Source organism: Solanum dulcamara, chromosome 11, assembly GCF_947179165.1.
Source record: "Solanum dulcamara chromosome 11, daSolDulc1.2, whole genome shotgun sequence".
In the NCBI taxonomy this organism is placed as follows: domain Eukaryota; kingdom Viridiplantae; phylum Streptophyta; class Magnoliopsida; order Solanales; family Solanaceae; genus Solanum; species Solanum dulcamara.
The window spans coordinates 2,957,032-3,029,120 of NC_077247.1; the positions used below are offsets into that span (position 1 = coordinate 2,957,032).

Consider the following 72,089-nt stretch of genomic DNA (forward strand, 5'->3'; position numbering starts at 1 on the left):
TACCCATTCCTAAATGTCTCATAGCCTCATGATTATAAGTGTGGTGTATAACACACCTATAAGCAAAAGACATAGCTTGTGGACTCCCCAGGATACAACCTTCTCTAATACCAAGATTGTCACACCCTAAAATAGAGGAGGTGCGACTGACACTCGATACCATATTCGATTGAGTAAGCCACAGAACATACTAGATAACTAAAATAGGGCCCAAAATATCGGATCGCACAATATCTGAAATACTAAGCATGGACCATTTGAAACTTAATTAAATGACTATTATGATTAATTACATGTAATAAACTTGCTAATTGATTGTGCAAGTATGTGAACTATTCGTTGTGGATTGTGATGTGATTTTCATATACTGGATCAGGTGTCACGTTTTGAGACACACAAATACATATATATAATAGGATCGGGTGTCACATTCTGATATATATACTTATTGGATCGAGTATCATGATCTAACACATATATATATATTGGATCAGGTGTCACGTTCCAACATACACACACACATACACACACACACATATATATATATATATTAAATCGGGTGTCATGTTCTGACACAAACTAACAGTTTAGGTATGGATTCCATGAGAAAACCATTGTGTGGCGATCATTTTTGAATTAATCTTGACTATATATGTGATGATAAAGAAACTGATCTAATTATTATTGAGCATGCCCATCCTATGTAATAATTTATATGAAAGTATCAAAGGTCTAAGTGTTACCATGTGGACTGTTGTATTTGATATTGACTCTGTGAAACTATATATTTCTCTTGAAAAGATAATATGTTTTTGTATATACATATTCTGATTATGTTATAGTTGCAGTTGTGGGTAAGCAAGTGAAAAGCAGTTAATATGTTGTTAAGTAAGATTAGTGACTTAAAGGTGGTTATTTATGGCATCTCGTTGGTACATATGTTAAAGGGGGGATTTGGAAAGGATTCGGAGATTCAGCCTCCAAAAAAGTTGCCCTAGAAGGAGGAATTCTGCTATGGAAAGGCTACCATAGCTGGTTAGGTATCGCTACGATGGGCCAGTATGGTTACAAGAAGAGCCTTAGTCACCTTAATGTTGCCCTCTTACAACTGAGATGCTAATTATTCTAGGGTCAGGTGTTGGTGTGAAAGCTAAAGGTAGTAGCCTGGTTAGATAGAGATAGTGGTGGCCCGTAGTTCAAAAACTCTTCTATATGATAGAAGGATTAGGCCTAGATCTATATTAGAGTTGGCAGCGAACCAACTAGAAGAGATAAGTATTAGGCTTGACGAAAATTGGGAGGTTAATGGGAAAGGTAAGAGTGTGCATACAGGTTTGGCAGTGTATTTTCTTAAGAACATATTTTTTCTAGTTGATTTCTTTATATTTTATGGTGGGTATCGAGTTGATTGATGATGCCTACCAGTACGTGTTGTTTGTACTGATACAACTCTTGTTATGCCATTTGGCATAATCTAGTTGTAGGGCCAATGATGTTTCATAGGTAAAGACGAAGATGATTCTCCAACAGTTTCTACTCATCCTTCCTTATGGTAGGAGTTGTGTCATTATTCTATCTATATATTGTATCTTAGAAGCTCTTGTACATGTTTAGACTAGAATCTATGGAGGGTGTTAGAGATTATCTTATAATCAATCATGGAGTTTTAATTTAATATATAGTGATTCTATAATCCTTTTAGCCTATTATTTATATTTTGTTAAACTTCTGCATGATATTTTTGGTTAGGGGATTAAGGGTTCTCCTACTAAGGCTTTAAAGTAGGTTCTCACATGGCCTGGTGGGTTGGGTCGTGATAGAATCCAATGCAAGAACCTAGGGTTAGGACGAAACCATAAAGAGGAATTGAAATTACTTTGGGACTCCATGAATGGAAAGCAATCCATAGATGAAATTCTCACATAACTCAATGAATTCTAGCCTTGAACTTTTTGAAGAGGAAACTTGAATCTTGAACCCTAGTTTAAAGGACAAGATGACCTTGAGAGAGAATTTTCTTATGAGTCTCTAGGGTTTTAAGTGATTGAGAGGGAATGGGTAGATTTTAAAAGGTAAGGATAGTTATAGGTCTTATGAACTAGAACAAAACGGCATAGCTTAGGTATTATATAAATTGGCAGTGACTAAAATAGCCCAAAAATTAAACTATCGGAGGTGACCCTATGGACTTACCTACAAACCAAGTCCTTATACAGATAGTTTGGATCATCTGTAGATCGACTTCAGAAAAACAATGGCCCAATTCTAAAACCCATGATGTCACGACCTGAATTCGGTCCATGATGGCGCCTACTATAACCCTCGAGTAGGAAAGCCAAATCCAAATTAAGTGAAAGTCAAACATCAACTTAATTAAATAATTAATAATATAAAAAAGTGAAAGCAAGAAGAATATAAAAAAAGAACAATTGGTCCAGGGTATAAATATGTAAATACGTTACAAATTATACAAAAGGCCCGATAGTGACCAAAAATGATGAACTGACACTAGACCGATCCCATACCTGGTGTCACCTATTCAAGAGCTACTAAGAACAAAAGCTGATAGTGTATAAATATACAATATAGAACTAACTATCCAAAAGTACAAGTGGAGTCAGAACAAAAGAGGGAAAGTTGCAAGTCTCTGAACACCGAAAACTCACCACAATCCAAATCCGTCTCCGCTATGGATGATCAGGCACGCACTGGAGGTGGCTCGAACTGGGAGTAGCATCAAAAAGATGCAGAAGTGTAGTATGAGTACCGAAACATGGGGTACTCAGTAGGAATTATAGGTCGACCGAGCTTAGAAAGAATAAATATATAATAAGCAACATGATGATACTAATAATAGCAGGGGAGAAGCATAAAACTACAGTTATGGGGAAAGAAGGTACAGGAAGAATTATACAGCAATCAAGTAAGTTCAACCAATCATGTAATCACATCAATAGTACCAAATCATAAAATACCAGAAGAATACACCAATGTAAAATCATAGTTAAGGCCTAATATCCTCCAAAAGTATCATGAAGCACCCGGAATAACCCTCGAGCTCATCAACATCAAAATAATAATCCAAAATATGTATTAACAGGCCACCCAAAATTAACACCTCTAGCTTATCAAATGAAGTAAAGTGTAGCCCAAAGTCAATAAAAAGACCGCCCGGAATCATACCTCAAACTCATCAATCATGAATTTCCTTAAATCCCTCATATTTATTCATCAACCAAAGGTCTTATTCTCATCTTTTACTTTTTCTTTTAAAAAGGGTTTATAACATTGGTGAGGTAAATAAGACAAATAGCATGTCAAAAATCATATATCACTCGTTTGAGACTCCGGTGTACTGAAAGCACGGTCTCAAGTCCAATATTTCAATATCATAAGCAACCAAGGCATAATCATGAATCAAAACTCACAACGAGTGACCAACCAAATCCAAACAAGTCAAACAAACATCACCCTAAGTTCAAATCACCTAGGAGCAAGTTCTAAGGATTCTAAGCGATGTAAACAAGTTAAGCTAGCACATAGACTAAGGCTCCAATGGATAACATCCCAATCTAGAGACTAACGATGATCACCGACTCCAAAATCCTAATTAATATATCAACACCTAAATCACCAAACTAATCACTCATTACCACTCGAAATATACCAATTCCAACAAAGTCATGTCTAACAAACGGAATCCATAACCTACCTCAAAGACGAAACCACACCTGAATCGCTAAACTTAAGCCTTTCCTTTCTGGGCCGCCTCCAAACGATATCACTCTATCGAATTATTGAAGAATACATCAAAAAATGGCCAATGATACCCATATTGCTATAATTAAAAATGGAACCAAAATTGGGTCAAAATTTTGACATTGGAACCTGCGCACAAAATTGAAAAACTAACTTCGTCACAAGGTCCCAAAGATCTCTAGGAACATGTGCCCCAAAATGGGCACATTCTAAGCAACGGAAGAGCTCAAAACAACTCCACCAATTTTAAGCCCTAGATTAGCCAAAAATGTAAAGAAACGACAAATTTACAAAAAAACTTACAAGGTTTTAAGGACGGGAAAGGGCCTCGAAATGTCCCCGTAAAATTTCCAATACATCAGAGCAAGAATGATAGAAAATAGCCAAGAGAAACTCTCAAAATTCCAAAATTACTAAGTCACGAAATGGGACTTGTCTGCTGGAAATGGGCCTTTTAATTCACTGAAGACGGTGAATTTGTTCATCGAGATCGAGAGGTCTGATCCAGTTAACCCATCGCGATCGCGATGGTCAATCATGCGATCGCAATGCCTAGGGTCTCAAACCTTCGAGATCACGGACCCCTGGTTCATGAATGCGAAGAGTAAAAGCTCTTGCACCAGCCGTTCAACAGGTGCTAAACTTTGGAGAATTGACTTTTTCTTCGATGGGGTCCAAAATTCATTTAGAACCCTGTGAATGCAAATGGACTATGTTACACATCCAGAAACAGCATTCCAAACTCAATGAAATTGATGGAGTTTCCAACGGACGTCATTTCGTTGGAATGTTGACTAAAGTCTACACTTTCCAAAGAAAGTATATCAAATTGCACAAACAGCCTAAAATGCATTTTGAGCATCTTGGGAATTGAACCAAAGGTTGTTCTAGACCAAACTCGACATTTTGGAGCTAACCGCGCTGATGAAATTTTTATCCGAGCGTGTTTACTCAAAATGGTTAACAAAGTCAAACTTGGCCAAAACTTTAAAGTTAAAACAACAAATCGCACAAACTCAAAACGAAGACTCCAAAATCCAAACCAATCTTCCTTCTAGACCAAAATAGACCTTTTGGAGCTGATGGAACCATCAAAATTCTCATACGATGCCCAAACCTTCGAATTTTGACTAAAGTCAACTCTTTAAAACCTTAAGCCGAAAAAATTGTCAAACTACCTCAAAACTCAACCAAATACCTCGGGGAGTGTGCCACCCATCCCAACACCATATAAGACCTATAAATAAGCTATGGAAAGGGGTAAAATGATAAAAATATGCAAAAGTACGAAAATGACCCTGGAGGTCATTACAGCATCCACTACTAAAAGGACTTTCATCCTTTAAAGTCTAGGAAGAAAGGTACCTGGTGGCTCAAAAAGATGAGGATATCGGGTCTGCATGTCCTACTCTGTCTCCCAAGTAGCCTCCTCGACCGGATGATGCCTCCATTGGACTTTCACTAATGGAATCTCCTTAGACCTCAACTTTCTGACCTGTCTTTCCAAAATAGCTACAGGCTCCTCCTTAAAGGCCAAGGACTCATCAAACTTAACCGAATCCCACTAAAGCACGTGATACTTATCTAGGACGTATCACCGCAGAATTGAAACATGGAACACAGGATGAACACCTGAAAGTGGTGTGACAAGGCCAACTCATAAGCTACCCATATCAAGATCTCAAAAAGGCCAATAAACCTGGGGCTAAGCTTACCCCTCCTCTCAAATCTCATCACACCGTTCACGGGCGACACTCGCAACAATACCCAGTCTCCCACCATAAACTCCAAAGGCCGCACCCTCCGATCATCATAACTCTTCTGCCTACTCTGGGCAGTACAGAGCCTTTCTTGAATCATATGAACTCTGTCTATCGACTCACGCAGAAAATTGATGCCCCTCGGCCTACCCTCAAAGGCATTAAACCATCCCACTGGGAAATGACATATCCTACCATACAATACCTCAAAAGGTGCCATCTCGATTCTCGAACGATAGTTATTATTATATGCGAACTCTGCCAAAGCCAAGAATTGATTCCACTAACCCCCAAAATCAATAACACAAGCTCGTAGCATGTCCTCCAAGACCTGAATGGTCCTCTCTGACTGACCATCGGTCTTGGGGTGGAAATTTGTGCTGAGCTCAACTAGAGTACCCAACTCTCTCTGTATAAACCCCTAGAAATGCGAAGTAAACTGAGTACCATGGTCTGAAATGATAAATACTGGCACCCTATGCAATTAGACCACCTATCAAAAGTAAATCTTAGCCAACTTCTATAAAGAGTAGGTAGTCTGGACTGGTAAGAAGTGATCAGACTTGGTCAACAGATCTTCGATGACCCAAGTAGAATCAAAACCTCGAGAGGTACATGGTAAACCCACTAAAAAGTCCATAGCTATTCTCTTCCACTTCCGCTCTGGAATGGGTAGTCGCTGGATCAAACTACCTGGCCTCTGATGCTCGAGCTTAACCTACTGACAGTTCAACCACCTAGCCATAAAAGATGCAATGTCCCATTTTATCTCACACCACCAGTAATGCTGCCTGGTCGAGATACATCTTTGCCGTATTGGGATGAATGGAATATATGGAACAATGGGCCTCCTCAAGGATGAGCCTAACTAGATCTCCAACTCTAGGAATATAGATACGACCCTCAATCCTCAAGATGCCCTCCGGATCTAAGGTCGCCTTCCTAGCCTCCCTACTGAATACCTTATCATGAATTACTCTCAGCTGTGGGTCCTCAAACTGCTGTGCCTGAATCTACTCCATCAAGGAAGACCTAGCCTCTACACAAGCAAGTACCCTGCCCAGCTCAGAGATATCAAGACGAACTATCTGGTTAGCTAAGGATTGAATGTCCGAAGATACAGGCCAATCCTCAACGAATAAGAATGCCAAACTCCCCATACTCACTGCCTTCCAGCTCAAAGTATCTACTACTACATTTTCCTTGCCCGGGTGATAAGAATAGTGACTTCATAGTCCTTTAGCAACTCCAACCACCTGAATTGTCTCAAATTTAGGTCTTTCTGGATGAATATGTACTGAAGACTACGGTGCTTAGTGTAGATCCCACAATGGCCTCCATACAAGTAATGCCTCCAAATCTTCAATGAGAAGACTACCGCCGCCAACTTTAAATCATGTGTGGAGTAGTTCCGCTCATGCACCTTCAGCTGCCTAAAAGCATATGCAATAACTCTACTCTGCTGCATCAGAATGCAACCCAAGCCAACACCTGAAGCATCACAATACACTGTAAATCCCTGGTCCTCGACAGGAAAAGTAAGAATCGAAGCTGAAGTCAACAAGGCTTTGAGATTTAGAAAGCTCTCCTCATACTCGTCAGACCACTAGAAAGGAACATTTTTCTAAGTCAATCTGGTCAAAGGTGCTGCAATAGAAGAGAACCCCTCAATAAATTATTTGTAATACCCTATCAACCCGACGAAACTGTGAACCTCAATAGGAGAAGTAGGCCTAGCCCAATCATGACCTACCGATATCTTCACCAAATTTATCATAATTCTATCCTTGGACACTACGTGCCCTAGGAATGCCACAGACTCAAGCCAAAATTCATACTTAGTGAATTTGGCATACAACTATTAATTCCGCAAGGTCTGAAGCTCTATCCTTAGGTGCTGCTCATACTGCTCTCTACTCCTAGAGTAGACTAGAATGTTATCAATGAATACAATAACAAAGGAGTCCAAGTAGGGCCAGAACATATAGTTCATCAAATCTATAAATGTTTCGAGGGCATTAGTCAATCTGAAAGACATGACTAAGAACTCATAGTGCCCATAACGAGTCCTAAAAGTAGTTTCTGACTCCCTAATGCACAATTGGGTGATACCCTGACCTCAAGTATATCTTAGAGAATACTGCTACCTTAGATCTGGTCAAATAAGTCATCAATCTGCGACATTGGGTACCTATTCTTGATGGACACCTTATTCAATTGCATGTAATCAATACACATATGCAAGGTACCATCCTTCTTCTTCATGAACAAAACAGAAGCAACCCAGGGAGACACACTGGGCCTGATAAACCCCTTATTCAAGAGGTCTTAGAGCTATACCTTAAGCTTTATTAACTCAACTGGATCCATCTGATACGTGGAATAGAGACTAGTTGTGTACCCAGCTCAATGTCAATTCCGAAATCAATATCACGCTCAGGAGAAAGACCAGGTAGATCAGTGGAAAAATACATCAAGGAACTCTCGAACCACCAAAACAGAATCAATAGAAGGAGTGTCAGCACTACTACCACGGACATAAGCAAGACAGGATAGTCACCCATTTCCCACTAACTGCTGAGCCCTGAGGAAGGATATCACACCACATAGTACATGACTAACTGTACCTACCCAAACGACCGGAGGAATACCAAGTATACACAAGGTAATGGTCTGGGAGAAGCAATCCAAAATCGCATGATGAGTAGACAACCAATCCATGCCTAGAATCAAGTCAAAGTGTACCATAACTAGCACAATCAGGTCCGCTCTATATCATACCCCACATAGCCACCATATAGGATCGATACACTCGATCCACTACTAAAGAATCACCTATGAGGGTAGCTACACACATAGGCACAGGTAATGGCTCACATAAAATATCCTATCGAGTAGCATACCAAGCAGACACATACGAGTAAGTGGACTCTGGATCAAATAAAGCATAGGCAGGATGATGAGAGATGGAGATCGTACCTGTGATGATGTCATTTGATGTCTCCGCTTCCGGCCTACCCAAAAAAGCATGTAACTGCGTCCACCTCTACCACCTGCCCTGCCTGGGACCATCCCTAGTACCTAGAGACTCACCTCTACCACCCTGCACACTCTTTCTGGGCGGCTGAACTAGGGCCCTGGGGGCTTGAACCTATTGGCCCTATGGACCCTACTGCATCTGGCGTTTGCGATGGCTAATAGTAGGACACTCCCTAGCAAAGTGGCTTATCATACCATACTCATAACACAACCCTCTGAATGAGCCTCCCTGTGATGTTCCAACTGAACCTGAATGGCCATCACGGCCTAAATACCCAGAAGTCTAACCCTAAGAAGACTGACCCGAAGTTTGGCCGCTTTGACCGCCGACTCAATTTTGGAGATTCAACATCACCACTTTATTAATTCACATGCTGTCACAAGAAATAATATCCCAAAATCTCTACAAAGTATTTACAAAACAAGGCACAAATACACAAACACTCACATTCACAAACACTTTTCATGCTCACAAGTACCAAATCTTATGCTTGCCCTTATTTTCAATCAACAATGACTCAAAAATAATCGGTTGGAGATCACAAAAGACTTTTATCAAGCTTGTAATGTAGGCTTAGGGAAGGTGAAGATAATATTTGGGTACAAGTGACTACACTCTTCTTAAACTCTATATATACTTTTCACTTGCACCATCACCATTTTTTCATCATTTTTCATATCACAACTTCCTATCACTTTTCACTAGATGCCCCACATGCAACAATTTCATATTTTAGAGGAATTCGTTTTCTTTTGCAACTCTTCTTTTTTTTTCATCTCCTAGAATGCACACTATTTAGAACATATTCATTCTTTATTTGACTTATTTTTTCATTTCTCAATTTTCAAGCCATCATGTGGTTAGCATCTCCTCCATAACTTTTTATCACCCCAACTTAGGTTTTTAGCCTCATTTTCTAATTTTTTTAGAATTCAAAGAGGGAAGGGTTCAAAAGAATATTTATTTTCTCAAAAAGGGGTAAGGCTTGTAATGTGATTGCTAAAAGAAACAGTATTATGCCCAAACGGGGTCAACTAGGGATACATTTAGTACAATGGTAGATTTTTTAGATCAAATTGGCTTTCCAAAAATCACACAGAAGGACCAAGGTCATTTCTCTAACTATAAAAGCACCCAAGATCAATATTGAAAGACTAACAGTATCACAAGCAAATATGAGAATTTATTCAACAATCTCACCACCACACATGGCATGCAAATTAATCAAGATGGCTCAATTATCACACTTCCAAATGTTGGAAGTGAAAATTTGTGATTAATTAAGGTGAAAATTTGTGATTAATTAAGGTGATAATAGCTACTGTACGTTGTGTGTCCCAGTGGTACGTATAACGACTTGGTGCGAGCGTAATAGCAAGCGAAGAGTTAAATTGTGAGATTAACGACTTGAGCATTGGTTATTTGATAAATGCTAGGAGAAAACTTATCCATCTTTCATATAACGAATGATGTAGATGGGATTATATATACTTGATATTGTTACTGATGGTTCCAAGTAAAAAATGATAGATGTGATTAGGAGGTCTCAAAAAGAAGCTTCAATCTCATCACCCTCAACCCCTCACAGTCCTCATGCAAAATAAAGACAGTGGTGACATATCATGCAATGTATATGGATGATCCTCTAAGTGTTGTAGAGTTTCGAATAATGGAGATGACGAGAAAAATGAGTTGTGATCTATGTGAAAATTCAAATCTTCCTTTCATTTGTACTCTTTGCGGCAACCTCAGGTAATTCACAAAATTTACATGGAAAAAAATATATATAGAAAGTAAGTTTAGATTAGGGGTGTGTTTGGTATGAAGGAAATTGTTTTCCATGACAAATGTTTTCTTGGAAAACAAATTGGTTTCTAATTTATTTTTTAATGTTTGATTGGTGAATGACAAATATTTTTTGAAAAATATTTTCTATTGTTTAGTTAGTGAATGAAAATATATTTTACAAAATAGCTTTTATTTTTTACTAAAGAGTAGAAAATATTTTTTTTAGAAAAATAGTTTCTGACATAAAAATCAACCCTAGTAATTGACTCGGGATCTGACCCTGACACCTGATGTGGAACCCAACTCAACTTTCAACCCAAGATTCGACTTCCAAAATTTAGACTCGATCCTGACTTTCGAACCGAAATCCGACAACACCCGACTCCAAACCTAACTTTCAAGTAAGTTGACTTTTAAAAAAATAATTTTTTAATTTTTTTTAGGGTCAGGGCTACAGATGGGTGAAAAAATAAAATTTTCAACACATGAAATATTTTTCAAAGACAAATTTTAAATTTTTTTTTGTTGTGTGTGGGGAGGGGGGACTGGTGAGGTGGGGTTGGGGTAGGGAGTGGGGTTAACAAATAAAAAATTTAAAATTTAAAATATTTTCAAAAATAAAATTTTATTTTTTTTGTGTATGTGTGTGGGTGGGGTGGGGTGAGAGGGTGGGGAGGAGGGACTGGTGGAGGGGCTAGGGGAGTCGGAGTAGGAGGTGGATAAAAAATGAAATTTTAAAATTTTAAAATAATTTTCAAAAATAATTTTTAATTTTTTTTATGGGAGCCGAGGGGGGGTCTGGTGAGGGTGGGGGCGGGTAGGGGGTAGGGGTGGTGTGGGTAAAAAATGAAATTTGGAAATTTGGAAATACTTTTCAAAAAAATGAAGTTTTTAAATTTTTGGGGGGTAGGGTGATCGGGATAGAGATGGGGTAAAAAAATAAAAATTTTAAAATGTGAAATATTTTTCACAAATAAGCTTTTAATTTTTCTTAAAAAGTTTTTTTGGGGAGGGGGGTCGTGGTAGGGGTGGGATAAGAAGAAAACATTGTAATTTGAGGTTGGAAGAGAGTTTTGAAAAATATTTTTCTTAATTTTTGGAAGGAAGTCATTTTCCTTAAATTTGAGAAACATATATTAATTTTTCAAAACATTTAAGTCAATCAAATATGAGATCACGATACTATCCTTTGATTTTGTATTTATTGGATCTCCTTTGCTTCTCTCTTTCCTCTACTTGCACCATATTTTTTTGTTGTACAAAATCAGACCTCTATTGTTTACTTTTGAGATCACGATACCTTATATAGATATTCTTATTTATATGCCTAAAACAATTAATTCTTATATGTCGTTCTATTCTGTTGAATTGAAGAGTGCCTCTATTTTCCAATTTCATGTTATGTCCATGTGACTCAATCAGGGTGGTCAAAAGGAGAATGCCAAAGCAAGGCAGGCAGGTTGGTTTCCATCTGAGTGACAAAAGGCAGATTGATTTCCATCTGAGTATGTGGAGAAACGACAAAAAGTACCTACTTCTTATGGAGCAATTGAGGTTTATTGACATGATATTTTTAACTGCTGGTATTTGTGGAACTACTTCCACACTCCAGTTCATCCTTTTTGTGTGTGTGTAACATATTCATTTCAGTTACTTTAGGATTATACAGAAAATGGTTTTAATTTTTTTCCTCCTCCTTCATGTTGGACCATGTGGCATGGTCCATGCACCCCTAGTATATATATATATACATACTCAAAATAGGAAGGCTCTAAGTTCAAAATTTGATTATCATTTTGTTTTTCACTAAATTAAATCTGATTAAATATTTAACTAAATATTAATATTTTAATTACATAATGACAGAATTTGAAGACCAACAGATGCACTTTAATACTTTTAATAATTGATCATAATACAAGTCTATTGGCATAATAAATTCCTTACTCTTAATATTATTTTGTCTCCTAGAGTCTACATCAGTTACAAGATAATCATTATCCATAAAGCTAACATACAATGTCCCATACAATGCCGCGAGTTGGAGCATACTGGGTTATGAATATTCCTCATCAGTCCTTGAATCAGATTTACTACCAGCAGATGGGGCAATTAAGAATGCACCACCATTGCAGCAGCAACAATATCAGCATTAGTTGCCTTCTCCGGAGGATGATTATCAATAATTTGAATATTAACTTTAAAATAATATATTCCAATTTGAGGGTAGATAAAGTGAAATTGGTTTGTTTTCTTAAATAGTTTACAATATCTTTTTATCATTCATTGTCTTTTAGATCCAGTGCTTATATATTGTTTATTGAAATAAACATAGAAATCCTATATCCATTAAAAAAATTATACTAATTAAGATGGATCCCACTTCTATTACTTCTATGATCCTTTCACCCAATTCTTCTATCATCTGCGCAATGAAAACACTATATTACACTCTAATATTTTATTTTTATTATTGTTGTATTTATTTATTATATTATTAATTAAATCACATCACTCTGACTCATTATTATTTTACATTTTATTTATCTTGCTTTTTATTTAAGTAGCTAAAATAAATATTATTATATGTTTAGTATGTTTATTTTTTTGAAACATGTTGTTGTTGTTATTGTTGTTGTACCTAAATTATAATTCTTAAATATTGTTGACCTTATTCAATTTTGTCTTCAAAAAATAATTAAATTGACTTTAGATAATTGAAAAATGAGAGTGTACAAAGGAAACTTACGAATCAAACTGGGGTGTGGCGGGGGAGGAGGGAGAGGGAATGACTGGTATTTTGATTTGACTTGATTTGAGGTTGAAAAAAATTTGATCATAATTTATTTTATTTTATTTTATTTTAATATATTAAAAAATTAAATTAAAATCAAATCAAATCAAATCGATATTATATTTATACAATTTTTATAAAATATTTATTATAATACAATTGGTAAGTATTTCTTCTTTTTTTTTACCTTTTCATATTTCACGTTTCTTAGCATATTGTTCTAATTTTGAACTTACCATTTTTTATGGTACAATAACGTTTTACAGAATTATAACTCATAAAAATCTAGCAACTCAAATAAAGTCCAAATCAAGGGTGTGTTTGGTGCGAAAGGAAAATGTTTTCCTAGAAAATATTTTCTTGAAAAACAAGTTGGTTTCTAACTTATTTTCTCATGTTTGTTGATGAGTGGCAAATATTTTTCGGAAAATATTTTCTATTGTTTGGTTAATGAATGAAAATATTTTTTAGAAAATATCTTTTATTTTTGGCTATAGAGTAGAAAATAGTTTATCACATGAAAAACAATCCTAGTAATTGACTCGGGATTTGATCCCGACCTTTGATTTTGCGATCCAACTCGACTTTCAATCCAAAATTTGATCCCAACTTTCGAACCAAAATCTGACCACACCTGACTCCAGACATAACTTTAAATAATTTGATTTTTTTTAAAAATAATTTTTAAATTTTTTTGGGAGTGGGTGGGAGGGGGGGTTAGCACGGGGTCGGAGTTAGAAGTGGGGTGAAAAAAATAAAATTTTCAAAACTTGAAATTTTTTCAAAAACAAAGTTTTAAAAAAAAAATGTGAGGTGGGGGGGGGGATCGGGGTAGAGGGTTGGATGGGGTAAAACAAATGAAAATTTTAAATTTTAAAATATTTTTAAAAATAAATTTTTAATTTTTTGGTGGGGCGAAAAAAGGGGGTGAGAGTGGGGGTGGGGGCTGCTAGGGGGAGGGATAGGGGTGAGGTAAAAAATGAATTTATTTTTTTAAAAAAAATTGTGTGTGGAGGGGGGGGGGGGGACTGGTGGCGTGGGAGGGCTAGTTGGGGGTCAGGGTAGGGGTGGTAAAAAAAATTCAAAATTTGAAATATTTTTTAAAAATAATTTTTAAATTTTTTTGTTGGGTAGGGGGGGAGAAGGTGGGGCTGGGGGCTGGGGGCTGGGAGGAGGGTAAAAAAATAAAATATTTTTTAAAGAAGTAAAGTTTTAAAAAATATTTGGGGGTAGAGTGGTCGGGGTAGGGATGGGTAAAAAAAATAAAATTTTCAAAATTTGAAATATTTTTTAAAAATAACTTTTTAATTTTTTTGTTGGGTAGGGGGGAAGAGAGGGGGGCTGGGGGCTGGGAGAAGGGTAAAAAAATAAAATATTTTTTAAAGAAGTAAAGTTTTAAAAAATATTTGGGGGTAGAGTGGTCGGGGTAGGGATGGGTTAAAAAAAATAAATTTTCAAAATGTGAAATATTTTTCAAAAATAAATGTTTAATTTTTTCTTTAAAAAAATTGATTTTTTTTTTGGTGGGAGGGGGTCGTGATAGGGGTGGGGTAAGAAGAAAACATTGTAATTTGAGGTTGGAGAAAAGTTTTGGAAAATGTTTTTCTTAGGTTTTGGGAGGAAGTCATTTTTCTCAAATTTGAGAAAAATAAGTTTATTTGAAAAACATTTAAGTCAATCAAACATGAGAAAATTAAAAAATATTTCTTCATACCAAATACACTCCAAATCATGTTCATTTTATCTATCTCTTAGATAGTACTTATTTTTATGTGTTTTCATTATTCTTATGTGTAATGACCTCGGAGACCCTTGTACTTTACTCCGTTTGTCAGTTGAACCCTCTTATTTAGCAGTTTGTCAACTGAATTCTTAAACCCATTAGAAAATAATATTTCAAACCCTTTTCTCATTCAATTATTGTGCGTGTAATACATTGAACTACATGTGGCATTCCACGTCATTTTTTAATGACACATAAGAAATTATGTTTAAAAAAAAATTAAAAATCAAATAGGCCACTTATGCAATTCCTGAAAAAACTCAAATAGCCATCTTCATATTATTCACAAACAGAATACCAAATTCATGCCAAATAGATGAAATTCTTCCCATTAACTTGAAAATTCAACTACAAGTTTACCAACACAAACTCAATGAGCATCAATCACATTTTAAATTAATTTCACAAATTTACAAGACTCATTTATTGTTCTTTAAGTTTTTTCAAATGCATCCATGGAGTTGAAATTTTTTTCAATATCTATCATCACCCTTCATGTTAATCCATACACACACCTCATCTTTGAAACTAACTAACACAACCAATGGTACCAATATTTTTAAAATCTAGAAAACTAAAAATTAGAGAGATAAGGGGGTGGCCAACAAAGGGGCTATGAGACGGGATGTTGATTTGTAGCAAAAGAGCTGAGGAACAAGAAAAAGATGAGGAGCAGAAATGGGTGTGATGGCTGAATTCAAAGAAGAAAAGGCCCGGAGGAGAAGAATTTTGGGGATTGGGGTGTGGAGGAAGTTGGATTGGAAAAGAAGAAAGTTGGGCGTGGAGGTGGGGGTGTGGGTGGTGGAAGAAGATGTTTTTTCTTGTTTTTTTAAAATTAATTATTATTTTTAAAAATAATTTTAATTAAATTATGTATATACTCACTTTTAAAATGCGTGCTTTCACGCGTTTATCCAACTCAGCGCCACATAAGTCGGTCATCGGTCAGAGGGGTTTGAAATATTGTGTTCTAATGGATTTAAGAGTTCAATTGGCAAACTACTAAGTAGGAGAGCTCAACTGACAAACGGAGGCGAGTACAGAAGTCTCCGGGGTAATTTCGCCTTATCTTTATTGTTGGTGGTACTATATTTTTAGTATAATGCCATGACTTATTTTTTAATTTTTTTAGGAGGCATCATATAATTATTGTATCTTATTAGGATAAAAATAAATATTTTGAAACCATTCGGTACATGTTTGTGTTGCGGGAACTTTATTTTAATCCAAAAAGATTGAACCAAACAAAGAAATTGCAAAAACTAAGATCGAAACATCAACTCTTATTGAGTTGATTTGAATTAATTTATAATTTTAAATATCAACATAATTAGTTTGATTTGATAAACAGAAAAAAAAACCGAGCTATGTACACTATGAAAAGTGTTAACTGTATATTATTAGGACAAAAAGAGTAGTTGGTTGTCTGTCGCACACAATTAAGGGATCTAGACACACTCCAAGTCCAAGCTATGCTACAATCAATTGACATTTTCTGAACAAATGTGTTCGGTATTACGGAAAATATTTTTCATCAAACTAAGTTGGTTTTCAATTTATTTTTTCATGTTAAATTGGTAAATGGAAAATATGTTTCGAAAATTATTTTATATTTTTTAATAAAAAAGCAAGCCAAGCCCTTTTATTAATATTTATAAATAATATTTTCTATTGTTTGATTGGTGAATGAAAAATATTTTAAAGAAAATATTTTTTATTTTTGGCTAAAGAGTAGAAAATATTTTTTAGAAAAATAGTTTCTAACATAAAAATCAACCCCAATAACGAATTCAAAATCCGACCCCGACACCCGAATCGAAACTCGACACAGACGATCGATCCGGGATCCAACCCCTATATTCAAGGTCCGACCCCAATCACTAACTTGGGAGTTGACCTCGACTCCCTAGCCGAGCTGACATTTGAACTGGGACCTCACCCCGGCCCTGACACCCGATTCTAGACATGACCACGATTTACGATTTCAAATCTGACATTCAAATAGTGACTTGACCCTAACCCCGACATTTGAATCGGGACAAAATCCTAATCATCGATCTGGAATTCGATCTCGAGACCTGACCTGATCCCGACTCCCGCCCAAATTTTGACATTCAAACTAGGAACCAACCCCGACCTCGACATTCAATCCCGACTCGACACCGAGATTCAAATTGAAACCTTACCTTGAATTTCAATCTGAGATCCAACATTCGAACTGGGACCTAATTCCGATCTTGACAATCAAATCAGGAATGATCTCGATGATTAATTCAAAATCCAACCTCGATATGCAATCCAAAATTTGGCCTTGACACATGAACCTATAAACGATAGATCGGTCCAGGATCTGACACTGACACTCGAATAGGGACATGAATTTTAAATTAGGATCCGACTCACCACTTGACAGCCGATGTGGGACCTACTTTCAAATCAAGATCCAACTCGACTTTCATATCGAAATTCGATCCCGACTTTCGAATTGGGACACAGTCATATCCGATTCAGGACCTATCTTTCAAATTGGATTTTGAAATTTTAATTTTTTGGGGGGGGAGGGGGGGAGGGGGGAGGAGTGGGGTAAAAAAAGTGAAATTTTTAAAATTTGAATTGTTTTTCAAAAAAACAAATTTAATTTCCTTTTTTTGTGTATGTATAGGGAGGGGTAGGGGGTAGGGGGGATTTTTATTTTTTTGGTGGATGGGGGGGGGGGAGGTGATAGGGGCTGGTTTGCGGGTGGGGTAAAAAATATTGAAATTTTTTAAAAAAGAAATTTTAAAAATTTTAATTTTTTGGGGGGGAGATGGGGTAGGTGGAGGATCGGAATATGAAAAAATTGTAATTTGAGATTGAAAGAGATTATTGAAAAATGTTTACTTATTTTTTTGGAGGTAAGTTAGTTTTCTTAAATTTTTAAAAAATAAGTTGATTTAGAAAATATTTTTCCAAAATATTTAGGTGAACCAAATATGAGAAAGTTGAAAAATATTTCCTTCCTACCAAACACACTAGTTGAAAATTCTTGAATAGCTCTGGAGACTTCAAATTTTAGAAGCAATCTACTGAAGTTGGTGGTTTTTTAGATCAGTTTTCTTTGTCGTAGATATTTTCTTTCACCCAATGCCTTTAATATTCATGCATATATTTAATTTGTTCCATTTGATGCTTTAGATAATTAGGAGTGGATATAAAATTTAAGTTTTATAAAATTTCTTTTAAAATTCTTTTGTATTGAACTCATCATATATTTAATATTATGGATTCATATATATATATATATATATTCCTATTAGTCTATATTCTAGTCCGGATATTATATTTATTAGTTTTTCTAGTCTTGATATGTTTTATTATTTTCCTGTATTATTCTCCCAAAAAATATGTTATCATGTATATATTTGTTAAAATAATATGTTAATATGATATTATGAATGCTTGTGTAAAGTGTGTATATATATAATATATATATTGGTTGAATTTTACACACAAATTTTATCCTTCTCGACAAAAATATTAAATTCAAATAAATTTAATATCAAAATATTATATCCGCATCTTGGTACTGCATTGGTAGAATGACTGGTTACTTTAATGAATGTTTATATGGTTCAGCTATAACTTATACTTACAAGTATATTCAATATTTTTGTTATTTAACATTATCTTTCTTCATTGTAAATGACTTATTTGTGAAAATTCAGGACATTACTAATTCTTTACTTGTCTAGTTATCTTATGGGTGACCGGAAGAGCGGGTGGTGGGTGAAAGAGAAATTATAATAAACTGGGACCCATAAAGTGCACTTGTCAACTGTCACACAAATATGACATGGCATGTCTCACCCATCATAAACATTTTCCCCGCCCATATACTTTGTACAATGTTGAAACTTTGTTGAATTCAGAATATGACAAGATATGGAGTTGGATCGCATATATTGACCAGCTTTTGTAGCCTCCGTCAAGTCCTTAAACAAAAATTCCATCAACTGTACTTGTTTTGAAAAAGAGCTGCCCATGCACTTGGTACAATTTTGACAAATTCGTTGATGGACAGATTTCACAATCTGTGGGCAATATAGATTATGAAGAATAGACTGAGAAAGAAGTTGTAAATTTGACAAATTCTCTCAAGCTTTGTGCAGATAGAGCTAAATTTATTTGGTCGAACAACTGGAATTAGCTGTTGAGCTATGTTTAGTAAAGAACAAAGTAATAAAGCCTCTACAAGCTAACAATGAAAATATATATCCTATCTAGCATCCAACAGTGTGATGCTTAACTCATTTCCAGAATGTTCGCCAAGCTTGCTAGATGAACTATTAACTTCACCGAATCGGCTTCTGCTAGTAAAAAAACCTGGTTCTTTAGGTGAGGCCAATGGAACGTCGCTAGACAACATCAGCACAACCGATGACATGCTAGGCCTATCTTCTGGACACTGCTGCACACACAATAGACCTACATGGACTGATCTTTGCACTTCTGATAAGTTGCATAACTCCCTTAGATGTGTATTTATTACTTCCATAACCCTGCCTTCTTTGAAGTGGATCCACACCTGAACATTTGATCATGCAGTCAGATGCTACAATTTTTACTAACATGATTTTTACACAATATAAGATAGGATAAGATGAGTTCCTACATGTCCTAGAAGATTATGGTGATGGTCTGGATGAAAGAACCCTCTATTTCTCATCCCGCTTAAAATTTCCAGAATTAGAACTCCAAAGCTAAAAACATCTGATTTTACTGAGAATTTTCCTTCTTCTGCATACTCCGGAGACATGTAGCCGCTATAGGATAATGTAAAACAAAGAAAATAAGTATCTTTTTCTTTTAATCACGAACAAAGAAAGTATATTTTTAGTAGAGTGCAAGTAGCTCTTTGGTTTAAAGATCTTTACTATGTTCCAACCACTCTTGTTGTCATGGCTCCAGTCTCATTTCCTCCGAAACTTCTTGCCATGCCAAAGTCAGATATCTTCGGGTTCATATCAGTGTCTAGCAAAACATTGCTAGGTTTAAGATCTCTGTGGATTATTCGCAATCTTGAGTCTTGATGAAGATAAAGAAGTCCTCGAGCAATTCCATTAATAATATGGAAGCACTTTGGCCAATCAAGCAGTGACCTCCTATCTGTATGAGCAAAGATCAAGAGTTCAGAGAAGTGAGAACCAAATCCATCTGATTATTGAACTATTACTGCAGATAACCAAATGTGTTAAGTTCAGAGAAGTGAGAACCAACCAAAAAGGAACCAATCCAAGCTATTATTAGGCATGTACTCATAAACCAACATCTTTTCTTCTGCTTGGATACAGCAACCAAGAAGCTTCACAAGATTCCGATGCTGGAGTTTAGCAATGAAGATAACCTCATTCTTGAACTCATCAGTTCCCTGTGCTGAGTATCTTGAAAGTCTCTTTACTGCAATTTCCTGTCCATCTTTCAGCGCACCCTATATATCCTCAGGCTATTAGTTTCTCTAGACTTTTTAATGAAAAAAATACTGAGTAAACTTTTTTTGGTAGCTTGTTTGAAGTGGAATTAACTTTTCATGACATTTCTGGAGAATTGGAGATTGATTTTCTAACCGGAAACTTGTTACCTTTTAAAGGTTCTGAAAGTTTGTGAATGTTACAGCATAGATAATATATTGAAGATAAGCAGTTTGTTTAGAGAAAAAAGGAAGCGCTGCAGTTAACATCATTACCTTGTAAACAGGTCCGAAACCACCCTCTCCAAGCTTGTTGCTCAAAGAAAAGTTATTGGTAGCGTCCAAGATAGTGACAAAATCAAACAATGGTAAATCAAGATCATCCTTTTTGCTCTTATTAATGTAGAACATTTCAGAGCTTCCTGTCAAAATAAGGACTTAATTGGATGTTAAGAGATAAATTCTAAGATTTACCATCAATTCAAACCACTTATTTCAAATTTCAAAGCAGCAAAACATCCGGTTTACCTTTGCTAAAACGTTGTTGATTCTGACTCTCCTCCTCTTCCCTATTCTTCTTCTTCTTCTTCTTCTTTTGCCTTATGTACAAGATCAAACACAGCACTGAGAGAAGACTTAATGCTGCCAATGGCAAGATGATTCTCAATCTCTTTAATTTCTCTTTACTGGAGTTTCCTGATGATTAATATAAATTTATCTTAGTGTGACAAGTAGGAAACCTTTTTTGTTTTCATAAAATGTAGGAGTTTTTTTTCTTTTCAATTTTTTAATAAATGGACTTTGAACCTCAAACTCAAGAATAATGTAAGCAAGCAGAACCGACCTGTACCTATCTCTGTTTCAGAAGAGTCCAACTTTATATAGATATCTTGGCCACTAGAACCAAACTCTCTGATGTCCATCAGTTCATCAAACCAAAGCAAGCAGTCTTCATTTGTCCCTGTTGTGTCTAGTTTTGCATAGGCCACACATGAACAATTTCTCAAGCACAATTCCTGGCATGCATTAAGAGTCACTCCTCGACCGTACCAGGAAAATCGAGTGTCTGGCAACTTGATGCCTGAATACTTGAAGAATTTAACTTCCTTTTGGCAATTCAATATTGTTGTCTTTCTAACACAGCCACCTGACCAATTTCCCCTTGCCCATTCTGTTGGATCTTTGGGTTCAAATTTATCCAAACATCTGCAGATTGGAGAGTTGCCACTGTTGCACAGACCATATGCATGACACTGGGCATAAATGTCACAGTTGTCTGCTGGTGCGCTACCAAAGTTATCCCAATTTTGAGTTTGATTGTTCCATGTTGAAAGTTCTAGAAACCCATTAAGTTGCATCACTACCCTTGCAATGACGGAAGTGTCTGTGAGTTCATAGGTGAAGTATACTTTGTCTTGATCGGATGCAAATATGTATTTATAAGCAGGACTTGGTAGGAGAGATGGTGAATTAGCAAAGCTTTGACCATTCCATGCTCCACCCCTAAAGCGTGGGATGGAACCATTCATGAGAAATGGTTGTGGGAATCCACGTGGATCAAATATGAAACTAAAAGCACCATTAGAAGGGTCATTTCTGCTCTTCCATGACCAGAGGAAACGACGAAAACCAGTCTTAAAATCGATCCCAATCTTAACTCCAGGCAAAGCTGTGTCACCAGGATAGTCAAAACTCTGCCACACATCAGTTGCCTCATCTCTAACAACAAGATTGCCTGAATCAAGAAGCTGTGCTATTGGATTTTGCACGAATCTTGTGGTATTGGATGACCAAACGACACGTCCAGAACCGTTTACAAGTGCAAGATTTCCTTGTCTTGTAAAATTGAGCATACCATTTTTATCATTGAGTGGAGTGTCTCTATTAGCAACCCATACCACTGTCTGTACAGAAACTTTGTTGAACCATATTCCGACGTATCGTTTACTGGATGTCGGAGTTGGGGAGAAAAATCCCAACTCAAAATTTCCACCTGACGAAACAATGGTTTTTCCATCTGTTAAAGGTTCATCTGTAGGTATTGTATCTGCAGCTCTACAAAGAATCAAAACACAAAATATGGAACACAAGAAGAAATGAACATATATGGTTTTCATGTCGGTTCTTTTACTAGGATTCTCAATTTCTTCCTTCAAGAATAGTCGGGAATTATTGATGAAAAAAAAATAATAATAGAAAGCATTAGTTGGTCAACTTCTCTGAATACAATTATTTTTCCGCCGAGACCAGCTTGTTGTCAAACAGTTGAGGCGACGTCTCTGACTGAATAATTGCGTAGAAACGTGGTCACTGACTCACTGTAGCAGCCATCTAGAATTTTCTGTTTTTTTATTAGTAAGCAGTTTGTCAGTAAAAAATAGTAATTTAAAATTCAAAGTCACTATTCTGTTCAAATTTATCTTCTGATTTTAAAAAATTAAACCTAAATATTGTGAGATAGGTGACATTATTGGGTGCTAACTTTCTACCAATAGAAATTAAGGATAAATTTAGCCCATTTTATTAATGGTGAGGATATATTTAACTGCAATTATTAACGGAGGGCTAATCAGTAATCAGCTCCATTTCGCACAGTTGCCCCTTTGCTTGCTTTTCAAAATATGTGCCTTCTTTATAAGGAATAAAAATCAATTTTACCTTTGAATTATGTGAAATCATTCAAAATTTGCTGCAAATAATTTAGAAGCTAAATATTGCATATCTAGGTTTGTTTTTGCATTTGGAGAATGACGTGGAGCTCTAGCATCGCTATTAATTATCTGAGAAGAATTTGCTATGAAGTTTTGTTGATGAAGTTTCCACAGAGGTGGAAATTTAACTTGATGGTGCAATAAATCATTTTATAAGTTCTATTTGGAATGATTTGAATGTTCAAGGAAGTCGATTAATTGAGTTTGGCGGATAAAGACCTTGACTTCAGAGGTTTTGAGTGTTGAAGAGAACGATATTTCTTCAAAGTTTAGGGGGAGAACTCAATCGTCTCACATAGTTCAAGTGAAAGTTTTGATATTTCAAAGGTCCACGTGTTGGAACATTTTCATTGCTAGTTAATAAGGGTATATTTGGACCAATCTCAGCATGAATATATTTGAACTCAATGATGATAGGTTATAACCACAAGGTTTTAGCTATATTTCACCTTTATTTACTAAACTTTATTTGAGTTTGAGCCAATATGATATCAATTTATAGTCATTACATGTGTTTTATTATTTAGGAGGTGATTTTGAGCTATAAAACATTTCTGGAGCTAAAATAGATGTTTTGGGACTTTGAAGTGAGAAATAGTCAAAGAGAATGATTCAGTATCAAGTTCATGATTCAAGGATGCATTGGACGAACAAAAACTAACAAAATTAATTTGTGTCCCTACACGTCGTCGGCCTTCCCATGCCAGGCTTTCATGCCTTCCCCTATCAAGAAATGGTGCTATCCCGCATAACACCAAGTGCATCGTGCCAGGCACACACTCGAGCCCTGTGGAGAATTGGTGCTTTTTTAAAAAAATTAAATTTGAACTTTAGGTCCTTTTATTAATAATCAAATAAACTTAGGCTTACAACAAATATTAAATAAAAACCAACAACCCATAAGCCCAACCAGCCCATTTGATCTTATAAAAAGACACCCTATCAAGTAGGGTTTCCTAATTTGCTCACTCTTTCTCTTCTCTATCTTTCCATTTCCATCTCTTCCTCCTTCCTTGATCCCACCTGAGCGTCAATGTTCTTTGTTGTCCTGAACGATGGATTCCACCTCCTCTGTTTGTGGGTTATCAGCATTCTTTATGTTTTTGCTTCTTCTTATTTTGTAAAAAATAGCTATCAAAGGTAATGACATCTTCCTCATAGCTTGACCTTTCTGTGCTCCATCCTTGAACTGACTCTATTGTCTCTATAGGTGTACTACCCGATTGGATGGATCAGCTCGAGAGGAGCTCATTGGAGAGCATGGACCTTGTATCTTAGCTCTGAAGATCCTTGTAAGTTGAAGCACACTTGCTTCAACTCGATCTCCTAGCTGTGTGCATGTTAGATGTGGACATCTGGTTCCCTGACTCTCGATTTTTGCTGGTGGATGTAACACTTTTTGCTGGCTATCATAGCGTAGACTAGTTAGTTTCCTCACAGCTTTTTTGCTCCAAATGTATCTCCCATCTAATTTGTAATTATGGTAGTTGTATGGCTCTGTGACAGTTTGATGTATGTAGGCATGCTAGTCATTGGTATATTCCTTTATTTTCCTTGCCTTGACTCTAATCGATGGAATCTGCTGCTTGTCAATATTAAGAATTCGCCTACCCATGCTTGGTAGCTGACTGAAATTATGAATCTGTATTATACCTACTTTATTAATGGTTTCATTTGCAATGTAATCTGTCAATTGGTTAGCCTCGCTGAAAATATGCTTAACTTGAATGTTCAGCTATTGTATGATCTCTGTAATCTCTTCCACTTTCTCTGATATTTTTCATGAAATTTTCCACTCTCTAGTAATCATGTATTTTAAGCTTAATAAGTCTGTTTCCAAGTTGGCCTGATGAATTCCCCTCCTTCCACAGTATTGTAAAGCCTTCCATATTGCAACTGCTTCTGCTTCCAAGTTGTTTTCTTGAACTATTCTTTGTACTTCAGCATACATTAAATCACCTTTAGCATCTCTCACACAGAACCCATATGCACTTTCTCCTGGATTTCCTTTAGAAGCTCCATCTATTTTGCATGTAATCCACCCTTCCATAGGCCTTTTCCAGCTCACCACATGGTTATAAAGTGTAGGCTTATATCCTTGTAGCATATCCATCATCTCCGGCCACTTGCTAGGTATCTTCCTGATCCATGAAAATTTTGCTTTAACCAAGTGATGTATTGTTTGTTGACACTGATAATACATCCAACTGAAAGTAACTTCTCTTCCATGTCTCTTAGCATTCCTTCCTTTCCATAATTCCCACATTATGATTGATGGTATTGCCTTTAAGACTTGTTCTAATTTGTTGGATGCCTTGTGTGTCCACCATTTAAATATTATTTGTTGTAGTTGCAATCCATCAGTGAGAATATCTGCGCATGAAGCAAACTGCTTTCATAGCTTTTGAGCTATAGGAGCTATTAGTAGTAAAAGTGACATTGTCTCCATTTTTCTTTTTTCACAAAAATAACATTTAGACACCACTTGTATCTTCATCTTCTTTAAATTATCATTAATGACAGTTCTCCTCCTCCAAACCCTCCACATAAAGAAGTTGATCTTGAAAGGAAGTCCTTTGGTCCACAACTCATTTTCCCAATCAAACTTATCTCTCTTTCTCCTCAGATTGTTGTATACAAACTTTACTGTGAAGCTTCCTTTGTTATTTCCAACCCACCAAGCCTTATCTATGCTTCTTTCAACCATTTTTGGATTAATGTTGTCTCTGATATGATCAACTAAACCTTTTGAAAGATGAACTCACAGTTTTCTTCATCCCACAAACCATTGCTTTTGAAATCCTTGACCTCTAGATCTTCTTCTCGTGATGTCTCCCCTTCTATAAAGTAGAATGCTTCTTGCCTAGTCCAGTTGTCAAATCAGAAACTAGAATTTCCAGCTTTCAATTTCCACCATATATCATGTTCTACCTCATCCCTGACTGCCATCATTTTCCTTCATACATGTGATTCTCCTATACTTCTAGAATTTAACACCCTGTGTTGTCCTAATCTAAACTATGCTCGATGATGATGAGAAAAATAGAGGAAAAAGACTGACCTTGAGGACTACGGGTGTCCTCTACAATTCGTAGAAGTTTATAAAAGTCGTGGGGATGACTCATAGACCTTAACAACACTTAGTAAAATTTTGATTTGGAGAAGACCTCCTATGAGCTACCATTAAGAGTCATAATCATTTCTATGAGTCGTAAAAGAGTCGTAAAAGCACCTAACACTTAGCCAAATAATAGAACTAGAGGGGCAAGTCTACGAATGAAGTTGATGAGCCGTCGAAGTTCCTACGAGTCGTAGAAGTGACTTGTAGAGGAACTTTAGAGACTAATTATTGCAGGTTTCTGAGAAACCTGCAGGACGAGTGGAGCCTACGACTCGTCTAGACTTTGACGTCTCTAGTCAGAAACCTGCAGGACGAGTGGATCCTATGACTCGTCTAGACTTTGACGACTCATAGAAATGAGTCGTATACCACCATGTCTTCTATCCCAGTTCCACGATTGAAGATGACAACCCATAAAAGTATCAATGTGTCATAATGATGACCCGTAGACGACCCGTAGACGACCATTTCCGGTTTTTAACGAGGATAGATTGGTCTTTTCTCACCCCTCTTAAGCTTAAACCCTGATGTTTTGGGACTAAATTAAGTCTTTTATCAGTACCTTATACGCATAACACTCTTATTAACACTTAGATTATTTGAGAGCGAGGATTTAAGAAGAGGAGAAAGTCTAGGGTTCAAGTTTTTCAAGCAAGGTCTTTGAACTCTTGATTGTTATTCGAGTCGAGGTATGTAAGGCTAACCTAAAATATAGACTTTGTTGCTCCATGTGCCCATGATTGTGATAGATTGATTGTGTACGGATTGAATCTCCATGGTTGTATTTCTTGAGAAAGTCTTGTCTTAAAAATATACATGTTTTACTAATTATTGACAAAATATTGATTTTTCTATTAATTGATTACGTGAACACATGATTTGAACTATTTGTTTACTTAAACCCTAATAGCATATTGATTGATATTGAATTGTATACATCTTAAGATTGAGTCTAGAGCCTTGAATTATAAATGTATGGTTGTGATTAAAATGTGAGTGTGATGATAGTATTGATAGTATCGATAAATTGATAATCCTGAATGTTGTCATAATTGACTGTCTAAAACCTCTCTCAACTAAACGACTAAGAATGATTGAGAAATTGATTGGTTGAAAAGATTGATTTGATAGAACGAATGAGTTGAAAAGAGTCCACAAGAGACTTATTGATTTGGATTGATTGTCTTATAAGATTAAGTCTTGGGAGGAGTATCGAGCACCGAATTGGGTAAGAGTAAGTAATAACTCGAACTCAATAACTACGTCGTGAAACGTAGGAGAGGATTGAACCATTAAAGTTAGATGTGTCTCAAATTATTATCCTAACATGATAAGACTTGATTGGTTATAGATCCATGATTTTTGATTCATTCTTACCCTGGTAAGGTAAGGACGGATATGGCAACAACATCGGCTTGTTGTACTATTACTGGCTCATAAGTGATATTTGTCGGATAAGAGAAACTCCATATAGGTCTTAATAGTACTCTGAGTTGGATTGGATTGGATTGGATTGTATATTATTGATCGTTGTCTAAATCTTATTCTTGTTTAGACTTAGAATATCTTGATTGAGTTGTTCACCTTCCCGATTTGAGATCTCTGAGTTGATTTGATTCTACCTTGATACATGTTTCATTCTGCTATTTTACATACTCGTACATTCCATATACTGACGTCCATTTATGGATGCATTTTTTAAGAAGAATTAGAGATGAAAGAGAAAGTGTTTGAAAATGGTTGTATAAGAGTAGGAAATTATAGTGTATAGGTGTTGAACTTTTGTTGTGGTTATTGATGGGTGAATTTTTTTTAGGAAGAATAAAAGAGAGGAGAGAGAGAGTTTGAAAATGGTTATATAGGTATAAAAAATTATAGTGTATAGGTGTTGGACTTCTGTTGTAGTTGTTGATGGATGTGTTTTTTTTAGGAAGAATAAGAGAGGAGAGAGAGGTAGTTTGAAAATTTTATTGTAGTTATTGATGGATGTGTTCTTTAACGATCAAGAAGTTTGAAGACGTTAATTTTGAGCATAGAGAGCCAAAATTAGGTGTAAACATTGAGTTGGTGTCTTAACAACTCAAGGATGTATAAATGTCTAGTACAACTGATGGGAAGAAAGTAGAGGTGAAGATGCAGAGCCTGCTATTTGGGATGAGTTCGAGAGAGCCTTCCTTAATAACTTCTTTCCTAGGGAGTTGAGGGAAGCAAAGATAGAGAAGTTCATGAATCTAAAACATGAAGGGATGTTGCCTCGATATGCTTTAGAGATGATCCCAAATATGAGATCAGAGATGAAGAAGTTTATATTCGGCTTGGGCAAATTATGAAGAAAGAGTGCAAAGCATCACTGCTGATTTCTGACATGGACATTTCCAGGTTGATGGTATATGCTCAGCAAGTAGAGGATGATAAGAGGAAAGACAAAGATGAGCACTTGAGCAAGAAGGCAAAGTCAGTTGGGCATAAGAATGAATAGAGAAAGAGCAAGGGCAACATATTCTTCTTTTAGAAGAGGTCTTCCAACTATGATCCCTCAGAGGCAAGTGTACCTGCGCCGTATAACAGGTATGATCAGCAGGGACATCACTAGAATTTCAGAGCCCAGGATTCTCAATCCCAAGCCAGTGTGACTCAAGTATCGAAGGGAAAGCCTCCTTGTAATAAGTACGGTAAGCTCTATTTGGGAGAATGTAGAGAAGGGAAGAATGATTGTTACAAATGTGGCCAAGTGGGTCATTTTTAGAGAGAATGTCTGACTTAGGATAAAGAACCCAGTCCTTTACCATAACACCCCCGGCTAGAGGTAATCAAAGGGGCATTACTTCAGGTACGGGCGAAGGTACAAACCGCCTATATGCCATGGGTAGTCGCTAAGATTAGAAGAACTCTCCAGATATTGTGATAGGTATGATTCGAGTCTTTACTCTTGATTGTTATGGTTTGATGGATCAGGGTGCCACCTTATCCTTTGTGTCTCCTTATATGGCTAGTAGATTTGATAAAATTCCTGAGTGTCTTTTGGATCCCTTCAATGTATCTACTCCTGTTAGTGAGTCTATCTTAGTTGAGAAGGTCTATAGAGATTATGAGGTGTCTATTTATCAGAAGGTTACTATGAATGACTTAGTTGAGTTAAACATGGTTAATTTTGATGTGATTGTTGGCATGGACTGGCTATATGCTTATTATTCCTCTATTGATTGTAGAATTCAGATTGTTAAGTTCAGTTTCCCAAATGAGCCCGTCTTAGTGTGGAAAGATAGTCTTGTTGTGCCTAAGGGTAAGTTTATCTCCTACTTTAGAGCTAGAAAGTTCATCTCTAAAGGGTGTATCTGTCATATCGTTAGAGTCAAAGATGATAGTGTTGAGTCCCCTACTCTTGAGTCAGTCCCGATTGTAAATGAGTTTCCTAAGGATCTGCTTGGAGTCCCTCCTAATAAAGAGATTGACTTTGGGATTGACATTTTTCCCGACACGCAGCCTATCTCTATTTTGCCATATAGTATAGCTCCTATCAAATTGAAAGAGTTGAAAGAGCAGGTGACAGATCTCTTAGATAAGAGATTTATTAGGCCGAGTGTCTCACCTTGGGGTGCTCTTGTTATTTTTGTGAGAAAGAAAGATGGATCATTGAGAATGTTCATTGACTATCATCAACTAAACAAGGTCACCATAAAGAACAATTAGCCTCTTCCCAGAATAGATGATTTGTTTGACCAACTTCAGGGTGCCACTTGTTTCTCAAAGATAGACCTTAGATCAAGCTATCATCAGTTGAAAGTGAGAGAATGTGATATCCCAAAAATCGCTTTTTGGACTCGATATGGTCACTTCAAGTTTCTTGTTATGTATTTTGGTTTGATTAATGCCCCTGCAATATTTATGGACTTGATGAATCAAGTGTTCAAATAGTATTTGGACATATTTGTGATTGTGTTCAACGATGACATACTAGTCTACTCCAAAAATGAGAAGGAGCATGCCAATCATCTCAAAATTGTTCTTCAGACTCTCAAAGATAGGGAGTTGTATGCTAAGTTTTCAAAGTGTGAATTTTGGCTAGCTTCTTTGGCATTCTTAGGCCAATGTTATATCTGGTGAGGGTATACGAGTTGATGTACAAAAGATTAAAGCGGTTAAAAACTAGCCAAGGCCCACATCCCCAACTAACATAAGGAGTTTCTTGGATTTGTCCGGCTACTACCGTAGATTCATTGAAGGGTTCTCATGCATATCTTCACCATTGATTAAGATAACTTAGAAGAAGGCTAAGTTTCAATGGACAGATGCTTGTGAGAAGAGTTTTCAAGAGTTGAAAACAAAATTGACCACTACTCTAGTGTTATCCCTACCCGAGGGAACAGATGGGTTTGTTATCTACCGTGGTTTGTCCAGAGTTGAAAACAAGATTGACCATTGATCTAGTGTTATCCCTACCCGAGGGAACAAATGGGTTTGTTATCTACTGTGATGCATCCAGAGTTGGATTGGGCTGTGTGCTTATGTAGAAGGGAAAAGTGATAGCTTATGCTTCTAGACAACTTAAGATTCATAAGAGGAATTACCCGACTCACGACCTTGAGTTGGCAACCGTAGTATTTGCTCTCAAGATTTAGTGCCACTATCTATACAATGTGCATGTTGATGTATTCACAGATCACAAGAGCCTGCAATACGTTCTTACTTAGAAAGAGCTGGACCTGAGACAGAGAAGATGGATTGAGTTTCTCAAGGATTATAACATGAGCCTTATCTACCATCCAGGTAAAGCTAACGTTGTTGCTAATGCTCTTAGCAGGTTATCTATGGGGAGCACTACCCATGTAGAAAATGGAAAGAAAGAATTAGCCAAAGAGGTGCATAGACTTGCATATTTGAGAGTTCACCATATTGACTCCAGTGAAGGTGGTACTATTGTCTGGAACGGGGCTGAATTATCTCTAGTTACAGAGGTGGAAGAAAACAAAGATCAAGATCCTATTCTCCTCCAACTGAAAGATAATGTTCATAAGCATAAGGTAATGGTCTTAGCCAAATGGGGGATGGAGTGTTGAGGTATCAAGAGAGATTGTGTATTCCAAATGTTAATGGCCTTGGAGAGAAATCCATGGCAGAAGCCCATAATTCCAGGTACTCCATCTATCCAGGTGCTACAAAGATATACCATGACTTGAGAGAGGTAAGTTGGTGGAGTGGGATGAAGAGGAATATAGCAGAGTTTGTGTCTAAGTGCCCGAACTTCCAACAAGTTAAAGTTGAGGATCAAAGGCCTTGTGGAGTAGCTCAGAATATTGAGATTCCAAAATGGAAGTGGGGGATGATAAATATGGAGTTCATTACAGGTCTACCACAGTCCCATAGGCAGTATGACTCTATCTGGGTGATTATGGATAGGAGACCAACTCAGCCCATTTTTGCCAGTCTACGAACACCACAGAGGATATGCCAGATTGTATCTTTGAGAGATTTTTAGACTGCACGGAGTTCCTTTGTCTATCATCTAAGATAGGGGAGATAAGTTCACTTCTTAATTTTTGAAGTCATTCTAGAAAGGTTTGGTTTCAAGAGTGAACCTTAGTATTGATTTCCATCCGCAGATAGACGACCAAACAGAGCGTCCGATACAAACTTTGGAGGATATGTTGAGAGCTTGTGTCATTGATTTCAAAGGTAATTAGGATGATCATTTACCTCTTACTGAGTTTGCATACAATAATAATTTCCATTCAAGCATTCAGATGGCTCTCTATAAAGCTCTGTATGAGAGGAGATGTAGATCACTGATTGGTTGGTTCGAGGTTGGTAAGCCTAAGTTGATTGGACCAAAATTGGTCCATCAAGCTATGGAGAAAGTAAAGATTATCTGAGAGAGGTTGAGAACTGCTCAAAGTCACCAGAAGTCCTACACTGATATCTGAAGAAGAGATTTGGAGTTCGAAGCGCATGATTAGGTATACTTTAAAGTTTCACTCATGAAGGGTGTGATGAGATTTGGAAAGAAAGAGAAGCTTAGTCCCTGCTACATTGGTCCTTATCTGATTATGAAGAGGGTTGGTAACATAGCCTATAAATTGGAGTTGCCCCCAGAGTTAGCAGCTATTCATCCCGTATTTCATATGTCTATGCTTAAGAAGTATTTGGGAGATCCTTCAATTGTTGTTCCGATTGAGAATATTGGGGTGAAAGATATTTTGAGTTATGAAGAGATCCCAGTTCATACTCTTGATTGTCAGGTTCATAAATTAAGAACCAAAGATGTAGCATCTGTCAAAGTTCTATAGCGGAATCAATTTGTTGAAGAGGCTATATGAAAAGCTGAAAAGGATATGAAAGATAGATACCCCCATCTATTCGTGCCTCCTAATGATGATGTTGATGGTAATGTTCCCTTTTCCTATCTTTTCATTTGAGGTACATTCCGAATTTGAGTATTTGATATGTATTCCTGAGTTTGAGTAGTTGATTGTACGAATATATGATTGTTGAGTTGTTGATTGTATTCGTTCCATGAGTAAACATTTAGCTTGGTCTTCATTCAAGGACGAATTATCCCAAGGAGGAGATATTGTAATACCCGTGTTATCCTAACCTAAACTAGGCTCGATGACGATGAGAAAAATGGAGAAAAAAGACTGACCCTGAGGACTATGGGTGTTTTTTACGATTCATACGGATGAATCGTAGACCCTGACAACACTTAGTAAAATTTTGATTTGGAGAAGCCTTCCTACAACCTACCATTACGAATAGTAATCATTTCTACAAGTCATAAAAATAACTCATAGAAGCACCCAACACTTATCCAAATAACAGAACTAGAGGGGCAAGTCTACGAATGGAGTTGATGAGCCATCGAAGTTTCTACGAGTTGTAGAAGCGACTCGTAGAGAAACTTCAAAGACTCATTATCGCAGGTTCCTGAGGAACCTGCAAGACGAGTGGAGCCTACGATTCGTCGAGTCTTTGAGGACTTGTAGAACTAAGTCGTAGACCACCATATCTTCCAGCCTAGTTCCACGATTGAATACGACGAACCGTAGAAGTCTCTACGTGTCATAATGACGACCCGTAGATGACCCATTTTAGGTTTTTAATGAGGATAGAATGGTCTTTTGCCACCCCTCTTAGGCTAAAACCCTGATGTTTTGGGACTAAATTAAGTCCCTTATCAATATCTTGTATGCACAATACTCTTATTAACACTTAGATTATTTGAGAGCGAGGATTTGAGAAGAGGAGAAAGGTTAGGGTTCAAGTTCTTCAAGCAAGGTCTTCAAACTCTTGATTGTTCTTCTAGTCGAGGTATGTAAGGCTAACCTAAAATATGGACTTTGTACCTCCATGTGCCCATGATTGTGATAGATTGATTGTGTACGGATTGAATCTCCATGATTGTATTTCTAGAGAAAGTATTGTCTTAAAAATATACATATTTTTACTGATTATTGATGAAATATTTATTTTTCTACGAATTGATTTCGTGAACAGATAATTTGAACTACTTGTTTACTTAAACCCTAGTAACTTGTTGATTGATATTGAATTGTATAGATATTAAGATTGAGTCTAGAGCCTTGAATTGTGAATGTATGATTGTGATTAGAATGTGAGTATGGTGATAGTACTGATAGTATCGACAAATTGATAGTCCTGAATGTTGTCATAAATGATTGTCTAAACCTCCCTCAATTAAACGACTGAGAATGATTGAGAAATTGATTGGTTGAAAGGATTAATTTGATAGAACGAATTAGTTGAAAAGAGTCCACAAGAGACTTATTGATTTGGTTTGATTTGGATTGATTGTCTTACGAGCTTGAGTCTTGGGATGAGTATCGAGCACCAAATTGGTTAAAAGTAAGTAATAACTCGAATCCAATAACTACATCACAAAACGTAGGAGAGGATTGAACTGTTAAAGTTTGATGATTCCCAAATTATTGTCCTGACATGATAGGCACCTTTTAGGACGTTAGTTTTATTATTTCTTTTATATCACTTTAGGATTATAATAATAAATGAACGTAGGAGGGGTAGGGTTAGGGGTAGGGGTAAATAGGCCCCTCGAAAATGATGAAAGGTGATTCGGACATACTTTATGTATTTTTTCTTTCAATTAATAAGCCTGATGTTGATCCGTGTAGGACATGAATTAAGTTAGTCAAATTTTTAATTCTTTAAATCTTAATATTTTTTTTGTATTTATTTTGGGTAGTTTAATTAAATAAAAATGATCTTTCTTCTATATTAATTGTGCAACTTCTGTCTTCTCGCTTGTCTATTCTATTTAGTTAATTAATTTTATTTATTTCTTTATATATTCTTTTATTACCTTAGTCCTTTAATTTAATAAAATAAGAGATCCTATTTGTTATATTTTTACCCCCACATAATTCATAAGATTCGATCGGAATCCATATTTGTGGACCTCGAAAGGTACCTAATACTCTTCTTTTGAGGTAATTTGAACTCTTACCCAAACTCTAATAGCAGTTGACCTTTTAAAATTAATATAGAATAGAATGGTGCCCTAACGCGCCTTTAATTCGTTAGATGACGACTCTTATCTTTTTAAATCCTAAAAAGAGATGTCATGTTGTTGCAAACCAATTTTGAGAAAAATAGGGCGCGACACTTGATAAAGCTTTGTATGGTCTAAATCAAGCCCCAAGAGCATGTTATGGTAGATTATCATCCTTTCTTGTGGAGGATGGGTATGTAAGAGGAAAAATAGATAATACACTATTTATCAGAAAAGAAGGAAGCAACTTTCTCTTTGTACAAATATATGTTGATGACATAATATTTGGAGCCACTAATGATGTGATGAGCCAAGAGTTTGCATCATTGATGAACAGTGAGTTTGAAATGAATATTATGGGTGAGCTAAATATTTTTTTGGGGTTGCATATACATCAAATCAAGGAAGGAACATCAATACATCAACAAAAATATGTGAAAGACTTATGAAAAAATATGAGATGGATAGTGCCAAGGCCAATGACACTCCTATAGCAACAACCACCAAACTGGACAAAGATGAGGCATGGGTAGCTATTATTGAGACAAAGTTTAGAGGAACAAACGAAGTGCTTTTTCAATCTACTAGGTAGCAGCATACCCAAAAATGTGCTTTTTTGTTGAAGAAGAAGAATGATAATAATTTGAAGGATTTTTTTTAGTGGAAAAGTGTGTTTGGATGTTTTTAAAGGACGGTTGTTAGTTATGCAAGGTTTCAACCATTCCAGAAGTGCTTTTTCAATCTACTAGGTAGCAACATAGTCTGCATTAGCATAGTAAATTAATTTAAATGAGTCACTAGTAGAATACCAAAGAACCAACCCTTGCATCCCTTTGAGATATCTGAAAATGCTTTTGACAACCTTCAGGTGGGATTTCTTGGGAAATGATTGAAACCTTGTATAACTAAAAACCGTCATTTCAAAACATCCAAACACACTTTCCCACAAAGAAAAACCCTTCAAATTATTCTTCCTTTTCTTCTTCAACAAAAAAATACTTTCCCACACAAAACCCCCATTACTAAAAAAAAAAACTACAAATTCCTCACTAGACCAAAAACTCGAACACAAAAATGGCTTCTCAATCTCAAAAACAGTCTATCCCCTCGTTGATTATTAAAACAATGATAAGTATCCTCATGTATCAATTCAGGGGGAACATCTCTCACTCTCTATTTTACTTACCCTTCATTACTCTCCTCCCAGATCACCCATTCCACAACCATCCACACATCCGTCTATAAACCCTCAAAAATATGACTCGACTATTCTTGGAAATTAAATGAAACAGAGTCAGTCGCTCCCCCTACCACCATTTAAAACCTTCATCCTCTGATGATGAGGAGATTGACAGTGATGGTGATAGTGTCCTCAATCCTAAATATACCAGGACGGAATCCATAGTCATTCCTAGAACTAAAAAAAGGGCATCCATCAGACCACCTCACAAACCTAGGTCCAAACTTACTGTGACCTCAACACCATCCTCTTTCCTTCCACCACGAACACCATTCAAAAGATAAAGAGTTGTTGTGGCTCAAAAGGAAGTGGAGGTAACGAAGAGTGCACATTACTAGGGGGAAGAAAAGGATAGGCGATGATGACAAGCCTATTAATGTTGATGAGTTATAAGAAGAGGTAGAAGAAGACATTGTTGTTTCATAGACCGGTCAAAACAAGAACCTGGAGAAGTTCTTGCATTTGGGGCCCATGGGATACTATGGTAATCAAACTCTCTTGAAAGGAAAAGTACTGAATGAAGAGGCAATGTTCAATTTTTTTGTTCAGCATTTACTGGGTAGACTTAGTTTTTAGGGATGGGATCATCTTTTCATAACTATGAAACTTGTGTTGCATACGGAGGAAGTTGTTGAGTTCTATGATAATTTTAAGATGTTTGATGGGTTGGTTATTAGTAGTTGGGTGAAGGAAGTGGATATAGTTTTTGACTATATCAAATTGGAGGAGATTTTGATTGTTCCTTCAGAGGGGTTACAGGAATATGTGTGGAGAAGTGAAGAGGACTTCCTATTAACAAGCAAGTTCTCTCAGGGAAAAGAAATTAGGGTAGCTAGGAAAATAATAAAGGGAGAAATTTCTCCAGATCACAAACTCCTCTTTGAGATTATGAATAAGGAGATACTTCCTAGGGGAGGCAGAAAGCATGAGGCAAGATTTAGAGATATGGGTATAATGAATGCCTTTGACCTCAATGAGAGAATCAATTTGTCTGCCCTTATGATCAACCATATAGGGAGAGTGACTACACCCAAGAATGGTCCTTATGGGCTAGCATATGGGTTTCTGTTGACTAAGGTGTTTACAAACTTTAGGGTGTCCTTGGGAAAAGGGGTGGCTAGTATAAGAAATGATAAGATCACTCTTTCTACTTTAGAAGAGTGTGAGTGTATGACTGCTTCTGGTCCTAAGAAATAAAGATTTAGCCCAATAACTCAATCTCTACTAGAATTAAAGGCTGCACTAAAAGAGATTGATGGGCTGAAGAAGGAAAATGCTAGACTAAGGAAAAGATTAGTTGCATTCCAAGCTTAAGTGGACTCTCTGAAGACTGATATGATTGAGCAGCAAAGCTGTAACATCTTGAAAATTTGTACGCCAAGACTTAAACTATTTTTTTAGGCATATAGGATCGAACTCATCGAATTTTAATTGTATATATGAGTTAGGATCAATTTATAATTATTTGAAAAGTATTAGATATGATTTAGGATCATAAGGGATCTCTAAAAATAAGTCAAGCACAAAGAATTTCTATCGACTAAGTTTTCATATAAGACCGTAGAAGGGTCAACTTCAAATGACCATATCTCCTAAACTATAACGAATCAGATGGCCCATAACCTATCAAATTAAAGGTTTTTGAGTTTTCTTTCCAATGCCACCAAGATTTTAATTTTTGGAGTTTGGAGTAAAAGGTTATACCCAGTGGACCAGAGAGGTACGCAACGCGGACCTGGTGCATACTTGGCCAGTTTTTCTAGATTTTTTTTGTGACCAGAGAGGTGCGCGATAAGTCCGCGATGCGGACCTGGCGGGGACTTGGCCAGTTTTTTCAGATTTTAGTAAGGGAAACTTAGACCATTCCCTATTATATATATACGATCTTGGATGCAATTTTAGGGCATTTTTTATAGTCTTTAGCCTCCTCAAAACACCAAACTTCATCCTCTTCTCTCTCAAATCATCTCTAACAAAATCCTCTCAAACTCAAATGATTCAAGATTCCCATTGAAGACCTAACATCAAGACTCCTCCACTTCTTCTTCAAGTTCCTCTTTAAGGTATGCGGATTTTCATCCATGGGGTCTTCTACCCATGGAGCCCAAATGTTTTCTCAACTTGGTATTTCAATTTTAAATGATGAAATCTTATGAGATTTTACATGATGGTTCCAAAAGCATAGATTATGATATATTTAAAGTTTATTTACTCTTATATATATATATATATATATATATATATATGTATATTGAATCTCAATTTCAAGAGATGAGTTTTCTTATGGGTTTTCATTCTATGATTCAAAATGTATAGATTCTTGAATATTTGAAGTTTATTTACCTATATTGACTTATGTTGATTCTTATTTACATAAAATGGATGATTTATCATGGTTCTTATATGAGGGTTTGAAAAGTAGTTTTAAAGTGCATATGGTGGATTGTTTTTAAGATGTTTGATTTGATGCATTCATATCACTCTCATGCATACAAGTATTATATGTATTTGAAGGTCTTTATGAAATGAACCCACCTAAGTTTTCTATGATAAAATAAAGTTGAAATGAAGTTTGACTCCAATAAATGTCATGAAGTAAATGTTTATGAAGGGTGTCTTTATGAAATGATTGATTGATGAAAGGGTTTCTTAGCCAAAGTAAGATTTCAATGTGAAAGGACAATTCTCATATTTAATCAAATGAAATATTTAAGGTTATGATATGACATGTATGACATTCTTATAGGCCATCAATGCTTTTAACATTTTTCCAAAAAGGAAGATCCGATTAGCATGGTACCCGGAATACGATCACTGATTGTAAACCTAATGTTCTTATAAAATCAAGGTTCATTAGTAGAACGGTAAATAAGGCATGCATCCATGATGATATTATAAATCAAAGGTTTTAATGAGCTATTCCACCGATTGATGTTTTAATGTTAAAGTTTCTATATTGATGTTCAAAAGTTATTCCTGGGATTGACCTAGCACCGAATATAGCATGTAGATGGGGACTCGGCCTAAGGGATACTTAAATAAAGTCTCATGTTGTATTAACTATATGTTACCAGCCCTTGTCGGCTAGGCCTTTATAGCCACCAAACGTTAAATAATTGAATATAAACTAAATGGAGTTCTACCCGGCAAGTAGTCTCCCCGTGCCAACATAGAGGGTTATGTTGGATTCTATGTAATAGCTCGCATGGTCTTAAATGTCGATTATGGTCACTTTTCCACAAAATGAATGTTTTGAGGCTTTATATGATAATGTATACTGCATGCATTCACTTATGCATATTGCTTACTCATGTCTCTCTTATGTTCTTTATTTCATAGCATACTCACATACTTAGTACATTCAAAGTACTAACGCATACTTTTGCCTACATGATATCACATGTAGGAACCGATGTCGCTTCTCGACCTCCTCCACGTAGCTAGCTCGGATTAGTTTGAAGATTGCTTGTGGTGAGTTCCCATGTTTTGAAAATAACATCCTTTTTATTCTAAGCTTATGTTATATAGAACATTAAGACTTTTATTAAGCTATTTTTTGACACTTATTTTGAGGGTGAGCTAGGGACATATCTTAGCCCTCGCCAAGTCTTTAATGTAAAATGTATGGTTGGACATAGAAATTGATATTATGTTGTCTTTGACTCTTATTAAATGTGAAGCCCCTTAGTCCCTACATCTGTTTTGTTTTCCACTTGATTTGTTTATCATTACCAATAAAATGCTTAATGAATGCTAAGAGGCTTGGGTGAGGTACCTCCGGGTGTCTCATTCGCTGTGTCACATCTAGGCCCTAGGCTTGGGTCATCACAAAAGCAAACACCTCCAGCACATTTAGTCACTGGTGGAATTCCTTCCCAAACATTAGGCCTCCTCTTTGATCCTTCCTTGACCCCCTGATCAAATCTTCCTCTCTCCTCTCAAATGACATTTACTGATTCCTGGTCCCTCTTTGTAAACAATATTATTATTTTTGTAATTAATTTTTGACTTGTTTTATTTTGGACCACTGGGTGTCTTAAATTGTGCTAATGCCTGCGGGATTGGATTCCTTTTCTTGAATATTTTTTGCCTGATTGAATGCTTATCTTTGTTTTTGGTTATGTCTCTCTAATTGATGGCTTAATTTATTGTATATGTTCATGTTAGCACTTGTTTCTTACCTTGTTCTTTTCAATAATGTCAAAAGGGGGAAGTAGTGATAACATTATAGTGGTGGTTGTAAAATTGTTAAATTCTGGGATAATTGTTATATTCCACATGTTATGTGATTACATCTTCTTAGGTGATGATAATGCATAAAAGCCACGGAAGCAGGAGTACTTCATTTGATCATTTATCACTAGTTGTTGATGTTGCATCATTCTAATTTTTTTGATAATGATATATATACTGAGAATGACTGATGCTGAAAGGAAGTCTTTTACAACAATTGGATATATTTGCCATCATCAAAAGGGAGAAATTGAAGAGTAAACCTTGGTGAACAAATTTTAATAATATAGCAAAAACCTACTTTTGGTAAAGGATATTTTATGAAAGTTAAGTTAAATACTTAAATAGAGTTCTACTAGAAAAGGACAAGAAAAAAGTGATCGTCCAAACCAAAATAAAATTGAACAAGGAAATAGTGTCCAACAAGGAGAAAGACACAGTTTTATCAATTATAAAATCATGAAGATGTGGAAAATTTAAACTCACTCTTTGCATGCATAAAGAATCAATTGTGTTTAAAGGCAATAGGAGAACTCAAGCAAGGTTTTGTTTAGGTGTTTTTAGTAATTGTTTTCCATTGTGTTTGTGTTATTGTGAGTCTCCTTGTGAGGTTTGTAACAAGAGTTGGGTTTGGCTTCTTGAAGAGAGTTTAGTGTTATAAACAATTCAAGTGAATTGTTTGACTTAGTTCCTTAGATTATTGAGTTGTAATCATAAAACTTAAGTGGAATATTGAAGTTAAGGTGGTGATTTTTACTCCTTGAGAAAGGAAGTTTTCCAAGTAAAGTTTATGTGTTATTTACCTTCCTGAGAACCCATTTCTTAGAATAAAATTGGAGGCATTAACTTTCTTTAATCTCAGTATCGGATACATGTATATAATTATAACCAAGACTTAGTAGCTGAGATGGTGCATTAGCAAAGCCTCGACCATTTCATGGTCGAGACCTGTAGCGTTCAATAGAACCATCCATGCGAAATGGTTGTGTGAATCCACAAAGATCAAATACCAAATGAAACTCACCCCTTGAAAGGTCACTTGTGCTTTTTTATGACTTTCGATCAATCCCAATCTTAACTCCAGGCAAAGCTATGTCACCGGGATAGTCAAACTCTGTTATACAGTTGCATTATCTCTAACAACAAGATTGCATCAATCCAGAAGCTATGCTACTGGATTTTGCACATGTTTGGTGGCATTAGAGGACCAAATGACTCTGCCAAAACCATTTTGAATAGTAAAATTTAGCATACCATTTGTACCATTGAGTGGACTCTCTCTATTAGCAACCCAAACTACTATCTGTACAGTAATTTTGTCAAACCATATTCCTAAGTACTACTTACTGAATGTACTTGACAGAATCAGAAGAGAAAATATGCAAGACAAGAACAAATGTATACTTATGGCTTCCATAGGTTTTATATTTTCTTATTTTGATTTGAAGTTTTTGATCAATGGTGTTGTTATACTAAAGGATTTTGTAGAATTCATTTAAAATTTCTTGTTTTGACAAAATAATTTGATGACATGTGAACATTGATATTGATAGAGAACATTGTTAGTCAATGTGACTTTAATGTATCTCTTGTTTTCTCTGATCAAATTATTGTCAAAGTATGGGTTGACTCTTTTGACATTGTGGCATAAATTTTTTTGTTATGCCTTGGTCTTTATTAATTGAGTAAATAAATTGTATGAAAAAATATAAACTAAAACAAGCTGCTTTTTTAAAAAATACATAAAGATGTGGCTTATTGATCAATGAACTTGCATGGAAATATGACAATTATTGACTAATTGTCCATACCCTATGTAGGTACAGTCTTCACAGTAATTCTACTTCACACTAGGCTGCTTTAGTCTTTACTCAAAACCTAAAGATTAAAGTAAGAGCTAAGAATTGTACAAGATTGTCTTGTTGGACTGCTTGGTTTTAGTTTTATTTTTACTTTGTAATTGTACCTTTTGCAAGTTCATAAACGTTTGTAATTTGATTAACATTAGAAATTTGATTAATATCAGAAATTCCATATTATGTTTTGGTTGTAACATGTAATTGTAGCCTTTATACTACATCTGATTTTATTGATGCAATTTCTCATTATCTTTCTTGTTTCAGTATATCAAAGTATTTACAAGCTTGGAGCTGATTTGCTTGTTTCACTGTATCGCGCCAAATTGTTAGAGAAGTGAGAAGTCATATATTTATTTTATGAGCATTTTCTTATTAGGTAAACCAAAAATAGAATAAACCAAAAATCGATAAAAAAATATCTTATTGGTTTGTTACTGGTTTAACATATTCAAAAATTAAAAACTGATAAACCAAATCTATTATACATAAAATCGAATCGACTGATGAACACCCCTACGAATAGGAATTTTTTTCTTTCTTTTTTATACTTTTGACGGGTCATTGTTGGAAATAAACCAAGAGTATGAATCTTAAGTTGTTTAGGATTAGTTACTTGATATTTATTTAATTCATGTTTAATTAGAATTTATTTGTCCTAATTTATATAGGAATACATTTTATAGTCCTAATTTAATTTGATTTCTTACTATTATAAATAGGGATATTGTTAGGTTATTTTCAATACAGAAATACAAAAAGAATATATAAAAAATATAGAATACAAAGAAATATAGAGATCTTGAAGTAAGATTCAAGAGATTTTGAGTTTATAAATAAAATATTTTTCTTCAAATTGATATCAGAGCTTGTGTAAGTCCTATTAAAGACTCGTAAATCGGACATATACAAAAGAATATGAATATTCAATATTTATTCAATTGTCCTATTTTTGTGTTTGATGGCAAAAATAATTTTGAGAGTTGGCATCAACAGATGAAGAATTTTTTCAATGCGATTGGACTATGGTCCATTATTGATAATGGATTTGTGGAAGCTCCAGAAGGCACAACATTAACTGGTGAAGTAGCTAAATAATTGAAGAAAAATAGACAATTGGATTATAGGACACGTTTTTACCTTGATAACAAGGTCGAATTGGATGTATATAATAAATTTTTACATGCTAAGACAACAACGGAGGCTTGGACAATTTTGATGAATTCACATCGAGGTTCCGTAGACGTAAGAAAAGTCAAATTGAAAGAACTTAGAAGACAATACGAGTTAGCCCAAATGAAATCAATAGAGTCCGTCAAAGAATTTTTGACATAGTTACTAATATTGTCAACGATATAAGAACTAATGGAGAAGCATTAGACCAAGTTAAAGTTGTTGAAAAAGTATTGCGATCCTTGAGTACAAAATTTCACACCAAGAAGACGGTCCTAGAGGCCACCAAAGATCTTACCACTTTGACACTTGATGATTTAGAAGGTGAATTGGTGACATACGAGATTCCCCTTAATCAACAGAAGACAAAAACAATTGATGAAGTGTTGCAAGCAAATGTGACTCAACCTAACCGAAAAGAAGAGATATCAAACTTAGCTGAGACAAATCAAAGCGATCAGAATTTTAGAGGTAGAGGACAAGGAAATAAAGATAACTTTTGAGGCCGTGATAGAGGTAATTTCTCTTATCAACAGAGAAATAATAATAATTTTAGAAAGGAAAAACAAAGTAATCAAAATTTTCAAAGACGTGATAAATCAACAGTTCAGTGTCATAATTGTGAAAAATTTGGGCATTATCAAAGAGATTGTTGGTTTAATAAATCTGAAAATAGAGAAGCATATGCAAAGTTGGCTAAAAATTAAGGAGATAAACAAGAGACTTTATTATTTTCTAACTCAGAAATTGAAGAAAATAAAGGGAATGAATGGTTCATCGATTTTGGTTGTAGCAATCACATGTCTGAAGAAAAAAAATTATTTATTGATCTAGATGAATTATTTAAAACTACCGTAAGACTTGAAAATAACTCTAAGGTGTCTGCTGTTAGAAGAGGAAAAATTCCAATTACTTCAAAAATGAATCTTCTCACTTTATATCTAATGTACATTATGTTTCAAGTCTTCATCAAAATTTATTGAGTCTAGGACAACTGACAGAAAAAGGATAAGACTTGCAGTTTAAGTTTGGAATTGGCACAATTAGTGATAATAAAATAGGACTAATAGCAATGATAAAAATGAATCAAAATTATTTGTGGCCTCTTTATCTCAATCATGGAGATTTACCTTGCTTTAGTTCTATGAAATTTGATGAAACTTGATTGTGGCATCTACGCTTTTGACATCTGAATTTTGAGAGTGTGAAACATCTTGCGAGAAATAAATTGGTTGATGGTTTGCCTTCGTTGATTTTCCTTATACAAAGTGTGAGTCTTGTATTTTGGGAAAGAAGTACAGAGAACCTTTTCAAAAGTGCAAAACTTGGAGGGAAAATGCACCATTAGAGCTAATCCACTCAGATTTGTGTTCAGTTGAAGTTCCTTCCAATGGAGGTAGTAAATACTTTATTACTTTTATTGATGATTTTAGTCAAAAAACTTGGGTATATTTTATGAAAAATAAATCGAATGCATGTGAAATCTTTAAAAGATTTAAAGTTTATGTGGAGAGGCAAAGTGGATATTTTGTTAAAACATTAAGAATCGATAGGAGAACTGAATTTCTTATTTGTGATGACTATTTGAAGAAGTTTGGCATTAAACATCAATTGAGTGCTAGATATACTCCTCAAAAAAATGGTGTAGCTGAAAGAAAAAATAGAATAGTGAGGATATAGTGAGATCAATGATGCATTCCAAAAATATTCTCAAAGAGTTCTAAGCAAAAGTTGTCGCCTATGCCATTTATGTTCTAAATAAGTGTCCTACTCGATCTAATTTTGAAAAAACTTCACAAGGGGCTTGGACAGGTAAAAAATCAATTATTTCTCATCTAAAAGTATTTGGTTGTCTTACTTATGCTCATGTTCCTGATGTTTTCAGAAAGAAATTGGACGATAAAGCAGAAAAGTGTACTTTTATTGGCTATAGTCATGAGACAAAGTGTTACAAGTTATTTAACCCAAATACATTAAAGGTAATTGTTAGTAGAGATGTAACTTGAGATGAGAAAAGTACTTGAGAATGGTCAAAGAAAAATCCTGAATCATCTAAGTCTCAACCAATAATCTCAAATATGGAGGAAGGAAGTTCTATCAAACATCACGAGGAACAAGTAACTCATCCTATTCAAACAGAGACATCCAGTCGCTCACAAAGACATCGCCATTTACCATCCCGTTTGCAAGATTATGTTGTTGATAATGATAATAATTTATCCAATAAAGATATTGTGAACTTTGCATTATTTACAGATTGTGATCCAATTACTTTTGAGAAAGCTGCTAAAGATGATTGTTGGGTGAATGCAATGAATGAAGAAATTACTATTGAGAAAAATAACACTTAGGAGTTGAAATATTTTTCACTTTTAAAACAACCAATTGGAGTCAAGTGGGTATATAAGACCAAATACAAATCAATCGGAGAAGTAGATTGGTTTAAGGCAAGATTAGTTGTTAAAGGATACAAGCAGAAGGCGGGTATTGATTATTTTGAGGTCTTTGCAATTGTTGCAAGACTTGATACTATTCAGATGATTATTTCTCTTGTTGCAAATAACTATTTGAAAATTTATCAAATGGACGTTAAATCAGCTTTCTTGAATGGTGTTCTTGAGGAAGAAGTATATGTTGAGAAGCCTATAGGATATATAAAAGAGGTAAAGAAAACAAAGTTTACAAGTTGAAGAAGGCGTTATATGGGTTGAAACAAGCCCCTAGAGCTTAGTATACTCGCATTGATTCTTATTTTGTTGGACATGATTTTCATAGATGTCCTTATGAGCATACATTATACATAAAATTCAATCCCGATGGAGACATTCTCATTGTGTGCTTATACGTGGATGATCTAACATTTACTAGCAACAATCCCAAATTAATTTATGAGTTTAGGGAGGCTATGATTAACCAATTTGAAATGAATGATTTGGGATTAATGTCTTATTTTCTTGGTATTGAAGTCTCTGAAATGAAAGATGGAATTGTTATCTCTCAGAAAAAATATATGAGTGATATTTTAAAAATATTTAATATGGATAAAGCCAAACCAATCTTGACCCCCGTTGAAGAGAAGTTGAAGTTGACTAAAGATGGAACTACTGATTTTGTTGATGCTACATATTTTAGGAAATTGGTAGGGAGTCTAAGGTACTTGACTTCTATAAGGCCTGATATTACATATGGAGTTGGATTAAGTAGCAGATTTATGGAATTTTCACGTCAATCTCACTTGCAAGCAACTAAGAGAATTTTAAGATATATTCAAGGTACACACTGTGATGGCTTATTTTATTCAAAGACTAATGATAGTAGTCTTGTTGGATTCACTGATAGTGATTAGGCTGGTGATATGATGGAACGAAAAGATACTTTTGGCTATATATTTTATTTGGGATTTGACGTATTTTCTTGGTCTTCAAAGAAGCAACAAGTTATTTCTTTGTCAACTGCTGAAGCAGAGTATATGACTGCAACAAATAGTGCTACACAAACATTATGGTTGAGAAGGATGCTTGAATTTCTTCAACATAAGCAAAGTAGTCCTACAAAGATATTTTGTGATAGCAAGTCTAGAATTGAGTTAACAAAAAATCTAGTTTTTCATGGCTGTAGCAAACACATTGACATCAAATGGCACTTTATTCGTGATTTGGTTCAAGATAAAGAGATAGTAGTTGAATATTGCAAGACTTAAGAACAAGTTGCTAATATTTTTACAAAGCCATTAAAATCAAAGTTGTTCATTCAGTGCTAGGTCAAATTCCACAGAATAGTATAATACTTTAAAATAATCATATCATATAACTTGAAAATTCAAAACATCAAATTCGGTAGAATAACTCATTAAAACCTTTATTGATTCAAATATGCAAGAATTGTCCCTATTGCATAAAGAATCCATTAGTGAACCTTGATTTATAATATCATGGTTGTCATACCCTATTTATCATACTACTAATGAACCTTGATTTATAAGAAAAATTGGTTTACAATCATTGATAGTATTCCGGGTACCATACTAATCGGACCTACCTTTTAGAAAAAATGTTCAAAAGCATTGATGGCAAATCGGGATGTCATACATTTCATATCATAATCGTAAACGTAAACATGTCATAGGGATAACTCATTCGTCATCATTCGGTGAAATAGCTCATTAAAACTTTTCATTTGATTCAATGCGAGAATTATCCTTTCACATTGAAATCTTACTTTGGCTAAGAAGCCTTTTCATCATAAGACTGCCTTTACGAAAACATTTACTTCATATCTTTAATTTGGAGTCAAAAAGCTTTCAAGTCAAACTTTATTAGAAACATAGTAAAACTAGGTGGGTTCTATTCAGTTCATCTTTCAAACATGCTTTTCAAAAGGATCATTCATGAACATTATCAATTGAGCCAATTCAAAACATACTTCAAACAACCCATCATTCATTTCAAAGATTCATAATAGCTTGTGATAGAAAATTACCTGAAATTCAACAACTTATGCAATCGAGTAGTAATTTAAGCTTATTTGAACATAATATCAATAATTTGAATCATAATCTAGCAATTTGAGAAAGATTGAACAATACCCCCTTTGAAAATTTATAAACCCAAGAAAGAAAATTAGGGCATTCATAGGTAGTAATCAATTTCATGCAATTGAGTCAATAACCATAATTTCAATCATGCTTCATGCTAATAAGAAGAAATTAGAAGTACCCATAAATAATAAATACTTGAAATAAAATGAATTAGTTGGAAAGGATTTTGGGCTCAATGGGTGGAAGGACCCATAGATGAAGAAACCCACATACCTTAGAGTAAAGCTTAAAGAAATCTTGATGCTTGGTGTTCAATGAGGAACCTTGAATCCCTTGAGCTTGATAGGAATTTTGTAGGGGATGATTTGGAAGAGGGGGGGGGGGGGTGAAGTTTAAGGATTTGGGTAGGCAAAAGAGTGGAAAATGACCCCAAAATACGTCCAAGTCTGTCTATATATATTCAGGGAATTGTCCAAGTTGCCTTTTTACTTGAAACTGAAAAATTTCACTAAATTTTGAACTAACTGAGAACAGGTCTGCGACGCAGAGGTGTTCCCCCACAGTTCATTTTTTTTTGAAATTAAAATTTGAGCCAAGATTGACCAAGGCCGCGTCGCGGACTTGGCGCGCACCCTTCTGGTTAAGAGGACATAATTTTTTGCTCTGTGCAATGTTGATGGCATTGAAAAGAAGACTCAAAGACCTTTAATTTGGTAGGATATAAGCCACCTAATTCGTTATATGCTAAGAGATATGATCGTTTAAAGTTGACCCTTATACGGACTCATACAAAAACTTAGCCGATAGAAATTCTTTGGACTCGGCTTGGTGTTAGAGATCCCTTATGACCCTACACCACATCTAACACTCTTTATATACTTAGAAATTGATCCTAACTCATATATACAACTAGAAGTCATCGAGTTCGATCCTATACACATATAAAGAATAGTTCGAATTTTGGGTATAGATATTTTTGAGGTGATACACCCTCTTTTCCAGCTACCAAAGCTGGTACCATCAAAGTTTGTGTTAATCCGATTCATGCCAGGTGAATCCGAAGGAGAAAGAAAATAAGGGTGTGAGGCATCAATCTGCACACTAGTTTTCTTAGAAGATATTTCTGTCTCTTCACCCATTGATCAGAGTTGAAGGAAGCAGAAAACAATTCTTAGATGAGTGAAAAAAATTGGAAAACAATATGGATCTAGAGACGCTTTGATACCATGTAAAAATTTATCAAGAAGCAATGCGGAAATTTTCTTGTTGTCTTTACTATACAATCTCCATGTCTATATATACAAGCATAAATGATAAATAACAAATATATAAAAAGAGTACAAGGATCAAGGTGTTGAAAAGGAGCATGATTGAATCCATTTTAGAATAGAATGAGAAAACACGATTTAGTTTAAATTTTCAATAACTAAAGATATATTTTCCAATAACTAGAAAGCAGTAGTATATATACATACTACTATAACAAAATAACAGGAAGCTAAGTAAAACCCTTCACAGGAGAATGTAAAAATAGGAACAAGCAGCAAAACCTTATCCAAATTTCCATTTACCGCAAGACAGGCCTCCCTGAAATGAAGGATGCAGCAATGAATTAAGCTTCTTTGTTCAGTAGTCAGCAAGTTTTAGTAGCCTAATAATAAGGCAGCAGATGTAAAAGAAAGAATCCTACTATACATAACGACACTCAGTCCTCGAAAATTAAACAAGATTCATTTACCTTTAAATAATTGTTTTGACAACTTTCATCAATTTATACGTCCTGAAACCCAAAAAGATTTCCACTATATCAAAAATAAACAGTCTGGAAATCCACACTATTTTCCTTGATCTCAGTGCTGAACATGTATGGAGCGTGACTCATGCAGATCACTAAAATAGTCACTACTAACACCACACGGAACTTAAATCATTAAAGATTTTCTTGTTCAACTTATGGATAAACCTTCACAAAAATAGAAGCATTGAGAAATCGTTATTCCACTTCACAGGATCATTATTTTTTAGGTAAAGACACAAGATCACTTGATGGATTGCTGAACAGATGCCAACCAAAAGCATGCACTAAATGGGAGATGATTATGAAAGAAGTAATTAGCTACTTCATCCCAAAAGAGAAAAAAGAGAATAATGAGCTACAAGGCTGCAGTTCTCAAGAAATTATCCACTGCCAGCAAGGTGGATTGTGAACAAGCAGTTGCCAGCCATAGCTACTATATACATGAAGATATCAGATGATAATTATATTTAAGTGAACCTGGTAAAGCAATGACTTCTACATACCTAGAAGAATCGCTTCTTAGTGGCAAATCCCTGCAGCACTAGCATTCCGAAAGTGATGGTTGAGAAGCAGCTTATAGTTGCCATTCAATGGGAGGCATTCCCATCTTTTCCAAAAGTTGGTTTGTCTGTGAAAAATGCCTGCAGAAGTAACCAGTTGAAGGCAAGAAAAACAGTTTTATACAAGCTTCATAGTCAATTCAAGAATGAAACGTGATAATGCAAATAGAGAACACTAGTCATTTTTAAAAATTGCAGAAATCTCATTTAAAAGGTGGCATCTCCTCAAGCACGAATAAATGGTTGGATGTTGGCCACTGTGACACCATATCCCAGTGCATTCTAGCAAAAGGAAATTTCACCCAATCACACTACTATTTCTTGGCATCATGTGAGCAGCCTGCCCCATGCAAACAAGATTAGAGGTGTCAAATGGGCGGGTTGAGCTGAATTTGGGAGGGTCAAAATGGATTGAATCAATAAATGGATGGTTTATTGACCCACCTAAAGTTGTTTGGGCTAAATTGGGCCAAAAAGTGGGTCATAACACTTCCCGCCAAATTCTTACTATGTTTTATTTTTTTGTTTATTGTTTTATAATTTTTTAGTACCTAATAGAACCTTTTTTTCTTTATTATGCTATATATAGCATATCAAATAAAAAATGTCCTTTCGAAACTATTTGACAACACTTCATGTGTCAATTTGGGCTACGTATCAACCCATTTTGGATGGGCTAAAATGAGCTGAGCCTATAAATGTGCAGGTCAACGACCAACCCAAATTTGGGCGTGTCATGTTTCATGGGCTGATTTTGACACCCCTAAACAAGACCAAGAAAAAAAAATCATTTTACACAGGAAGATTTATGATCAGAAGCTGATCCAGAATTTTTCAATTTTTCTTGCTCAACAAAGAAAACAAATCAGAAAGAGAGGAAACGGGAGAAGGCAATCATGATGTAGACACATACATGGTTCACGATGATAATAACCTAGTTTTCAAATTCATAGTTATATCAGTTCCCATTTGTTCCTTTTGTGGGTGGGAGAGCAGAGAGCTTTTGACTTCTGAGGAAACCAGACCCTTGAAACAAATAAAAAAAAGGCTGATTGCTTGCTCATATGCAGGTGTCATGTTGTGCATGTTGCCCACTTCCATGAGCATATTTATTATTATATAATACAATCCATAAAAGTGATTAGGGAAAAAAATTAGAAAATAATATATTTAATGCAATATAACAACTAAACTCATATACATAACTACAGCACTCTAATTTAAGAGAAATTTCAGTTGAAATGAGTCTGTTGTCAAGGGAACACACCGACATCCAAAGAAGCCTCTGTTTGCAGACAAACCAGAAGGGTGAACTGATTTGAGAATATGGTGCTTTGTTTCATCAACTAACCTGTAAAACAAAAGGGTTAATTAGGAGGGAAAAGGAACAGTTCCCGTTTGAACCTTGTCTGCACAATTTCGAATCAATTTCAAGAAAGTAGAGCTGAACAAGCCAATTTCATTCCAGTGTTTTAACAGTTAAATTTGTTTTTTTATAGAAATAAATAATCATTTATGGAATCTTTCATTAGACATCCGAAGCAATAGCATAAATTGTAAACTTTAACCTTTTCAGAATAATGGAAAATCAATACCTAGCATCTAAAGTTGTGTACCAAGGATAACTCACTGAGATGTCGCCGTAACTAGCTGCAGGTATTGCTATTTATTTCTAAGCCAAGGAAACTAAAAATCAGAAAGTACTGTAGGGAGTGAAATAGGTCCAACAATCCAGTGTTGATGTAACTGTTGCTCTTAGAAAAAGATAAAACAGAATTGTTGCTAAAGTAGAATAAGGAAGACCAAATATTTTTTCCAAAATTACGAGCATGTAAGAAGAAAAATATAGTAGTTCACTTTACAAATAAAATATGTTTCTTTATCTTCAGAAAGTATGACTTGAAAAAAGAACACCAGTTCAAATGATATTCTGGTGGACCTTGTCTATAGAGTGCCTTATACAGCTTACATTATAGATGGCATACTATGTTTGATATAAAAAACTCGAACTTGGGAATATACTGCTGAGAAGAAATATTCAGTGAAATATTTGAGATGCAATCACTTTAAGGACACATAAGAAGTTCGACACAAAAAGTGCAAACTTATGGAACAAATCCTTGGCTACAGTAGTTTTGAGAACTGATCTTGAGTGAAGAATTCCAGTCATAAAACTTCTGAAAGAAAATAGATATAAACATGTTCCACTTCTAACTTCACTTCAATGGTCCATTCAGTTAGAATTCAATGCACATGAAATTTTGTAAAATTAGATGCTAATAGTCAAATGAAATGGCTCTCCCAAATTATCAGCAAGAAGCTGAAGATGGAAGAAAAGCAGAAAAATTCATTCACAGGAAATTTAACCAGAAATCTACTACTGGACATTCAAAATTTAACAATGTTTGCAGATCATCCCCCTATCCTTGTACTTTTTCCCACAGAACACTTAAACTTGCAGGTATAATTCCAACAAGGGCAGAGGTTACAAGTGATGCCCATAAAATAACTAAGTCGTCTTGAGACTAACTACTATAAACCCGGGATTCCTGATCAGATATTAACAAACTAAATAGAGTATTAGCAGCCTTGTGATAAATCACCTAGCTTTTGCTTGGGCATAGTTTCCCCACAGAATGAAAACAACTCCTTCTTTCTTCTGAGAAATTGTTTTGATGACAGCATCTGTAAATTGCTCCCAGCCTTTATTTGCATGAGAATTTGCCTGATGATGCCTAACTGAGAGTATATCAGGGAAAAGAAAAGGCTCAAAATGCTATTGTTTAGTAGAAGACAAGGAGTGTCATTGCATCTCTTCAATGATAAAGAAAAGCAAATAACATCATAAAGCATTCGAGAAAAAATGAGAAGGAGAGTCTTCTTCAAAACAGGGGGAATATGTCCTCAGAAGTTTAAAAAAGGACAGACACACAATGTCCAAACAGCAGATCTTAATTTTTAAAAAGATCAAAATGTAGCAGTCAACACTAACTTGTGAACTAAGGTAGATTGAGAAACAGATGAGACAAATATTCTCTATGCAAACTATTAATTAATTGGATAGGAAATCAAACTATGATGCAATGTTTTTGTTCAGGTTCTTCTTTTTATTTTTTTGGAACAGCAACTTTGGTGTAGTGCTTTGCCCATATAATGTCAACCATCTGTATACATGTACAAATAGGAACCTATCTGTGCTTACTGTTGCCAGCATTCTAACAAGATTTTCCCACATTCTTTTGCCTTGGATTTTAGCTTCTTTGATCTTTCTTCCTAAACCGAGACACAAGTTGCTTTTGTGTGTTTAGATCAATGGCTGAACTTAACTTTTTCCCTGGAAGGCAAAACGATTAAATGTTGCACAGTTGACCTAGAACAAGTCTACGGTACACTCCACTTTAACCTAGGCAGCACTTAAAATGTTTTGCTTTGCTGGTGAGTGCTAAGCTCAGTAGTAATTGACAAAATAGACCTATAGCGAGTTGTTGAATCGGTTAAGTCAAGAACAAAGAAGCTATTAGCTAAAAAGGCAAGAGAATGCAGGAAATTTCGTTGTATTGCTGATAATATAAATATATACTATTAAAATGACCTAAGCTTGTCTAATTACAGATGATGAGCTAAACCCGTATTCATACAAGTACAAAGGTGGTTGGTTGTCATTAAATAAAGGTGGTTGGCAACTACTAGTAGATTTCCTTGCATGCTGCTCTCTTAAGCTTCTCTTGCTTGTAGCATAATACGGTGTAAGATACTGGTTGTTGGTCACTGAAGGCACACTACTGCAGGCGTTGCTTGTGGGCACTGCATGTGCATTGGCCACTAACAAGTGGGCCAATGTAAGGGCAAGAGTGATTGTAAGTTAGTGCAGCCCTGGCCAAGGCACTCTATAGTACATGGCATTGAACGACTTCCGATAATACTATGGAGCGCCATCAACATCATGGGACAAGACTAGAAAGCAACAATATGAATTAAGATTCTATATGATAGGTTTCATGTCAGAAAATCTTTATGTTTCAGTCATGTGTGCAATCCAAAAATTAGGAAATAAAAGTGAAGCATAAAGAAAGTCTGAAATATGGCAATATGATGTCTAACAATAAGATTACAAAATACAGCAAAATTCACATCGCAGGAGATACCTTGGTACAGTAAGCAACTTGTCAGATGCCTTCAAATTCAAACCTTGAACAAACATCTAGATACGTTGAGATTGGTTCAGAATCACTCTTCTTTACCTACTTAATGAGGACTTTCTCTTCTTTTTTTTTTACCTAAATCAAATTCTCAGATCTTATGAATAAACACACCTTAATTGATTTGTTTAGAGAGGAAGAAAAGAGATACAAAGATATTATTTCAGTTAGTATCTCCTTTAACTTCATCTACTATTAATCTTCACAAGTACATCCGTGGGCCTGTGGCGATAGCAATATAATATACCCTAAAACGCATATGGAATAAATGAATGAAAAAGGAATGTGTCCAGACCAATATATAAAACCACTGAAGACACAAAAGATTTACCTGTTAGAACAGAATTGAGAAGCAGAACACCCTGTAAAGCAATGTGGTTTATGTCAGACAATTATTTAAAGGAAGAAAAAAATGAAGGCTATAAAAGTGTTGTCAACACTAATAAGAAAAAACGGACTTTGAGATAACTCAATCTCCAAAGCTAGCTCATGAGGTAAGGATTTCCCAAGACTATATATGTCCCCTTGGCACACCCAGGCCTGGCAACCGGAGCGTGGAAAATATAATGGGCCCAACATCGAGTAAAAGAAGATTTGGGATGGATCTGACTTTGATATCATGATAAGAAAATGGAGTTTAGGCCTAACTCAACCCCATAAGCTAGCTCATTAGGAGAGAATTGCCAAAACCATATAAAGTGATCTTCCCATCCCTAAATGACCTATGTGGGAACACAACAACTTATAAATAGGAGTACATCAAGGTTTACAAAGTTAATTTTGCTGATGTGAAAGCATCAGTTTCATTTAACAGAAATTCAACATTGAACCATGAACAACTCTAATTTTCCTGCTCAAACAAAGTATAAATCTATGCTAGGGTATGCTTTAAACAAAAACCTTCTTACATTAACAACAAGCAAGCATGCTTTCAAGTATGCAAGTGAGCCAGTGTAACGGGGGAGTGTTGTAAGCTGAGAACTTCTATGATATACATCTTTGTGCTACAGTTTAGTTCTAAATATTCCACCAGTAGTGTACAAAAGTGACGAGTTTCAGTTTTCAAACTACTTATCAAATTATAAACTGATAGTTTACAGATTGTTATATATTTCTATCATATAAGCTTGCATAAATATCAACTTGGTCCAAGTTAGGATCCATTATTATTACATTAACATGTCAGGAAACCACAGGATAACCATGTACTCAATAGTTGGCCCCAACTTTAAGAAATGATGGGCAGTTGAAGTTGATAAAAAAAAACATTGATCTTTGATTAGTTGACATTGGAATTTAAAGCTGCAATCATTTGCAGTTTGTTACACGGTTAATAACTAGAAACTGTAAAGATATGACTTATCAGTTGCCATATAGGTTCAGTGAAAAAACCCAGCATAAACATTATGCAGCCACTTCTTGTTTAAATATCAAATATAGGTTTCCATGAAGGAAAGAGATCAGAAGTAGATAGTAGTTGAAATGATGGTCATGCTTCAATAGCACTTCCTGTGTCAAATGTGTCACAAAAGACTGCAAAAGTGAAAAATTGTAAAGGTAACAAGTCATTGATTTTGACTGAACGAACTGATTTATGTAAAGCACACTAGAAAAAAAAACTTAATATGAAACCAATTCAAAGTAGATGGCAAGCTCCACCAAGAAGTTCAGAAGCACCTGTACAGCCCATTGTTCCAGATTTCCATGAAGGGGTATTGAACAGCCCAAATCTTGCTTAAGTTCTTTATATATGTTCATCAGACTAGAAGGGACTTTGACACCCTTAGGCACCGAGAAGGAGAGGCCCATTGCCTGACCTGGTCCATGATATGGATCCTGAACCCACATTGTAAAAGGATGATGCTTCTGTAAGTTAGTAAAATGCTTCCAGCATCCAATAGTGTAGGTTCATTACCAAATTCCTAAATGTGATATCTGAGATGAATAAATACCAGATTTCTCCGCAAAGGAAGATGTCCAAAGAGAACCAAAGTAACTTCTGTATTTTATTTTAAAAGAGGACTTTGGTTTATATATTTCAGATGGTTGCATTTTAAAAACTAAGAAACTAATTATCACAATTGCACATACTGCGTAATATTTTAGAAACTAATTATCACAGGTGCACATACAGCATAATATTTTACTGTCGCCTTTTTGGGTAAGGTTGTAAAGTTTTCAATACAAAAACCAATTTTATACAGGTTGTGATTCCTTGAGAACACACTATTAGTAACATGTGAATGCTACCATCAAAACTAGAAACTCTACCTGTCCAATGATGACAGCCTTCACCCTGTCAAATGAAGTAGTGTTAAGAGCATTAAAAATCAGATGTAGTGGAGGATAAATTGGGACACCACCACTAATTTCCTTTTCCACAAATTTGCACAAATTCCCTGCATAGGGCTTCTGAAATTCCCCTGGCAGTGCTTCCAACCATGTCTCCTCAATCAACAGTTCCTGTAACTTCACATATCCACCCCCCTCACCTAACATTTGGTACACAAGAGATGTCTTTTCAGTGCTTAGCGAGGAATAAGTAGTTTAACTAAAGTCTGTGTAAGTAGCAACCTTAGTGTTGAGTTTTGAAATTGAGGATCTACATTGCTCTTTGGCATGAAAAAATAAATATTATAAGTAGAAAACACTCAATTTTTATATTAGTATCTCAAGTAATTAACAAATACTCAAAGGAAAAAAGCCTAGACTTGTGAGAATTTATCACATAAAGCCCAAACTATCAGGACAAAGCTTGTCCTGAAATCCAAAGGTACAAAGGAGAGCAAAAGATATATCCTTGTTCTTCTTACAAAGATTCTATGACATCTATCAGTGCGTCTGCATCCTCTAGGAGTTCTTCCTTACACCAAAAAGATGAAATAGAGAAAGAAACAGTACATTTCAATTTTCTGCACATTACTATACTTGTCATCAAATCATCTGGAATTTCTTTCCTTATAAATAGTCCAAAACATCTGACATAATTTTTAAAATTAATCCAATTCAATAACTTTTTTTATATCGTTTAACAACATCCAAACATTAAACAAAAAAAAAACATGTACCACAAATTTATGTCCAACAATCAAAACATTATAAGACACAATCTGCCACATCAGTTTGCTTGTCCACTTTTAATTTGGAATGATCATAACCAGAATATGTGAAAATATTTGCACAAAACATTAGTGGGCAAAGTAACCCGATACATGTGCTAGTGTGAGATGGCACGAACATGCTGGAATAGTCAAGGTCCGTGCAACTTGGCCCAAACAATACCATGTCAAAAAACTATATGGAAATAAAAATTGGTCAATATTTCTTAAGAAATGTGTTGGATTCTTATGTGAAATTTTGTTTTGCTCTATACTTTTTGGATGAAGCTAAAATGCAGTCCTTGAAATATTTTGTTGTATTGAAAATGTATCGCAATTTTTGCGGACAAAAAAGTCAGTCGTAACACAAAGTTAAGGAACAGAAAATAATTTTACCATAAAAGTAAAAGGAGCATTGTTTAACAGACCGTTTGCGTTTAATTTGGAGATTTTATCAGAACATAGTTTGAGGTTCCTTTTGGCCTTTGCGAGTGATCTGTTGAACTCCATTCTCGACTTTTGCTCCGGCGTTGGGGATACTACGACTTTGGGGTCTTCGTCACTGTCTTTACGTGATGATGAAGTTGGGAAGGCGCTAGAAATGAAGTTTTCGGTGGAAGAGACCTGTTTTAAGCGCTTTGCTGCTGGTTGCTTGAATAGATCCATTAGGGTTTTGGATGAAGGAGATGCCATTCCCTTTTTTTAAAAAAAAAGTAAAAACAGTGAGGAGCAGTAAGCAGAGAGGAAATGGAACCCAAAATCACCCAACTCACTATATTCTCTGGCGGGAACAGAACCAGAGTACATTTAACTTCGTAGAATATGTTTGAACTAAAAGTTTAGCTAGCATTTGGCTCTTTTTAAATATTCTTGTCGGGTTATTTTTGGATGAAGTTTGGAGATAAATTTTTTTAAGAATATGTCACTATTTCAAAAATATTATTTTTTATTCATAAGTTCTAAAAATTATTAAAATTCATAAATTACTTATAGATTGTTTTTAGCTTTTTTGAGTGTTTGGCTGGCCAACTTAAAATTATTTTGTATTTAAAATAAGCTCTAATAAATAATTGAGTTTGTTTGGATAGACTTATTTTAAGCGGCTTATAAGTTGAAAACAGCTTATAAGTCAAAAAAAGAGTCGGGCTGCACCTATTTTTTTAACTTATAAGTTATTTAAAATAAGTCCATCCAAACAGACACTTAATGGTGTTGGTTGGCTGTGTTAATAGAGTAAGCTAGTAGATTAATATTAGTTGGAATTAAAAAATGATGGTATTTTTATTGTAATGACCTGTCCCCGTCGTTATGGATAGGCCAATGGGGAAGAATTTTGGGCCAGAAAACTCTGGGTAGTAACTTCGGAAAAACTTAGCCTAGGCTAGACTTGGACGAATTCTGAGTTAAGTGAGGTCTAGGGTAACCTTGTGAATGGTGGAGGATCGAATCTCTAGTTTGATTGGGTAAGTTGATAGCCAAGACGATACAGAGCATTTACAGCTTCGCGGAATTGCATTCATGCGAGTAAAACTCTCGAAATTAGACTTGGCGTGAAAGGTATCTTTAATAAGTCTTTGGAAGGGGGTGTGTTGTGAAATGGGGGCTTGGAGCACAAACTCCGAGCTCACTGTTTCTGCATATTCAGCCAGAGCAAAATTATTCTCGCCAAAGTGGGACAGTCACGACTTAAGTCGGGAAAAATCTCAAAAATGATCTATTTCTGCAAAAACAATTCCTAGAACGACAAAAGGCGACCTAGGGCGATTTTCATCAATTTTCCACGAATTTTCACGCTTAAGGTAATGATTTTACTCCCTAAATTCATCCTTCGATTCCTAATGCTTATTAACTAGGATGGGTGATCATTGTGGAAGGGTTTTGGCTTGTGGGTAAGGGTTAAAATAGCCCTAGGGTGGGGATTAAGATCATGGGTTTGTCCTAGGATGAGAATTAGGTTATTTTTCATGATAGTTAGGTCATTTTGTTGATCCTTGATATATATTTATTGTTTTTAGACCAAGAACAATCAGAACGAACCCGAGAAAGAAAAGTTATTGCATTTTAAGGTTGTTGAAGCCCGAATTCGAGATAGGTGATGGTTTTGTTTCCCACACATGTGTTTCATGTACTTATTAAATTACTTCATGATATGCATATATGTATGTGAATAGGGAAACATGCTAGGTTTTATGAGAAATGAGCACTTGCTAGCCTGTTTTGTGATGAAATTGTTCTTGGTGAAATAATGTTGACTATGGTTGTGAAATTGTAATTGCTTGTATATTTGGGATCGAGGGTCACGTTCCGACACATAATTGGATCGGGTGTCACGTTTCGACATATATTTGGATCGGGTGTCACGTTCCGACAGAAGTAAATTGTGTTTTCTCACAAAGACTTATGACTCTTACTATGACTTTTCTCACAAAGACTTATGACTCTTACTATGACTTATGATTCTCCCATGATATTACGTTTTGACTTATGATTTTTCCACAAGTTTTGCATTGACCATGTCTTATGTACTTATGATGCTTTTAAAAGGATTTCTATTATATTTTAAGCTTGGTCATTGCACTATCATGTTTTACGTCATACATTGCATATTTCTCACATACTTAGTGCATTCCATGTAATAACACATACTTTTACCTATATTGTCTCATAATATAGGTCACGACACTCTCGTTCCTCCATGTGGCTAGATCCATCCCTACCATGAGTTTGCTATTATTGGTGAGTCCTCATGATTCGAGGGCAACCCATTTATATTTCTTCATGTCTAGACTACTTCCTATTTCTTATATTTAGGGTGAGATAGGGCTTGTCCTATAACCTTGTCCATAGTTATAGAGGCATGTTAGGCGTTGATGATGTAGACCGTTCATCCGGACATGTTACTTAGATTCTTTCCCTTATTGAGATTTTACCTTGAGACTTGCCTTCCACTTACGATTTCATTGATGTATTTACTTACCTTATGTATGCAATGTATGCTAAGAGGCTTGGTTGGAGTCCCTCAGGGTTCTAATTGTCGTGTCACGTCTAGCACCTAGCTTGGGGCGTGACAGAAGGCCTCTGTGAAGTTGTCCCATCAGCTTTTAAGTCAGGGGTATTTGGGTCTTTTTCCACTCTTCTAATTCTAATACCAAGTTGTTTTGGGCTTATTAAGAAGGTTTTAAATGGTTCCTATGGACAGTAACCCTTCATTCTCTCAAAATCTCACCTAAAGGATTTCTTCTCTCTCAAGTTTGCTCTCGAGCTTCTCTTCCAAGTAAAGAACAAGATTTCAAGTTCAAATCTCCTTCTCCAAGTTCGATTAGGATTCCATCCAAGATATGTGGGAAGTTCATCAGTGGGGTTCTCTTCACCTATTGAGTCCCAAAAAAATCACAAATTCTCAAATTATGTACTTGTTCAAATTCTAGGGTTTCTACGATTCTGTTATGGGTTCAATTGATTATTACTCTATTCATTCCTATTGATCTTATTATACATGATTCGATCATAATGACATGATATCAGTGATTTTCACATGAACCCATGCTATATGAATATGTTGATTTTGAAATCAAGCTTTGAAGATTATGCATGCATTATGAATTTAAGAAACTACGTTTTAAGGATGCTTTCGAATAAAGTGTCAATATGATTTTATGAAACTAGGTTATTTCCAATTGAAGTATTCTTGTTATAAAAGATTATTATGATTTATCCATTTTTGATTGAAGTGTGATTTTACTACGAAAAGACTATCATGATTTAGATGATTTCGATTAAGTGTCTCTTATGTGTTGATTATGTTATGAATCATGGTATTTTGAAAGGATCTATTCTTATGTCTTTGAGTCTTTATGATTTACTTGGTATTACTAGATTCTTACCATTCCAAATACTATGAATGTGCTATGTATTTGCATTGAGAGTGTTACCTAGCACCGAGTTGGACTAGTGACGATTACCCAGGTCCTAGAATTATGTGTGGATCCACCTTATGATCATGGTCCTTACCTTGGCAAGTAGGACACTCTCTTTTCGGTGTGGGAGTAGTACATTGGACTCTATATTATATCTCACATGGTTTATGTCGGTTGACGGTATCTCTCACTTATGATGTGATTATGAGTCTTTTATGAATATTGCATTGACTATGTATTATGTTTTAAATGATGTTTTAAAAATATTTGCCATGTTTTAGCTAGGTCATTGCATTATCATGATTTCATACTTATCATATGATAGGCCATGTTATTTCATATTCTCCATACTCATTACATTCCAATACTAACACATACATTTCTTATGCCTATATTATTTTATAGTATAGGTTCTGACCTTCCTCCATCCAGCTATGGCTAGTGGATTGATTAGCTTTGCTTAACTTTTGGTGAGTTCTCATGGTTTAAGGGCATGACCTTATTATGAATTCTTATGTTTCTTTCAGTCAATTTAATTTTCAGACTATTTCGTAAGCTAGGGCTTATCCTAGTCACACCTATGATTAGTAGAGACATGTTTTTAGAAAGAGTATGATTCCTCTTTATGAATTCTTTGTACTATGTTTTTTGTATCATATGAAATTATCATTTGAGACTTATATTTCACTTTTTGATTTAAGTGATTATATTGATTATCTCAGTGTCATGCTTATGTCAAGTGGCTTGTTTAGGATCTTTCGAGATTCTTTCGCCACATCACATTTAGGGGGTAGTTTAGATCGTGACAAACTTGATATTCAGATCATCATGTTTTTAAAGAGCCCTAGGTGTTTAACAAGCCACGTTGAGTAGAGTCTTGTTCATTAGTGTGAAGAGTGCTACATCTATGAATAGGAGGCTATGAGGCATTTAAGAAATACTTCACTTCTTTCATACTCTCAATTATGCTATAGAGTTTAAATCTATAAGGTTTCCTTCTAACTCTTATTTTATATGTTTTCAGAATTATGCCTCCAAGAAGAGCTCTATTGAGAAGGAACATGAATGAGCATGAAGTGCAACAAGCTCCATAAGCTCTGGTTGATCCTTTGGCCGAGCATGCAGAATTTAGGGCTGCTTTCCAAAGCCATGACTGATCAAGCCAACCGTGAGGTTGTAGATCCTATGAACCCAAATGTGGGTATGAAGGTGACAAAGGTTCGAGACTTTACTTGGATAAATCCTCTGAAATTCCATAGTTCAAAGGTGGACGAGGATCCACAAGAGTTCATTGAAAGGATCAGAAAGATAGTGGATATTATGGATGTGACTTCTTGTAAGACAATGGATATTTGGAGGATGAAATGGAAGGAAAAATATAGAAAAATGATCTAGTGCGGTCTTCAATGAGCCCACCTACGACTCGTTGAAGGCTTCTCTTTTCTTCTTTCTTGTTCTTGAATTTTATAGATAAGTATGGAAATTTAATAATTCATAAGACATATATATAGGACACCTAAGGGGGTGACACGTGTCAAGCCCTAAGTGGTGACACGTGTCAAGCCCTCATTGGGCCAACACACCCCTTTTCTCCAATCACAGGATACCACATGGCATGTGGAAGGGGTCCAACCTTGCTCCAGCTACTGCCACGTGTCACTCTCTTATGTTGCCACGTGACACTCTCTCATGCTGCCACATGGCACTCTCTTTTCCCCCTCGTAGGTTCGTAATCTCGTCTTACTTTATGAACCTATGTAATCCTTGCTACATAAGCTTGGTATGTACTCCAGTAGCTTAAGTATGTAAGATTTCCAAGTTGGTAGCTTACGTAAATAAGTCGTGTCCTACGACTCATCATTTGGTCTCCAACTTCTTCCGGATTCTTATAACTCTATTTCCAATCTTCTTTACTATGGGGTACACATTCTCCTTTCGTTAGAGTTGTTTGATAGCGTTATAGATTATCCGGCTTACATGGAAACTCTTAAGATGCTTAAAAGTTCTTAAGAAGTCTTAAGAAGCTTTTAGAAGCTTTAAGAAACTTTAGGAATCCTTAAGAAACTTAAGAGGCTTACGATCCTTCCATGAAACTTAAGAGCCTTTCAAGAGACTTAAGAACACGTTCCAAGGTACAAAAGTACGGGGTGTAAAATTTTTATTGAAAAGCTTTGATGGTAAAGGTATTTTGAATGAATTTTAACAAGTTTGAAAACTCAACATTCTTTGATTTATTAAGTATCTGATTTTAATTTAAAATTGGACGTGGAGAAGTACAACTATGTAAAATAAATGCATTGTAGTAGTTTTATGTAGTACTTAATAGTAGTTATTAATAACAGGTTATAAACATAATAACAAAATATTGTTTTACTTTATAAAATGAATGCTACTACAACCTAAATGGTCAAACGTCAAATTAATTGTTCATATGTCACGGGTTCGAGAGGAGTTTAGGTTCCCGTTTTATTTTTGTTCAAAGTACCTTAGTAGAGGGATAAGTTTGATGAGTTAAATAGGTACATTTTTGTGTCAAATTATAAATAATGATGTTGATTATACAAAATGGCATTTTAAGTTCAACATGTTGAATTTATAAGGTTCCCTCAAAAATCGTTCACCTTTTGTCTAAAGAAAATCCCATAAAGTTTATTATGTTGAAACTAGTCCTTAGTGACCGTCTAGCAAGGTGGTAGCTCCAGTTTTAACAGTTTGAGATTGTGTATATCCTTCAGAAAGCAAAGCTATGAAGGGGAAGGTAGTGGCAGATTCTCGGCAGACCACCCAATACTAGATAATTGGGAGTTAACTAATGAGCTTCTTGATGAAGATGCGATGGTCATTGAAATTCTACCTCCTTAGAAGATGTACTTTGATGGAGCTACCCATTTTTGGCGGAGATGGTTTTGGGTGGTGTTTACCACTTCACAAGGAGAGGTTCTACCATTCTCCTTTACTTTGAAGAAATGTTGCTCCAACAATGTCGCTAAATATCGAGCGTTAATACTTTGACTCAAAATGGTTGTCGACCTGAACTAATTACAATTCCAAGTCTTTGGTGACTCTCAATTGGTAATCATTCATCTCTTGGGAAGGTATGAGGTCAAAAAGCCTGAAATATGCCCCTATCATGGTTATGCTCAAATGTTGATAGGATGGATTGGAGATGTAACCCTCCAACACATACCAAAGAAGGAAAACAAGAGAGCCAATGCCCTGGCAGCTCTAGCTTCAACTCTAACTCTTCCTAATCAGACACAAGTTACTATCTGCCAAAAATGGGTACTACCACCTCCAAATAAGGATTAATATACAAAAAATGAGCTTGAGCACCTCGATGCTATTTTTGAGGCCACAAAAGAAGATTGGAGACAACCCATTACTGACTATTTATGTTATGGGATACTTGTAGAAAATTTGAAGAGAAGTATTGATATTCATCGTCATGCACCTTGCTTCCTATACTACAAGGACGCATTATATAGAAGATCATTTGAGGGAGTACTCTTATGATGTTTGGGAGAGAAATAAGTAGTCCAAGATCTACAAGAAAAGCATTCAAGAGTATGTGGATCACATCAATCTCGACCAAAGCTATACTTCCACATAAAAAGAATGGGGTATTACTGACCGACCATGGTGAAATATTGCTTAGACAATGCTCAAAGGTGCAAGGCTGTTAATTCCATGCAAATTTCATACATCAGCAACCCAAATTATTACATCCAACTATCGCATCTTGTCCATTCGATGCTTGGGGATTGGACGTTATTGGAATATTGTCGAAATCTTCGTGTAGACACTTATATATCTTGGCTGCAATAGATTACTTCTCAAAATAGGCCGAAGCTATCGTTGTTAAAAAGGTGAAGAAATAGAATATTGGAAATTTTATTCGAGTAAATATCATCTACCGATTTGGCATTCCTTGCTACACAATAATAGACAATGGCAAGCCATTTGATAACAAGTTGAGGAAAATCAAAATTTGTGATCTCCTTGGTTTCAAGTAGCGCAAATCTACTATGTATCATATTGCCGTCAATAGTCTAGCTGGAGCATTCAATAAGACTCTATGAAACTTGTTGAAGAAAGTCATTTCTAAGTCCAAACAATACTTGCATGAGAGAATTGAAGAAGCTTTGTGGGCATATAGGACGACATACTGCACACCAACTCAAGCAACCTTATATTCACTCAATTTTGGAGTTGAAGCAGTCCTACCACTTGAGCGTAAAATACCTTCCTTAAGACTTGCTATCCAAGAAGGGGTCATTGAGAAAGAAAATGCTCGACTATGTTTGTTTGAGGTAGAAGCACTTGATGAAAATCGGGCAAAAGCTCAACAAAATCTTGAATGTTATCAAGCCCATCTGTCTCGTGCTTTGAACAAAATGGTTTGTTTTAGGTTCTTCCAAGTTGGAGACCTAGTCCTTACAGTAAGGAGGCCTATTATCACTTTACATACGTCTGGGGGAATTCACCTCAAAGTGGAATGTACCATATGTTGTACAAGAATAATATTCAAATGGCGCTTCTAAGCTTCTCGATGCTGATGGCATGAGGATTGGCCCTATTAATGTAAATTTTTTGAAGAGGTACTACCCTTGAAGTGACGTGCCACTCCTTAAGGTAAGAGTTTAAACTGTATGTTACTCCTAGCCTGCAAGAGTATAAATTGTGTACGGGACCCTAAAAAATGTCTTCTAGGCTTAAAATCTTGAAAGAGACGAACTAGGCGAATGTTAAGATACAAAAAACACTACCTTAGAACTATGTTGTGGCTTGATCCTCTTCACTGAGATACGTAGGCGCTTAGAATTACATTCTAGGTTCAGTTGCATGAGTTTCTAATGAGTCGGGAATTTGAAATCATTTATAGTTCAAAAAATAATAAATTAGTGTCCTCTTTGCCTTTGTTGTGTCCAAAACTGACTTCAAAGTGCATATTTCCAGGTGAAAGGTGTGAGGCTCAATTATGAGTTAAACATCAAAGAAAGAAAGTAAAAAAGGACAAAATTGAGAAAAAAGGAAGCTGAAGCTCACAAAGAGCTTTACGCGGGTTGCCAAAGGTGTCAAAAACTATCTGAACGCATCAGAACTCAATGCTAAAAGCCTGAGCCTTTTGGCGAGAAAAGGGAATTTTGGCAATTCGTTGAATTTATTTGGGAGATTTGCATCCTAACCGCCTAAACACCATTGAAAAAAAGGCATCGAAAGAATATTGGAATGGCAAGTAAGCAAGGATTCACGGATAGGAAAGGCGAGTATGTCCAAGCTCGCCTAAAATATCAGAGCCTCAGAAAAAGTAAGCGAATGAAGAACTATGTGAGAGGTAAAAACGGCGACTTTCTGAATGCATTGGCGAAGAGATTGAGCTTGCCTAATCAGAGATCGTGAACTGAAGGAGAAATATTCCAATAGGCGAGATAAAGGACAAATTGAAAGTACGTCGACCACTTCGGTGAGCCCGACTAACGTCGCTGAAGTGGTTCCAAGGGTCAATTTTGCCTTGTATTTTATACTCGTATAAATAGAGTTTTCATAGGAAAATGAGGGATATTTTTCATTGCTAAGACTTAGAGACAAAAATCGGGATGTTATTTGGGGGTTTTGGGAATTTATTTTAGAGATTTTAGCTTGGGATTTGGATTTTGGATTTCAAACTTTGCTGAATCAAATGGATGATAATTACTTTGGTATAATTTCATTAATTTTTGTAATGTGTGGCTAAATCCTCTACTTCTAGGGGAGGTGCTATTGAGTTAGATTGTTGTTCTATATTTGAGTTTTTATTACAACTTATAAATTGTTAATTTAAAATGGGTTTTGTTAATTTGGTATGGAATCAATTACGAATTATGGTTACAAATATATTTCTATGTTAGATCTTCATTATCAGTTAGAAATTGTGATATGAAGTGACCAAATTATCAAATAGCCGTTGATTCTTGTTTATCAATTGTAACCTCTCTCGTGAGAGGAGGTTTTGCTAAGGATCAGGTTATTTTTTCTAGTTTGCATGTTTAGGCTCAAAAGTGCTTGCATGTAGAAATAAATAGTGATTGATAGATGTTATCTCGTATGATTGATTAACTTTTGCCTATCCATTGAGAATTAATGATGTTGAGCTGTGTATTTACCATTATTAGAACCTCAATTTCAACCTTTCACCTCCTCTAGAAGCCTTTGTCAACTTGTTATAAATCAAATTGGTGAAATCCTTTCAATATAGAATCTTGCTAACTCTCAGAATTTTGATAATGAAATTTACAAATTTATTTTATGTGACAATCTACTTGTTTTTATGCTATAATAGTTTAGAGCACGTTCTTTCTTCATAATTGAAGTCTATTTTAACCATTCCTTGTGAGATTTGACCCCGACCTCACACATTGGGTTTATATTGCTAACAATTTCCTATACTCTAAATCGTAAGAAGTGAAGTTTGAGCATTATAAAAAATGGCTCCATTGCTGGGGAATGGTGATTATATTTATCTTAGTGAAGTAGTTTGTGATCTAGTTATTTGTAGTAGGACTACTTTATTATCGTTTGTTTTTTCTCTTTGATAGGTGAAGAAATGAGTATTAATGGAAGTAATGTTGTAGACGTGAATGATGACATTGGAAATTTGCACGATGTAAATGTTGATCAAATGGGTAGTACTAGAGCTATAAGATTACCCTCAACTATGGGTAACACTATCTTTTATGTCACCGGTACTATGTTGCAGCTATTGCAAATGAAAGGGTTCTTTGGAGGACTCGCTCACGAAGATCCTCATGATCATATCAGGAATTTTATGGATATATGCATCCCCTTCTTATTCAAAAACATACATGAGTATCCGATTACGGTTGTTTCCCTTTTCACTTATGGAGGAAGCAACCAAATAGCTAGCAGAATTACCATGGGATTCGATTATCTCATGGGATGAGATCACTACAGTATTCTATGAGCAGTTCTTCCCACTGTCCAAGATGTTGAAGCTTAGGGATAGTATTCAAAACTTCAAAATGATTGATGGGGAACTACTACATGAAACGTGGCTCAGATTTTAGAAGTTGCTGCTGCAATGCCAAACACATAGGCTACCTGACAATGTGCTATTACAATACTTTTACCATAGTATTGATGCAGTAAATAAGGGGGTACTAGATCAACTTATTAGGGGAGGTCTTATGCGCCAACCTTTTACCATTATTGCAACTTTGCTTGACAAAATGAAAAAGATTAATCATGCTTGGCATACCCGAGAAGATCATGTCTCTCCTCTCCATGTTCGGATAACTAAAGAGCAACTTGAGAAAGATCATGCAAGGGATGAAAACATGGCTAAAATGATGACCCAACTAGATTTGCTATCAAAGTATATTATGGGGGAAGGTTACAAAGTGATGAATGCGGTGTATGCAAGTGTTGGAGCAAACCCAAAAGATGCCAAATTTGATGCCATGTATAATGAAGATGTGCAATATTTAGCAAATCAGCCGAAAGGTCCTCAACCGACCTTTCTAAGGCCAGGTGGGAACTAAGGTTGGAACTAAGAATGCGACAATGGTTGAAGAGATAGGGACTGGCGCGATAGAGGAAATTCTTGGAGAGATGGTCACGGTGATCGTGAGAGAAATGTTTCTCCTGATCAAAAGCCTAAGGAGGCGAGTGTTGACCAGGAAAGTTTTTGTATGAAAGATATGCTTGCTAGAATTTTGAACAAAGTCGAAGGGTCAGATAAAGTGTTGAAAAATATTATATATGATTTCTCTTCTTTAACTCAAATGGTCACCTCACATTCAGGGTCAATTAAGAAATTAAAAGCTCAAATAGGTCAAATCTTAGATCATCTTAACCCAAGACCAAAGGAAGGTCTCCCAAGTGATATCATTGCTAATCATAAGAAAGAATGACAATGCGCAATGCATGGCTATTTTGACAAGAAGTGGCAAAGTGGTTGGTGAGGATGTGACAACTAACGAAGCTACAAGTTCAGCCAAAGGAAAGACCAAAGTGTTTGAAAGTGATGATCTAGCCGAAGAGCTCAATAATGATTAGTCTAATCAAGTGAAAGATGCACCGATGAAGATTGATTCTGGTGCATCTCCTAAGACAAATGTCGGTGTTGTCCCACTAGTAGTTCCTCCAAAGGAGCTTCCAAAAGTGAAACCTCCTTTCCCTCAATGTTTGAAAAAGAAAAATTAGGTTATAAAGTTTCAAAAGTTCCTCTCGGTGTTCAAGACACTCTTAATATATCTGTCTTTGACCGAAGGACTATTGGAGATGCCTGGATATGCGAAGTTCATGAAGGAGTTTATGATGAAAAAGCATAATATGGACTTCGAAACTATCAAAGTGTCTCACAGTTGTAGTACAATTATTTCAAGTAACATTGTGGTAAAAAAGAATGATCCCAGAACGTTCACAATTCCATGCACTATAGGGTTATACCAATTCACTAAGGAACTTTGTGATTTGGGTACAAGCATATATTTGAATCCCTATGCCATTTTCAAATAGCTCGGTTTGGGTGAACCTAAACCAACTACTATGAGGTTACTCATAGCTAACCGAGCAATCAAGCATCCTATTGGTATTCTCTATGATATATTGGTAAAGGTCGACAAATTCATTTTTCCCGTATATTTTGTAATTCTTGATTGTGAGATTGATGCGGAGGTGCCTATTATCCTTGGTAGGCCATTCTTGGCTATCGAACAAACTTTTGTTTATGTGGAGAGTGATGAAGTAAAATTTTGAGTAAATGGCGAGGAAGTCACTTTTAATGTTTGTAAGTCGATCAAAAAACCTTGTGATCTTCATGTCATTTTGGTGATCGATGTTGTGGATAAAGCTGTGGCAAGTGTACAAGAAGTTTTTAATGTTGGGGAGTCATTAACGGTGGTTTTGCTGAACTATGATGGGGAAGAAATCTTCGACTATGATAAAGTGGTAGCAGCACTTACGGGTATTTGTTCATATCCCAAAAATTTTGTGCGGTTAGAGATTAATCTGAAAAATAGGAACTCACTACCCTCCAAGCTTTCGATAGATGAACCACCCAAGCTTGAGCTTAAGGTACTTCCATCTTATCTTAAATATGTGTTATTGGGGGAAAATTCTTCTTTTCCCATCATAATAGATGTTGATTTGGTCGAGGAACAAGTACATGCTCTTGTGAGTGTAATATAGAAATTTATCAAAGCCATTGGGTGGAAAATTGCCGACATTGTAGGCATTCCTCCTTGTGTGTGTACATTCAAGATTAGTTGACCAACGATAGCAAGCCTAGCATCGAGAACCAAATGATATTAAACCCTCCAATGCAAGAAGTGATGAAGAAAGATATAATCAAGTCGCTTGATGTGGGTGTTGTATATCCCATTGCCGATAGAAAATGGGTGAGCCCAATGCAATGTGTTTCTCAAAAGGGTGGCATGACTGTTGTATTGAATGAAAAGAATGAGCTTGTATCGATGCGACCGATTTCCGATTGAAGGGTATGCTTGGATTATTGGAAGCTGAATTCTTGCATGGAGAAATACCATTTCCCTATGCCTTTCATGGACCAAATGTTAGATCGTCTTGCAAGTCGGGGTTGGTATTTCTTTTTATATGGGTACTCTAGGTATAACCAAATTTCTATTACCCCTGAGAATCAAGAGAAGATAACATTCACATGCCCGTATGGAACTTTTTCTTTTAGGCGATGCCTTTTGGGTCAATACCCCCGCAACTTTTCAAATGTGTATGCTATCTATTTTTGCTGACATAGTAGAAGATACCATAGAAGACTTCATGGATGATTTCTCAGTGGGTGGGGGACACATTTGGTAGATTCCTTGAACATCTTAGTCAAGTGTTGAAAAGATGTGTCGAAACTAACCTCGTGCTGAATATTGAGAAGTGCCACTTTATGGTGAAAGAAGGTATCGTATTGGGCCATAAAATTTTAGGACATGGTATTCAAGTAGATGACATAAAAGTGGAGGTGATTGCACGTTTCCCTCCACCTATATAGGTAAAGGGTGTTTGGAGTTTTTGGGAAGTGTCGGATTCTATCGAAGGTTCATCAAAGATTTTTCTAAAGTAGCCTATCCGTTGTGTAAGCTTCTTGAAAAAGATAGTGTGTTCGAGTTTGATGACGATTGTATCAAGGCCTTCTTATTTTTGAAAGTGAAGCTTATTTCATCTTCTATTATTGTGGCTCCAGATTGGAGTATTCCTTTTGAACTTATGTGTGATGCAAGTGGTGTGGCATTAGGGGCTATTCTTGGCCATAGAAAGGAAAATTTATTTTACCCCATTTACTATGCTAGAAAGACGTTGAATGTAGCCCAAAAGAACTACATCGTTACTAAGAAGGAGTTGTTAGCGGTTGTTTATGCATTCAAAAAGTTTCATGCTTATCTCTTGGGTATGAAGGTAGTGGTTCATACTGATCATATTGAAATCTTTTATTTAATGGAAAAAAAAGATGTTAAACCTCGATTGATCCATTGGGTATTGCTATTGCAAGAATTCGACTTTGAGGTAAAAGATCGTAAAGGGTGTAAAAATTAGGTAGCCGATCATTTGTCAAGAGTTGAATCGGAAGTGGTTGTGTTCGAAGACCAAGAAATTGAGGAAACTTTTCTAGATGAATCTGTAATGAGGATTTCCCATACTTTACTTCCATGGTATGTAGATTTTGCTAATTTTGTTGTGTGTGGGATTATCCCAGATAATTTGAGTTCTCACCAATGAAAATGGTTC

General features: G+C 35.7%; 3 protein-coding genes across 7 annotated transcripts; 1 reads left to right on the forward strand and 2 right to left on the reverse strand.

Annotated features, from left to right (window-relative positions):
* Positions 1 to 18,784: 18,784 nt before the first annotated feature.
* Positions 18,785 to 22,611, reverse strand: LOC129873934 (G-type lectin S-receptor-like serine/threonine-protein kinase At4g27290). 3 transcript variants are annotated; one of them, XM_055949130.1, is made up of 7 exons: positions 21,221 to 22,611; positions 20,899 to 21,066; positions 20,647 to 20,807; positions 20,181 to 20,391; positions 19,838 to 20,069; positions 19,576 to 19,726; positions 18,785 to 19,488 (listed from the first exon to the last, which is right to left on the reverse strand). In XM_055949130.1, the coding sequence occupies exons 1-7, from the start codon at positions 22,485 to 22,487 to the stop codon at positions 19,180 to 19,182; spliced, it is 2,499 nt and encodes an 832-aa protein (XP_055805105.1). In that variant the 5' UTR covers positions 22,488 to 22,611; the 3' UTR covers positions 18,785 to 19,179. The 3 variants fall into 3 exon arrangements, with proteins under 3 accessions (XP_055805105.1, XP_055805104.1, XP_055805106.1); XM_055949129.1 differs by having other exon boundaries at positions 21,215 to 22,610; XM_055949131.1 differs by having other exon boundaries at positions 18,786 to 19,488; positions 20,647 to 20,792; positions 21,215 to 22,609.
* Positions 22,612 to 31,240: 8,629 nt separating this feature from the next.
* LOC129872024 (uncharacterized) lies at positions 31,241 to 32,486 on the forward strand. Its single transcript, XM_055946858.1, has 3 exons — positions 31,241 to 31,384; positions 31,944 to 32,057; positions 32,253 to 32,486. Exons 1-3 carry the CDS (start codon positions 31,241 to 31,243, stop codon positions 32,484 to 32,486), a joined length of 492 nt encoding a protein of 163 aa, XP_055802833.1.
* A 16,624-nt stretch (positions 32,487 to 49,110) lies between these two features.
* On the reverse strand, positions 49,111 to 58,236 carry LOC129872859 (uracil-DNA glycosylase, mitochondrial). 3 transcript variants are annotated; one of them, XM_055947799.1, is made up of 9 exons: positions 57,849 to 58,236; positions 56,594 to 56,814; positions 56,000 to 56,158; positions 54,654 to 54,684; positions 52,727 to 52,862; positions 51,391 to 51,474; positions 50,067 to 50,204; positions 49,504 to 49,545; positions 49,111 to 49,352 (listed from the first exon to the last, which is right to left on the reverse strand). In XM_055947799.1, the coding sequence occupies exons 1-7, from the start codon at positions 58,111 to 58,113 to the stop codon at positions 50,138 to 50,140; spliced, it is 963 nt and encodes a 320-aa protein (XP_055803774.1). In that variant the 5' UTR covers positions 58,114 to 58,236; the 3' UTR covers positions 49,111 to 49,352; positions 49,504 to 49,545; positions 50,067 to 50,137. The 3 variants fall into 3 exon arrangements, with proteins under 3 accessions (XP_055803774.1, XP_055803773.1, XP_055803775.1); XM_055947798.1 differs by lacking the exon at positions 49,504 to 49,545; XM_055947800.1 differs by lacking the exons at positions 49,111 to 49,352; positions 49,504 to 49,545; positions 50,067 to 50,204; positions 51,391 to 51,474 and having other exon boundaries at positions 52,754 to 52,862; positions 54,654 to 55,855.
* Between the last annotated feature and the right edge of the window lie 13,853 nt (positions 58,237 to 72,089).

Bases quoted from the DNA above. Each gene is read 5' to 3' on its own strand.
- LOC129873934 (XM_055949129.1), bottom strand. From the start codon at position 22,487: ATGAAAACCATATATGTTCATTTCTTCTTGTGTTCCATATTTTGTGTT. The intron at 20,392-20,646 runs GTAATGATGTTA...GAGGATATATAG, and splicing joins GTTTCGGACCTGTTTACAAG to GGTGCGCTGAAAGATGGACA. The intron at 20,070-20,180 runs GTTGGTTCTCAC...TTGCTCATACAG, and splicing joins CTTGGATTGGTTCCTTTTTG to ATAGGAGGTCACTGCTTGAT.
- LOC129872024 (XM_055946858.1), top strand. From the start codon at position 31,241: ATGGGGGATGGAGTGTTGAGGTATCAAGAGAGATTGTGTATTCCAAAT. The intron at 31,385-31,943 runs GTAAGTTGGTGG...TCAAGCATTCAG, and splicing joins TATACCATGACTTGAGAGAG to ATGGCTCTCTATAAAGCTCT. The intron at 32,058-32,252 runs GTAAAGATTATC...CTGATTATGAAG, and splicing joins TCCATCAAGCTATGGAGAAA to AGGGTTGGTAACATAGCCTA.
- LOC129872859 (XM_055947798.1), bottom strand. From the start codon at position 58,113: ATGGCATCTCCTTCATCCAAAACCCTAATGGATCTATTCAAGCAACCA. The intron at 52,863-54,653 runs GTAAATCTTTTG...ATATACTCTCAG, and splicing joins TCTCAATTCTGTTCTAACAG to TTAGGCATCATCAGGCAAAT. The intron at 51,475-52,726 runs GTGATTTATCAC...TTTGTTTTACAG, and splicing joins TATGCCCAAGCAAAAGCTAG to GTTAGTTGATGAAACAAAGC.